This window comes from Lacerta agilis, chromosome 12, assembly GCF_009819535.1.
Source record: "Lacerta agilis isolate rLacAgi1 chromosome 12, rLacAgi1.pri, whole genome shotgun sequence".
Classification (NCBI taxonomy): Eukaryota; Metazoa; Chordata; class Lepidosauria; order Squamata; family Lacertidae; genus Lacerta; species Lacerta agilis.
The window spans coordinates 52,001,360-52,073,067 of NC_046323.1; the positions used below are offsets into that span (position 1 = coordinate 52,001,360).

Genomic DNA, 71,708 nt, shown 5'->3' on the forward strand with positions numbered 1-71,708 from the left:
CCATTTTTTCAGACAAGGGTCTTTTATAGGGATTGAACCTGGACCTTTTGCATGCTCAACAGCCAAACTACGGCCCTTTCCCGGTTGTTAAGAGGCTTCATTGGTAGCCTGCCTTCTTTGCCTGCAGTTCCCTCCTTTGCCCAGAGCTTGGTGGGGGCGCACTAGCTACATCTCTGCTTGACATCAAGTCCCAGATTCAGGACCTGCTCCAAACCCCAGCCCTGATATTTTGCTGCTATAATAGCACTGGTATGCTGACTATGTTTCTGGGGTCAGTCACGTCGACCCTCTTTCATTATCTTCAGTCTTCTTGTGCCGAACGCCTACAATCTGGATTCAGTTGGGATGCAGGATTTTGATCTTGAGTTTGCGGCAAACAGCAAGTGCAAATGTTATACTAGCAGAGGGACTTTGAGTCTGCACAAATCCCATTTTGTACATTTTGAAGAAGGGTTGATTCACTCAGAGACAGGTTGTTCACAGGGAACAGCAGCAGCGGCTCCTCCTTGTGAGCAATCTTGCATGTGTGAAACAGCTGCCAGACTTGCAAGGATAGCTCTGTCTCTACCTCCATGGGAATAGGATGACATTTTTTTAAATATAAAAAACTTAGAATCATAGAATCATAGAGTTGGAAGAGACCCCAAGGGCCATCCAGTCCAACCCCCTGCCAAGCAGGAAACACCATCACAGCATTCCTGACAGATGGCTGTCAAGCCTCCGCTTAAAGACCTCCAAAGAAGGAGACTCCACCACACTCCTTGGCAGCAGATTCCACTGCCGAACAGCTCTCACTGTCAGGAAGTTCTTCCTAATGTTTAGGTGGAATCTTCTTTCTTGTAGTTTGAATCCATTGCCCCGTGTCCGCTTCTCTGGAGCAGCAGAAAACAACCTTTCTCCCTCCTCTATATGACATCTTTTTATATATTTGAACATGGCTATCATATCACCCCTTAACCTTCTCTTCTCCAGGCTAAACATACCCAGCTCCCTAAGCCGTTCCTCATAAGGCATCATTTCCAGGTCTTTGACCATTTTGGTTGCCCTCCTCTGGACACGTTCCAGCTTGTCAGTATCCTTCCTGAACTGTGGTGCCCAGAACTGGACACAGTATTCCAGGTGAGGTCTGACCAGAGCAGAATATAGTGGTACTATTACCTCCCTTGATCTAGACGCTATACTCCTATTGATGCAGCCCAGAATTGCATTGGTAATAACATTAATAACCAATGCCTAACCGCCAACCTTACAAGTTGTGACGAATTGCTACGCAGTAGGCGAAAACCAGATGGCACCAGCCAATCAGCCAAATGGGAAAAAAAATCCTACCAGGCCCCTGCCCCAAAAGCAGACGACCCCATGACATGCATTGCAAGGTCATATGCAGAGGCCTAATAATAGGGAGGGAGGGTGGGTGATCCGATGCATGCAGCAGAGAGGAATCCCACGCTGCGTACAAAGACATATATAAGCTCTGGGCTGTCCATCAACAATTGCAACATAGAAATCTCCCCAACGACACCCAGAGCCCAATCGCAGCAGTGGCCATCTATACGATCCCGCCCAGCAACAGAGGGGTGACTTGCTGGCCCCCACCGCAACACGTGCTATCCATGAAGGAGAACCCGCTTTCCAATCCTACTAGTGATTTTAGCTATTTACAATGGTTTTTAAGATAAATTGTAAATTTTCCCCATTCCTTATCAAAATTTTGTTCTTCCTGATTTCTGATTCTTCCATTCATTTTGGCCATTTTGCCATAATCCATCAATTTAATCTACTATTCTTCCCTGGTATGGAAGAAGAAGAGTTTGGATTTGATATCCCGCTTTTCACTACCCGAAGGAGTCTCAAAGCGGCTCACATTCTCCTTTCCCTTCCTTTGTCTTCTCTCCATCTCTAGGCCATTAACATCCGAGCAGCTGTGGTCGCAGGTCATCGTGAAAATTCTCATTCCCGAAGTCAATAAAGAGTCACTGCTTTTCTATAAATCTGTCAGCTTGGGATTTAGAAGAACCTCTTGTGAAATAAGTTGGTTTTCTTAATAGTGCGATTTCCGCTTTTTCAAAAACCCACTAATCTATGGTCCATGCTTCCAAGATGGGGGAACGGTTATAGCTCAGTGGTACAGCATCTGCTCTGAATTCAGAAAGTCTGGAGTTCAATCCTCAACAGTATCTCTGGGTGCTGCCTGAAACTCTGGAGAGCAGCTGCAAGTCAGTGTACTGAACACTGAGCTCAATGGACCAGAGGTCTGACACAGCATATAGTTAGCTTCCTGTTGTTCCAGTGCAAGAAAGGACACGTTCTGGCAGCACTTAATAAGTTCAACACCGTTTTTCTTTTTTATTTTGGAGGACACAATGAGGTTATTTTGGGAGTCTGTAGCATAGCTGTTAACTTTTCCCTTTCCTTGCGAGGAATCCTATTCAGAATAAGGGAATTTCCCTTAAAAAGGGGGAAAAGTTGACAGCTATGGTCTCTAGACAGGTGGCCATTGACTAATAATCAGAATATTGTTTCAGAATTGGCTGGTATTAGGCTAGGTCTCAAAATGATATAAAATCAGCTAGAGGGAAGTTATTACAATTAGGAATGCTGGTGTGGGTTGTTGTTGTTCAGTCGTTCAGTCGTGTCCGACTCTTCGTGACCCCATAGACCAGAGCACGCCAGGCACCCCTATCCTCCACTGCCTCCCGCAGTTTGGCCAAACTCATGCCAGTCGCTTCGAGAACGCTGTCCAACCATCTCGTCCTCTGTCATCCCCTTCTTCTTGTGCCCTCCATCTTCCCAACATCAGGGTCTTTTCCAGGGAGTCTTCTCTTCTCACGAGGTGGCCAAAGTACTGGAGCCTCAACTTCAGGATCTGCCCTTCCAGTGAGCACTCAGGGCTGATTTCTTTAAGGATGGATAGGTTTGATCTTCTTGCAGTCCATGGGACTCTCAAGAGTCTCCTGCAGCACCATAATTCAAAAGCATCCATTCTTCGGCGATCAGTCTTCTTTATTGTCCAGCTCTCACTTCCATACATTACTACTGGGAAAACCATAGCTTCAACTATACGGACCTTTGTCGGCAAGGTGATGTCTTTGCTTTTTAAGATGCTGTCTAGGTTTGTCATTGCTTTCCTCCCAAGAAGCAGGCGTCTTTTAATTTCGTGACTGCTGGTGTGGGTACTGCATATTATTGCCATCAAACCAATGATTCATGTTTTGCCAGACAGGCACACGAAGCGGCAAAGGCTCACAGAGCTTTCCGACAAAACTTGCTAGAGAGAACTCTGTGAGATCACTTCCTTTGTCTGCCTTGGCAGGAAGCTGCACATACTTCCTTCCTGCCTTGGCAGCATTCTCTTTCTTCATCATGCCTCCAAGCTGATCACATGTGCATGTCTGAGCTCTGTAGCTCAGACACCATTTTTGAACTTACATTTCGAACTTTTGTAACTTAGGTATTAGTTAGAAACCTGCCCTCACTTTGCTACCGCAATTGCTACTTCAGGACCGAGATTATGCAAGTAAATACTACTTTTACTTCTTCACAAATCAACGTCTGTGCGATTGTAATTTTTAAGAGGGAGAAAAGAGGTAAAAAAAATCAGTCTGCCTTAAATCATCCTGGATTATTGCTTCTAGAAAGTTAAATCAACCTGGTCTTAGCTTTCAAGTTTTAAACTGAAAAGGACGGTAATCTGCTGATTTCACTCACGTGAGCAAGGAAGGATAATAATAACTACCGTATTTTTCGCTCCATAAGAGGCACTTTTTTCCTCCTAAAAAGTAAGGGGAAATATCTGTGCGTCTTATGGAGCGAATGGTGGTCCCTGGAGCTGAATTGCCCAGGGGTCAAAAGAGGATCATGCTTTTTATTTTGCAAAGAGAAAAGGGGGTGTTGAAAGGACCCCACTCAGCAGCTGATCAGCAAGAGATTGGGAGAGAAATAAGAGTCCCCGGCTCCCTTTCAGCCCCGCCCCCTTGCCCAGGCCTCCTTTGTTGAATGTGCTGCAGAGGGAGGTTGTTTGTTTCCCCAGCAACATGTGACTGGCTGATTAGATTATCTGTCTGGAAACTGTAGAAAAGGCTCCCTTTCCTTTAGAAGCTGCAGAAATGTGAGTTGAACCCATAAAAATGGGGCTTTTCCTCTTAGATTTTCCCCCTTTGCAAAAGGAGCTTTGCTTTTCTCCCTTTGCAAAAAAGCTGCAAAACTTTTAGCTGATCCTCAAAAAAACCAGGGCTTTTCCCTTTGCAAAAAAAGCTGCAAACTTTTAGCTGATCCTCAAAAAAAACCAGGGCTTTTCCCTTTGCAAAAAAGCTGCAAAACCTTTAGCTGATCCTAAAAAAAACCAGGGTTTTTAGAGGAGGAAAACCAGAAAAAAATATTTTTATCTTGTTTCCTCCTCTAAAAACGAGGTGCGCCCTATGGTCCGGTGCTCCCTATGGAGCGAAAAATATGGTAAATAATATATCCTCTCCTAGTGCCTATATGCATTCCTACAGTGGGGAGAGCAAAGGCTGTCCATCAAACTCACATTCCAAACCTGCCAATGGAATCATCTGACTTAGCTCAGTTGATTAGAGTGTGATGCTTATAATGCCAAGGTTGCAGGTTCGAGCCCCATATGGGACAGCTGCATATCCCTGCATTGCAGGAGGTTGGACTAGATGATCCTCAGGTTCCTTTCCAACTCTAAAATTCTACGATTCAGTGAATCACGACCGAAGTAAAACAGAACCTTCGTGCTGCGCATATTTAAATTATGGAATTAGCTTCTGTAGGACGTTGCGACGGCTGCCATCTTGGATCACTTTAAAAGAGGATTGGATAAATTCATGGAGGAGAAGACTATGGATGACGACTAGCCATGATGGTACTTCGGCCACCTCATGAGAAGAGAAGACTCCCTGGAAAAGACCCTGATGTTGGGAAAGATGGAGGGCACAAGGAGAAGGGGACGACAGAGGACGAGATGGTTGGACAGTGTTCTCGAAGTGACTGGCATGAGTTTGGCCAAACTGCGGGAGGCAGTGAAAGATAGGCTTGCCTGGCGTGCTCTGGTCCATGGGGTCACGAAGAGTCGGACACGACTGAACAACAACAAAGCCATGATGGCTCTGTTCTGCTACCACAGCCAGAGGCTTCTGAAGACCAGTTGGAGGAATCCATTGGAGGAGAAGGTGTTCTTGCACTTGTATCCTGCTTGCTGGTTTCCCACAGGCACCTGGTCAGCCAGTTTAAGAACACGATGAAGGACTAGATGGACCATTGGCCAGATCCAGCAGGTTCCTCTTGTGTTCTTATGTCCCCCCTGTGTGTTTTATCTGCTGGGACTTTGAAGGAGCTCTCTGGAGCAAAATGTCCTTATGGACCTGCCAAAGGCAGATGCAGGCAGCGGGAATTTGACCGCCAGGTGGTCAATGCATCTTTCCCAACTGAGCCAATGCAAACAGGAACTGAGCAGGAAGAGCAAACAGTTTCTGGCTGCATTGTAGATGTTTACCGAGGCCTTTTGCAGCCACCATAGGAGATGCTGGCAGATGCAAAGTATCTAAGGTTTGTGGTTGATCACACCTAGAGGAGTTCATATAAGGCTGAAATGAATGTATTCCAAAAGGGGCCTCTCGAAATTCACATCTGCTATTGACTATTTGGTGGGTAGTCACCAATATTTAGCCATTTGCAGAATGTTCACAGGAAGTTTGCTATCCATATTCGAGAGCCAATCATTCTTTATTCCAGCAGCCGATATTTCACACTGATATTCGAATTCAGAAGCTGAGATATCACGTCCTTTGGACACTATTTGATGAGCTAAAATACAGAGGTTGCCACACTGTCTCAGGGATCAGGACAGGTGATGTGAGACCTTGGACAGTTGCTGCCAGCCAGGGTTGGCAATACTGAGCTCAATGGACCAAGAGCTCATGAGCCATCTTCTTATTCCCATGGCCTTGGAGTTTGCAAACTGTTCCAGGCTCGCATTCCTAGACCTTCAGAGTGCAGCCTTGTGCAAATCAATACCATTCCCCCCACAGCGATGGCCTCTCTAATTAGTCTCAAATGTGTATTTAGTTAAGGAAATGTCTAGGGAGCCCAGCAGTAAAGTTAATTGCTTGCAAAGGTTTTAATGGTGATCTGATTGCATTAGCTTTCGACTGTTGCTGACTTTGGCAGCGGGCTCTATAATTTTCACCGAATTTATGCTACCTTTGACCCTAGACCTTCCTGCCCCCCTTTGAAACCCGCTGTGGAAAATACAGCCAATGAATTTGACTTTTTAGTGCGCCTCGGTCTATTTTTAGGTACGGGTGTTTGGTGTTTATATTCCGGTGGGGGGGGGGGAGAGAGAGAATCTGCATAATTTCAAATATTCTAGCCTGGGATATCGTATGGAGACTGTGGTTCTGTATGAATTTCATAAGGGTTTGCTTTTAATTCATTTTAGGGAAATCTGCAGTGAATTCTCGGGAATGACGAATGGAGAGTGGTTTAATTGGCCAAAGCAGCTGGCTGTGAACCAGGAGGTTGGTGGTTTGAGCCCACCCAGGGACGGCTGTGAGCAGAATTCCTGCATCGCAGGGGCTGGGCTAGATGACTCTCGGGGTCCCTTCCAACTCTGCAATTCTATGATGGTATGGTTGACTTGCGTAACATGGCATGCGAGCACCTGGGGCCATGTGGAGGGGGTGGCTGGGAAACGGACGGAGAACACATGCGCATTCAACTGCCTAACCATGTCCACATCAATGCACCAGACCAACTTGTTGGTTTGACCAGTTAAAGACGAGGAAGTTAAATCTGTAATGATTCAATGGGTGAGAGATTTTGGATATCTTCTTCTTCTCAGTGTGGTGTAGTGGTTAAGAGCGGTAGACTTGTAATCTGGGGAACCGGGTTCGCGTCTCCGCTCCTCCACATGCAACTGCTGGGTGACCTTGGGCTAGTCACACTTCTCTGAAGTCTCTCAGCCCCACTCACCTCACAGAGTGTTTGTTGTGGGGGAGGAAGGGAAAGGAGAATGTGAGCCGCTTTGAGACTCCTTCGGGTAGTGAAAAGCGGGATACCAAATCCAAACTCTTCTTCTTCTTCTCTCTTCTTTGGCAATCCCTCGAAGCCGAGTAAGATTGTCTTCCATAAACACGGTTTTAACAATGAGTCCGTAAGTGACTGTGGAGGCCAATTCTGGATCCACACATCCTTCCACAGTGGGGACATTGCTTTCTGGGCGGGAGTTGATCCCGGTGAGGGTTTGCCAAGTGTGCCTTCCTCTTAGCACGTTTCTCCCTTGCGTCCTGAGTTCAAGCGTCTTCAAAGCCCATGACACTTTTGGTAAAGGCTGTTCTCCAATTGGAGCGCTCGCCAGCCGGTGTTTCCCAATTGTTGGTGTTTATACTACATTTTTAAAGATTTGCCTTGAGAGTCTTTAAACCTCTTTTGTTGACCACCAGCATTACGCTTTCCATTTTTAAGTTGGGATTAGAGTAGTTGCTTTGGAAGATGATAATCAGCACAACTTGACCAGTCCAATCAAGTCGAAGTTGAAGAATCATTGCTTCAACACAAGTGATCTTTGCTTCTTCCAGTACACTGATATTAGTTCGCCTCTCTTCCCAAGTGATTTGTAAAAAAAATTGGAGACACCATTGATTGAATTTTCAAGGAGTTGGAGATAGTGTTTATAAGTGGTCCATGTTTCACAAGCATACAGTAAGGTTTCTAGTGCCATAGCTTTGCAAACAAGGATTTTGGTTTCCCTGTGAATGTCCTGGTCCTCAAACACTCTGTGGGACAAACTATGGAAAGAGGATTTAAAATTTACAGCATGTTACATGCTGAAAGAAAACTACATGAAGGTGATGTACCGTTGGTATTTAACACCCAGTAAGTAAGCGGAAGGGACCCAGGTGGTGCTGTGGGTCAAACCACAGAGCCTAGGGCTTGCTGATCAGAAGGTCCGCGGTTCGAATCCCTGCCACAGGGTGAGCTCCTGTTGCTCGGTCCCAGCTCCTGCCCACCTAGCAGTTTGAAAGCACGTCAAAGTGCAAGTAGATAAATAGGGACCGCTCCAGCAGGAAGGTAAACGGCGTTTCCGTGTGCTGCTCTGGTTCACCAGAAGCGGCTTGGTCATGCTGGCCACATGACCCGGAAGCTGTCTGCGGACAAACGCCGGCTTCCTCGGTCTATAGAGCGAGATGAGCGCCGCAACCCCAGAGTCGGACACGACTGGACCTGATGGTCAGGGGTCCCTTTACCGTTACTTTAAGTAAGTGAAAATGTATAGTACTGGCTCAAATGTATGTTGGAGATGTAAGGAAAAGGAGGGCACCTTTTATCACATGTGGTGGAATTGTAAAAAAATAATAATAAGGAATTTTGGGTAATGATATATAATGAATTAAAGAAAATGTTTAAAATAACATTTGTTAAAAGACCAGAAGCCTCTCTCTTAGGAATTCTAGGTGCAGACATACCGAAGGATATGATAAAACTATTCATGTACAGCTGCAAGGGTATTCCTTGTCCAGCGATGGAAATAGGAGGACTGGCAGATGAAATTATTAGACTATCCAGCGATAAATCAGGAGGGTCAAAATGTCAACAGGGAATGGGAAAAATACAGACTGTATCTAAAGGAACACGGTAATCGCTTGAGTTCTTTGGCAGGCTTTTAATAACTCCTGCAATGTTAAAGAGACTTTGAATATTGCAGAGAACTTCAATGTGGATAAATTACAATATGCAGTTGACTTAGATATACTAAGGACCCACAGAGGGGAAGAGGGAGGTCCTAAGATTTGGAAGAATCTTGTTTCAATCTAAAATTTAAATGTGTTAAATGTGAGATTTATTTTGTAAAACCAATAAAATTATCCCCCCCCCCCAAAAAAAGTTGTTGGTTTGACTGGGGTTATGAATCTCACAGGGCATAACTGCGGAATGTAAACAAGAAGAACGAAAAGATTGAAGGGCACGAGGAAGCTAAGATGAGACAGGGGTCCCTGTGGCTTAAAAATTGAGAGGAAGAGTGTAGCAATTGTTTTACGGGGTGAAAATGTCTTCAATGAGGGGTCATAAAAATATGTTTGGGGGCATGTGGAATTCAAAGCTACAATTATTTTTGGTGATTGGGAAACATTTAGCTTGGTATGTCTCCATTTGATGACAAAACACATAAACTGCTTTCAGAAAACTAAGCAATTTCTCATGAAAATGACAGGTAATGCTTAATAATAATAATAATAATAATAATAATAATAATAATAATAATATCAGTATATATAGCAAGCATCCCCAAACTTCGGCCCTCCAGATGTTTTGGACTACAATTCCCATCATCCCTGACCACTGGTCCTGTTAGCTAGGGATCATGGGAGTTGTAGTCCCAGAACATCTGGAGGGCTGCAGTTTGGGGATGCCTGATATATAGTATAACTGCAAGTACTTTACCTTTTAAATTATTCCTCTGCCATTTTACATGCATTTTACTTACCGAGCGAAGCTGAATTATATTGATTTAACCAAAATCTCTTCTAAATTCCCAAGTCAGGTTACAACTTTTTTTAGCACCTCTCTTTTTTTGGGGGGGGGTGGATTTGAAAGTTGAAAAATTCAACATGCCCTGGACTGTGGCATAGTTAGTGAAATATACTCGGAGCTGAGTGTTCATTTCATGCTCTTTATTTCAGCTCATTGTAAAGGGTGAGTGAGTGCTTCCCCCCCCCCAAAAAAAACCTCTGGCTATATATACATTATTTACACAATAGGTCCCATGTGATTGGCTGATTCAACTTCCCTCCTGGAGCCTGATTGGGCTGTTCCTGCAGGCCAATCAGGTTGCTGATTCACTTTCTCCTGGAGCCGGATTGGGCGGCTCCTGCAGACCAATCAGGTCGCTGCCTTCTAGGACCCTACCTTCCTATTGTTCTAGGATCCAAGCTCAGTACATAACACCCAGCATTTCCTGGTAGGGCTGGGAGAGGACCTTGGGTTGCTGCTGCCTGTCAGAGTGGACAGTATGGAGCTAAATGGACCAATGGTTTGACTCAGTATAAAGCAGGGGAAAGTTCCACCAGTTGATGGCAGGCATCCCAGTTTTGGTAGGCATCATGCCCCGTGGATGCCCTAGGCAGGCTAGGACCCCCCCCCCATCCCATCTGGGCCAGCTAAAGAATACGTATTCGTCAGCAAAGCCCCGCAGGCTGGGTTGGAGCTCCCCTTCCTATAAAAAGGCAGGATATTTTGTTTCCAGCGAAATATTAAATCCCCCATTCTGTCACACCTCTGAATGGTTTCTCGCTAGGGGTAGAAAAATAATACTGTGAAATTACCCTTTTAATAGATGGTTATATATACATATAGAATAATTTTAGAATTCCTTCCTTTCAGGCCCGTTATTCTTGGTCGGTGGCCAACCATGTCTGGAAAAACATTGGCAGAGACTTTTGCGGGGGTGGCGCAGAGGGCAGAGAGTTAAGGGGGCAGGGAAGGGGGGGAAATGAAATCAAGAGGAGAAATGGGATCACGCTGGTGGGGGGAATAAAGTCTTTATGTCTTTGGGCTTTGGCTCATTTCTAGGGCTTGGGATGAAGAGCAGCAGATAAGGGGAAGCAGAGAAGCGGTTTTATAAATGTGGGATTGCATGTGGAAGTCAAACTCTCCGTAGAAAAGTCGGCTGTCAACGCTGGACGTTCTGTCACTCCAACATGGAGAAACCTCAGACCTGTGGGACCTGTCATGGCCTGGTTGATCATAGAGGAATGGTATGAGATGAGGACCCCTCAAAGGAAGTGTGGGATGTAATATATAAGTTGCAATCAAGTACGACATTCCTTGTTTTCCTAGAGTGGACATGCAGGGGAATGTTTGGTCCAGCCAGTCGAAAACTTCCTGTTTCCTCCTGGCTGGGACATACTTCCTTTGCATGTGAATAGAGGTGGGCATGACCTTACCTGTTCAGGTAACAAAAGGAACAAGGCATGCAGCTCTCTCTCTCTCTCTCTCTCTCTCTCTCTCTCTCTCTCTCTGTGACTTCCTCCATCATTGGAGCAGCTTTTAGCTAGAGGTGCTCTGTCAGCTTCCAGCCAACAGAGGACACTGGGATTATCCCCATATGGGATCGATCCACATGCATCTACTTTGCAACTAAGCCTGCCTTCAGGGATCCATCTGCGAACTGAATGTGAGTAAACTACTTTACTCACATTCAGTTCACAGAGCGACGGGAGCTCACCCCATCACGGGGGATTCAAACTGCCGACCTTCTGATCGGCAAGCCCTAGGCTCTGTGGTTTAACCCACAGCGGCATCCGCGTCCCTCTGTGCATTTAAAAGGGGAATGTAAAACTCTGCTAAGTTAGAGAAGTTGCTAGCGCAAGTTAGGAAGGATATTAATAAACAAGATATCCCCTCCTGCCTCCCTGAACATTCCCATACTCTGCTCCGCTCCGCCTTTCTTCTGCCCAGAGCTGTCCTGCCCTCTGCCTGCCCATCAGAGCTGGTGTGTCATGTGGGGCTGGACCTCGGTGGTGGCCAGACTCTCTTCTTCCTCCTACTCTCCCGTAGCCGCTACAAGCAGCCCAAGGGAGGAGACCGACAACAACAGCCATGGAGAGGCAACAATTGCTCCCTCGCTGCTGCCGCTTGGGACAAACTCCAGCTTATCCTCCTCTCCGAGGTCGGTGGTGGCAGCACTGGCAGGGGAAATAGGGACATTCCAGGATCAAATCAGAAGCCGGGATCGCTTTCGTAATTCCAGGTCTGTCCCTGGAAAAATCTGGACACTTGGAGGGTATGTTTAAACAATTTAAGCACAATAAAACTGCGTCTTGCTCATGAGTGTTACACCAATGTTTTCTCTCTCCCCTTTGATCATTTTTGAATCCCGTTTCTTTTCTCATCAGTTGCTGGAGGGTGACTGGGAAGAAAGTGCGCAGGAGTGAAGTTTTATTTCCCGCACCGCGCCAACTTAAGCGGCCTCATCTGTCCGGGTTCTGAGCGTAGCAGCAGGAGCAGCATCGCCCCTGCTCTCTCCAGGCCAGGTGTTCCTTGTTAACAAGCGCGGCTGAGCAAAGAGGAGATGAAGGAGAAGCCTTTCCAAGAGCCCGGGCTAGAAATAGCTCTCCAGTCTTCCCTCCTGCCAAATCCATCTTCCCACACTCAGATGCTTTGATGGCGCCTCCCTTGAACACATCTAAAGTGTGCAGGCTGCTGGGGGGACTCTAAATGGGGCTGGATCCACACAAAGCTAGCAGCGCTTTGCTCTGCGGAAAGCAAGGAGACTTTAGCCGTCAGGGCTAGGGTCTACTGGTGCCAAGATGCACACACCATCTTAAAGGGGGAGGAGGAGGAGAAGAAGAGAAGAAGAGTTTGGATTTGATATCCCGCTTTATCACTACCCGAAGGAGTCTCAAAGCGGCTAACAATCTCCTTTTCCTTCCTCCCCCACAACAAACACTCTGTGAGGTGAGTGGGGCTGAGACTTCAGAGAAGTGTGACTAGCCCAAGGTCACCCAGCAGCTGCATGTGGAAGAGCGGGGATGCAAACACGGTTCACCAGATTATGAGTCTACCGCTCTTAACCACTACACCACACCGGCTCTGTGGATCTTGCCAAACTTTCTTGCTAACCTGCCCCCTTACCTATTTTGCCTCAGCTCCGTTCTTTGTGTTCCTTTAAAAAAAAATTATTTATTTTTATATGTAATTTTTATTAAATTGTCTGTTTTACAATTTAAAATACTAATTTTTACATCTTTAAGATATCAACGACTTCCCTTGTTCTCTTTCCATGGTTCATTTTGCATATCACAAATCCCTGCATATTTTACAAAAACTATACCATTCAGTATTCGGTTATTTCATCCATCAAAACTTGTTTACGCTGTTGAATTTATCTTAATGCTGCCAGCATTTTCATCCATATATTCGATAAACGCTTTACAATCTTCTCTAAACATATGTTCTTCTTGTTCTCTTATTCTATATGTTAAGTCTGCGAGTTGTGCATATTCTGTCAGCTTAAGTAGCCATTCTTCTTTGGTAGGGACTTCACTCGTTTTCCATTTTTGGGCTAACAAGAAACGGGCTGCAGTAATTGCATACGTAAATAACCTTTCTTGAAACCTGGGAATTTCAGTCTGATTTATCCCTAGCAGAAAAGTCTGGGTTTTTTTGTGGGGGGGAGTACTTTATTGGGCTCCATGATCACTGCAGATGGTGACAGCAGTCACAAAATTAAAAGACGCCTGCTTCTTGGGAGAAAAGCAATGACAAACCTGGACAGCATCTTAAAAAGCAAAGACATCACCTTGCTGACAAAGCTCCGTATAGTTCAAGCTATGGTTTCCTAGTAGTGATGTATGGAAGAGAGAGCTGGATCATAAACAAGGCTGATCGCCAAAGAATTGATGCTTTTGAATTATGGTGCTGGAGGAGACCCATGGGCTACAAGAAGATCAAACCTATCCATCCTTAAGGAAATCAGCCCTGAGTGCTCACTGGAAGGACAGATCCTGAAGCTGAGGCTCCAGTACTTTGGCCACCTCATGAGAAGAGAAGACTCCCTGGGAAAGACCCTGATGTTGGGAAAGATGGAGGGCACAAGGAGAAGGGGACGACTGCACTTGGCCTTGTCAGCATTGAGGTGGGTGTGGATCCTTCCCAACAGATATTGAGGGGGCCGAAGACACCTTGGCCCCATAGAGTTGGTGTGCCTGATCAGAAGATAGTGTCAAATTTCCTTCCCACTCATGGTAAAATGAGCAATCAGCCAGACAGCGTCTATTACCACTTCCCTTAAAGCCAAGCGGATTCTCAAGGATAAGGGATCTCTAGCCAATCAGTCTAGCCAGGCAGTCGAGACATTTGCCTGTCAAGCAATCAACACACCTGGAAGCCCTTTTCCAATCATTTCCTTGTGGATTTCCTCTTATGATGCTTTGGCACACAGTTGCCGGTATTTTGCATTCGCATTTTGTGTCTTTATGTTGGGAACCGCCCCGTGATGTTCGGATGAAAGGCTGTAAGCCAATTTAAGGAATCAATGCTGGTAGGTTCTCTGTTTCTGACACGGGGTGGAATTAGCTCCTGGTCGGAAGATACCCATGCATGACTGAGATGTATAAAGTTCTCATCTTGGGAAGCTATTTTTCTAGAAAAGTTGGTGCCAGAGCTCACTTGTTCTCTTGGAATGGCAATGGCACCCACCTGAAAAGTGCCCCAGCTGAGCTCTGGTTGAATAAAATCCCTGACTAACACCAAGGTACTCATTGACTATGGGACATGGGTGGTGCTGTGGGTTAAACCACAGAGCCTAGGGCTTGCTGATGAGAAGGTCGGCGGTTCGAATCCCCGCGACGGGGTAAGTTCCCGTTGCTCGGTCCCAGCTCCTGCCCACCTAGCAGTTCGAAAGCACGTCAAATTGCAAGTAGATAAATAGGTACTGCTCCGGCGGGAAGGTAAACAGTGTTTCTGTGTGCTCTGATTTCCGTCACAGTGTTCCGTTGCGCCAGAACCGGTTTAGTCATGCTGGCCACATGACCTGGAAAGCTGTCTGTGGACAAACGCCGGCTCCCTCATCCTGAAAGCGAGATGAGCACCGCAACCCCATAGTCGCCTTTGACTGGACTTAACCATCCAGGGGTCCTTTCCCTTTTTTACCTACTCAGAACCATTGGCTCCCAGTACATTTCCGAGCACATTTCAAAGTATTGGTGCTGACCTTGAAAGCCCTCAACGGCCTCAGCCTTGTATACCTGAAGGAGCGTCTCCACCCTCATCATTCAGCCTGGACACTGAGGTCCACCTCCGAGGGCCTTCTGGCAGTTCGCTCCCTGCAAGAAGTGAGGTTGCAGGAACCAGGCAGAGGGCCTTCTTGATAGTGGCGCCCATATGTTCGGGTTTCCCCGGACAGTTTGCTGATTAAGCAAAAACCTCCCCTGACGTCATTTTGCTGAGCGGTTCCAAGGCATATCCAGGAAAACCCATACACAAGGCAACCCTAGTACAAGGTAAGGTAAAGGTAAAGGGACCCCTGACCATTAGGTCCAGTGGTGGACGACTCTGGAGTTGCAGTGCTCATCTCGCTTTATTGGCCGAAGGAGCTGGCGTACAGCTTCCGGGTCATGTGGCCAGCATGACTAAACTGCTACTGGCGAACCAGAGCAGCGCACGGAAATGCCATTTACCTTCCCGCCAGAGCAGTACCTATTTATCTACTTGCACTTTGACATGCTTTCAAACTGCTAGGTTGGCAGGAGCTGGGACCGAGCAACGGGAGCTCACCCCGTCGCGGGGATTCGAACCGCCGACCTTCTAATCAGCAAGCCCCAGGCTCTGTGGTTTACACCACAGTGCCACCCGTGTCCCATGAGTATAAGGTACCATCCGACTATCTTAGCGACTCCACTCCAAATTTGTGTAGGGTTTCCTCCTTTAACCCTTTCTTCTCCTGAAGATGTCGTGCAAGGCAGTGGAGTTTTAGGATCAGAGTTATTCTCCTGGAGAGCCGAGTGCAGGGTGGGGACCAAAGGTGGACAAACTACCCCAGAAGGAACACGATGTGTCCCCCACGAGAGGTACTACCCCTCCCCTAACACCCCACACACCCCAATCAATTAAAACAAGTGAAGCAAGCCTGTGGGTATGGACTAAGAGATGACACACAAGGAAAGGAGGGTAGGGTGGGAAGAGGAAAGAGAAGCCCTTTGATATATATTTTTATTGCTATTTTAAATATCCAGTGCATTCTGAGCTTTGCCTCTGTTTCTCAAGGATGCTGAAATAAAACACTATATGCATCCGCATTAAAACAGGGGCAATTAGCCCCCTTTCCATCACATGTAATAAATGCAATGATATGTCGAAAACAGCACATCCAAATAATCTAAGCACACATTCTATGCAAATTTAATTGCCTTTAATACAAAAGCTTACAATTTTGGGGTTTTTCTTCTTCCATTCCTCACTGCTGCCAGCTGTTTCAGAGAAGGATCAGCAGATTCAAATCAGCAAATGCCAGCTGGCTTATTTTCCAAACAATAATGACAGGGATTTCTTTGACAAGATATTTCTAATTGGCCCATTCTGCTTCTGTCGATGCTTTCCAAAGCGCTCTCTCTCTCTCCCCCCCCCCTTTCTGCCCTGTGTCCATTTATTCATTCATTACTGCATTTAGGAATTGCATTCTATGAAGCCATTTCACAATGACCGCTCCCCATATCAAACGGGGGGGGGGCACTTTTGCGTGGTCGCCTGCAGCCCCCTGAATTCCTGGGCGACACCTGGTAGTTCGGCTGGCTGCTGGGTCCTCCCCCAGAAGGGATACCTGGGGTCTCCGCCTAGTCCGCTCCATTTCCCCGTGGGGAGGAGTTGCGGTGGACCGCGTGGCTGCCCTCCCCACTTCCGGGTGGGCGGGGGACTTTGTCCCTTGCTGCCCGGCAGAGTCCTGGCCACGTCAGCAAGCAGCCAGCCAACCAGCAAAGATTTCGGGCTTCACATAAGCCCTTTTGCTTGGTTTGATAATTGTTAATCATTGTGTTATCTTTTGCGGGCCTCAGGAACCTGGATATTCAACGTGGTCTTGAATGAAGTCTTCAGATGATCTGGAAGGAGACTTCTTATCTCAGGGAGGGAGGGATGGGAGATACATTTCTTTTCATTGCCATTTTCTGTGTTTGCATTGCTTTGTAATATAGTAATTAAATAAACAGAGAATTTTAAAATAATTAACAGATCTCTCTCTCACACACACACTCGTTTCCTGTAACTGTTGCGTTAAGTAATAAAGACAGAGATTAAGCCTTCCAAGAAACTTAACCCTTCCGGGTAATTTAATAATACACCAATCAGCTCATTGGAAATATTATATCCCGTGATCTGTTTGTTATAATGCAGACCTAATTGCCAAATGCTTTTAATTTTAATTTAGCGCTCACTTCCCCCCCAGAGAACAGTTTCTTTACCTTCTTCTCTGATTTTGCATGCAAACTTATTTCTCACGGGCTGCTTATTTATTGATTCATTTACTCACTTGCCCCATTTCTGGCTGTCCTTTTGAAATGCCTGCTTGTGTTTGGGTTTAAATTTTGTGAGCTCTAACCACTCATCGTCATCTCACCACCACTCCCCTGGCTTTGGTCCTTCTTCCCTTGGGGGTTCCCCAACTGGTTACTCCAGTCCGTCCTCTGCAACCACTGTCAGTCCAGAACAACATCCGTGATGGAATTCTGAGAAATGACTTTTTCGGGAGTCAAAGCACGAACCATTTCATGCTGCTCTGCCAATCTGCTTCACCCACCCAAGCCTTGGTGGCGTCGAGGCAATTTCTGACTTGACCAAAAGACAGGGAGAGAAAGGAGCATCCTTCTCCTAACCGCGAACCCCCCCCTTTTCTAGGAATCGTTTGGAAGGTGCCAGTCTTAATAAAATGGCCAGGTTGCCCTCGGTGAGAAAGGAAGTGACCAAGGCAGACAGCCTTTCATGGGAGTGAGTAGCCACAACACCCATTTCCTTGGCTGTGACCTGAAGCACCACTAGACATGATGTAAACGCCCGATCAGTGGGGCTGTTTGTGTATCTGTGGGCGAGGGAGAGAAAGAAAGAGAGAGTTTGCCAGCGGGCTGCAGGATGGATACGGGAAACGACAGGCAGTTGGGCGAGGTCTCTCCAGCCGATTTATGATACGCAAGATGGTTTCATGGTCACGTACCGAGGTCGCTTTGCGGCACAAGTTATTCATAGAAACAAAATCATTGGAAAGTCAGGTTTCGGAAAGCAAAACTTGTGCTAATGGGTTCAGAGGCTGTGCTTGATTCTACATAGATCAGCCTTCTCCATGCTGGTTCTCTCCAGATTTTGTTAGACTACAGCTCCCATCATCCCTGACATGGTGGCTGAGACAGATGGGAGTTGGAGTCCCGTACCATTTGAAGGGCCAAAGGTTGGCATTGACTAAGAGTCCCCCCCCCAATTATTAACTGATATATAAATCTTAGAATCATAGTTTTGTAGAGTTGGAAGAGCTGCAAAGGGTCATCTAGTTCGACCCCCTGCAATGTAGGAATAATTTGACAAATTCAACAAATTGTTTTGTTAATTCCTGGTTGCCAATTTGTTCCTCCACCATCAACCACTTTTGAGATGCTCTTGTAGGAGGAATGTCCACTATCAGATCAGAGGTGTGGTTCCTTAAGGCTATGCTCTCCCTCGATGTTTGGAGGCAGGGCTGCTTCTGAAGACCAGTTGCTGGAAACCACAGGGTGGGAGAGCATTGCTGTTCTTCTCAGCTCTTTCTTGTGGATTTCCTGGAGGCAACTGGTTGGACACTTTGAGAACAGGATGCTGGACTAAATAGGCCATTGGCCTGACCCACCAGGCTCTATTTTATTATGATTTAAGAAAATAGGAGCCTGGGAGAGGTAGCATGAGAGGCAAAAGCTTTCTGAGACCCTGTTTGCTTTCCACATTTGTTGGAGCAGGTGTCTTACTTGGAGCTCTCCATGGTGCTGAAATGCCCTGTGGACTCCAATACCAGGACATCACTTTGTTGTGCATTGCTCAAGATTGCCAGAAAACAGGGCTGGCGCCAAGGGTCTGCACCCCAGCCAAGGGCTTGCTGAAAAGAGCCCCCCCCCCGGGCCTGCTCATCTTCTTCACCATTGCAACCTACTTGCTCTCTGGCCTCTTGCACTAGCAAGCAAATCAACAGCAGCAGTGGTGGGGAGTGGTTAGAGCATCTGCCAGGACCTGTTTGCTCATTGACTCTGCCTGGCACGAGGAAGCAGGTGGAAGCAATGATTAGGTAGAGGAGGAGGGAAAGCAGCTGGCAACCATGGCAGGAAGGCAGGAGAGCAGGGATTAGAAACCCAAGAATCAGATGCACTCACCCATTTTCTGGCCCTTTGTACTCTCCCCAGTCCTGCTCTGCACCCCGCTCGAGTATTTGTGCCTGGCTGGAATGTGTCCTTCAAAGGCGTGAATGCCTTTTTTGGATGCAGAATGTAGATGTGTGGCTTGTGTATCGAAACCTCTGTGGTTGGCATGGAGCCTACTATACAAAGACTGTCTCTCCAGAGTGATGCATGCTCTGGTTATCTCCCGCTTGGACTACTGCAATGCACTCTACGTGGGGCTACCTCTGAAGGTGACCCACAAACTGCAATTAATCCAGAATGCGGAAGCCAGACTGGTTACTGGGAGCAGCCGCCGGGACCACATAACACCGGTCCTAAGAGATCTACATTGGATCCCAGTACGTTTCCAGGCAAATTCAAAATGTTGGTGCTGACCTTGAAAGCCCTAAACGGCCTCGGCCCAGTATACCTGAAGGAGCATCTCCACCCCCATCGTTCAGCTTGGACACTGAGATCCAGCGCTGAGGGCCTTCTGGCAGTTCCCTCATTGCAAGAAGTGAGGTTACAGGGAACCAGGCAGAGGGCCTCAGATGACGTCCCCGGCCGCTACCCCCAAGGTGCTTGTGCTCACAATGTTCAGTAAATAAACCAGAAATTAACACTTGAGACTGTATCTTATTTTTCCCTTTAATAATTTCATTGTGGGGTGGCGAGGGCGGGGGGACAAGAAATTTTCCGTGCCGGGTACCACATCACCTTGCTACGCCTCTGGATGGAGAGGAAGAAATCAGCTCAAAGCACCTTTGAGAACATACCCCAGTCGGGGCTCTCGACATGCATTTGTGACATTTGAGATGGCCGGCGATCCCCTCTCCCTGCCGCACACACAGCAACCGTTCTCACATATGCACCCAGTCAATTGTCTTCAGGACTTGAAAGGAGATGTCCCAGCGTAGCGTTTGGCTCATGCCAAGGACAGATCTGGTGACTATTTTTAGCTTCTTGGAAGAGCAACTGTTTTCCGGGACAATTCCTCCTCTGGAGAGTCCTTTGTTCCAGAGAGAGAGGCATGAATTGATGGCTTGGGACAGTTGCAGCTCCCTGAACTTTAGCACCGCCAGGTCACTCGCTCCTGTTCCTGTCAGTCACGAGTTCGAAACACCTGCGTGGTTTGACGATTTGGGGCGGGGGGCGGCTCACCCTATGGGCTTTGTTTCCTTGGGAAGGAGTCGTGGCCCTCTTTGGGGCGGCTGGACAGGTGCTGTGTCATAAAACACACAAAGACTGACAAACACAAAAGGCAGAGCTGGGGGGGGGGAGAGAGATGCCTCCCCTCCCCACAGAACAAAGGAGCTCTAAATAGCTCAAAAATAGCCGGGTGAAGAAATTGATATGGCCCTGTTGTGCTCTCCAGAGATGTCCTGCGGTCATAAATTTATGTCTTCTCCGGTTACTAGCCCATAAGGGTCTGAGAATGCAAACAAGGCTTCCACGGGAAGGGGGGGGCGCGGAATTAAAATAAATAAAATGCTGATAGGTCTGAGCTGAGCTGAAACGGGCCATTTTTTAAATTTAAATCTGCTTGCAAACATCCTGGATAGCTAAATATAGGCTGCATTCACGCGGCCGTTCATCCCCTTTCCTTAAGCTTTTCCCTGACAGTTCATTTCCTCATTCATTGAGTTTTCACACAATGTAAAATCCACTTTCAGGAATATAGCAGAATACGGTACAAGTTTGGCATTCATTTCCAAGTTCTTTGCAAACAGATCCCCCCCCCCCCGCCCCGGAAGCTGATAACGAGCGCTAAACTTGTGCTGCGTATGTTCTGCTTTTATTTCCAGAAGTGGCTTTTGCATCACGTGAAAGCTCAAATATAATGTGGGAATAAACAGTAGGGGACCTTAGGAAAAGGGAATAAACTGTTGTGTGGATGCGGCCGCAGAGTAGCGTGAAAATCACAGAGTTCGAAGGGACCCTGAGGATCCTGTAGTCTGACCCACCCCCTGCAAGGCAGCAACATACAAGTGTCCCGTACGGGGATCGAACCTGCAACCTTGACATTATCGGCATCATGCTCAAACCAACTGAGCTATGGAAATGTGTGGTTTCCTCTTTCCCCGCCAAGGGCTCCCAATCCAAATAAAGTGTGCCGTGCATTAAAAATCTGAGCCCTGCAGATTAACTGTTCAAGGAAGAAGGAGTGCTGTCAGTTATTATTATTATTATTATTATTATTATTATTATTATTATTATTCAGCCCCTTATTCTTCTCCCAACAGCTTGACCACTGTATCACTGTCTATTTTATTGTGCTCTAAATATATTGCAAACCTCCTCGAAAACTGTGAGTAAAGCATTCCGGGAAATGATTTATAATGAGTTGAAAAAAATGTTTAAAATAACATTTAAAAAACAAACAAACACCAGAGGCTTTTTTTCCCTATTAGGAATCTTAGGTACAGAGATACCAAAGGAGCAGAAACGATGATTTATGTATGCAACGACAGCAGTGTGGATACTACTGGCCCAGAGATGGAAAGAAGATCAAGTCCCAAACAGAGACGAATGGTTGATGAAGGCGATGGACTACGCCGAAATGGCGAAAATGACCGAGAAAATCAGAAACCCGGAAGAGAAGAACTTTCAGAAGGAATGGGAAAAATTATAAAGTATTTCAGAGAACTCTGTAAACAACTAAAAACTTTGGCAGGATTTGAATGATGCTTGTAATGTACAAAAAATTATGGTTAAAATGGAGTATTAAAAAAAAATATAGAGAGAGAGGAAATAAGAGAAACAGATGGAAAAAAGATTGATAATGGTAACCAGGGAAGGGTGGAGGGGAGTCGAAGGATTCGGGGAATTCTAAATCATGGGGAGGCAAACTAAGGCCCGGTGGCCGGATCTGGCCCAATCGCCTTCTAAATCCGGCCCGCAGACAGTCCGGGAATCGGCGTGTTTTTACATGAGTAGAATGTGTCCTTTTATTTAAAATGCATCTCTGGGTTATTTGTGGAGCATAGGAATTCTTTCTCCCCCCCTTCAAAATATAGTCCCCCTCCCCACATGGTCTGAGGGACGGTGGACCGGCCCATGGCTGGAAAAGGTTGCTAACCCCGTCCCAAATGATGATCTTTGAATTTTAAAACAAAATAAAATAAAAAAATTCCTTCCAGTAGCACCTTAGAGACCAACTAAGTTTGTTCTTGGTATGAGCTTTCATGTGCATGCACACTTCTTCAGATACACACGAAAGCTCCTACCAAGAACAAACTTAGTTGGTCTCTAAGGTGCTACTGGAAGGAATTTTTTATTTTATTTTGTTTTGACTATGGCAGACCAACACGGCTACCTACCTGTAACTGGAACTTTGAATTTTAATTTGCAATGTAAAACTTAATTTTTAAAAAAAAAATTGACAAAAGAAAGAGAGAAAACTTTTGAGTAGTAGTCAGGGTATAAATACTCCTAAGTAAACAAGTAAGCAAATAAATAAATAAATGACGATGCAAATATTTATTATCCAGGCACCAGGCAGCAAAACTGGGCAACTTGCTAGTCATCAACAGCCAGATAGCTAGACGGAGGGGACTTTTCTCCTTCTGTTCCCAGGTTCCCAGACGGACAAGGAGAAAGTGTGAAGGTGTTTGTTTGGTGTCTCTTCTTCTTTACCTGCAGGAAGTGTGAGGTCCGATCCTCGTTGGCATCTCCCGGTGGGTCTCTGGAATCCCTCGAGTGAAGCCCAGGAGAGCCACTGTTTCTGGGGACAGTGCTGAGCTAAGTGGAGCAATGGCTTGACTCAGTATAAAAGCAGATTCCTCTGTTCTTTCTGGCCAACTTCATTTGGCATTGTGCCGAACCACAAAGCCGCGTAGCCTGAGACTCTCCCCCAAGATCTTTGGGGTTTCTTCCTGCTAACGTTTGAGGATGCAGCTGGTTCGAGAGGGTGGCATGCCTGGGCATAAGCTGGCACCCCCCAAGGAGCCCCCCCCCCCAGTCTCAGCACACCTGAGCTAAAAAGAGGCACAGATGGACGTCCATGCCTCTGGGTTCCCCCAAATTCTGAAACTGGCATATCCCAGGCAGAGGGCCTTCTCGGTGGTGGCGCCTGCCCTGTGGGACGCCCTCCCATCAGATGTCAAGGAAATAAACAACTCTCTGGCTTTTAGAAGACAACTGAAGGCAGCCCTGTTTAGGGAAGTTTTTAATGTTTGGTGTTTTATTCTGTTTTTAATCTGTTGGGAGCCACCCAGAGTGACTGGGGAAACCGAGCCGGATGGGTGAGGTACAAATAATAAATTATCATTATTGTGATTATTATTATACATCCCAATAACCATTTTTGTGAAATGGCTAACTTCTCTGGAACATGAGGTAGCTTCACTAGATATAACCGTTTTAGCACAGCTACATACAGGAGCCAAAGATTAATACTTCAGTGTGTGTCAGTAAGAGAGGCCTAATAGTGCTTAGTTACCAGGATTATCTCTAATAGTAGTAAATTACAATTGTGCTACTACTAGTAGTAAATTAGTATTGTGTTACTACTAGTAGTAGGAGAGGAGTACAATTTCAAGCTAAACAAGTGCCAACATTGTTCTCTGCCTAGAACACTGAGTCGCCGCATTTCAGCTCAGGGATCTGATGTCTTTATTACAGGATAAAGACAGGGAAAGGATGGAGATGCCCCAAAGAGAAACCAGTGGAAGTGGGTCGGTGGAGAGGGCTGGGCTCATTCAGGAGAAGGAAGCAGAGGTAGCTGTTCCAAGCAGAGGGACCAACATGGCGGAAGATGTGAGGAATAGGGTGGCCGGTGGCCTGACAGAGGGGGAAAGAGCCCATTCCAGAGGGACAGAGACAAGCACAAGACAGTCGATGGAATCTGGGCATAAATTCTGACTAGTAGAAATACTAATTCCATTCCACGGGTTTGGTTGAAATCCAGCCTCGGTATCCAGTTCCGGTTGACGTAGCCTAAAAACAAAGTTGGAAACATAGTTTTATTCATTTGTTACTGCTGTTCGGAAACACCTGGGGGTAGTTTGCAAAAAAAGAAAGAAATTACAACAAGATGGGGGGGAGAGAGAGATCGATAGATAGATTGATTGATTGATGGATAGATTGATAGATCGATGGATAAATAGATGACAGATCGATACATACATACATAGAGATAGATAGATAGATAGATAGATAGATAGATAGATGATAGAACAGTAAGTATGGCACAATGACTAGGGTGTTTGACTACAACCTGGGAGATGTGGGTTCAAATCGCTACTCAGCTATGAAGCTCACTGGGTGTCCATAGGCCAATTGCTGCCTCTCAGTCTAGCCTACCTCACAGGGTTATTGTAAATATAAAATGGTGATGGGGAGAAGTCTGTTTGCCACCTTGAGCTCCCTGGAGAAAAGGAGGAATATACTACTACTACTACTACTACTACTACTACTACTACTACTACTAAATATGGTCTGAAGCTCAACATAAAAAAACTAAGATCATGGCCACTGGTCCCATCACCTCCTGGCACATAGAAGGGGAAGGAATGGAGGCAGTGAGAGATTTCACTTTCTTGGGTTCCATGATCACTGCAGATGGTGACAGCAGTCACGAAATTAGAAGACGCCTGCTTCTTGGGAGAAAAGCAATGACAAACCTAGACAGCATCTTAAAAAGCAGAGACATCACCTTGCCGACAAAGGTCCGTATAGTTAAAGCTATGGTTTTCCCAGTAGTAATGTACGGAAGTGAGAGCTGGACCATAAAGAAGGCTGATCGCCGAAGAATTGATGCTTTTGAATTATGGTGCTGGAGGAGACTCTTGAGAGTCCCATGGACTGCAAGAAGATCAAACCTATCCATTCTCAAAGAAATCAGCCCTGAGTGCTCACTAGAAGGACAGATCCTGAAGTTGAGGCTCCAGTACTTTGGCCACCTCATGAGAAGAGAAGACTCCCTGGAAAAGACCCTGATGTTGGAAAAGATGGAGGGCACAAGGAGAAGGGGACGACAGAGGATGAGATGGTTGGACAGTGTTCTCGAAGCTACTAACATGAGTTTGGCCAAACTGCGAGAGGCAGTGAAGGATAGGCGTGCCTGGCGTGCTCTGGTCCATGGGGTCATGAAGAGTCGGACACGACTGAACGACTGAACAACTACTACTACTACTACTACTACTACTAATACATAGATGCTGGATAGCTAGTTAGCTAGCTAGCTAGATATAGAGGAATTTGTTCAGTGTCAACATCTAATTTACACTTCCCAAACCAAGAAGTAATGGAAACATTTCTATTCTTCTTCTTTTTAATTGAATCTTGTGGTGCAGTTCTTTCAGCCAAAACAATGTGTTATGTACTGAAGTTCTCACCCTAGGCCACTAGGGGTGTTGTGTATATAGTTTCACTCTGCCCACCGTGACTGCAGTTCTCACTCAGGTCCACAACATGCAAATGAAGGATTGAGAGCGCCGCTCACGGATTGGGTAGCTAGAGAGAAAGTTGTTACTGTTGCATGTTACTGAGTACTATATAAGCAAGCTGGCTCAGCCCTTCAGTTCAGTTCTGTTCCAGCCCGAGAATAAAGAGAGCTGCTTGGAGAATCACTGTGTTGTCTGCTATGTCCGCCCGCTACTTAATATAATGTGTGCACAAAACTGCAAATATTACAGAAAAATAAAAAGTGCAGGATTGCATGCAGGAATGTGAATACTGGGCAAAATTATTTACAATAATTCCCAAGTAATAATAAAAATAATAATGACAACCAACACTTTGAATTGTGCTTGGAAACGTACTGGGAGCCAATGAAGGCCTTTCAGGACCGGTGTTACATGGTCCCGGCGGCCACTCCCAGTCACCAGTCTAGCTGCCGCATTCTGGATTAGTTGTAGTTTCCGGGTCACCTTCAAAAGTAGCCCCACATAGAGCACATTGCAGTAATCCAAGCGAGAGATAACTAGAGCATGCATCACTCTGGCGAGACAGTCTGATGGCAGGTAGGGTCTCATCCTGCATACCAGATGGAGCTGGTAGACAGCCGCCCTGGACACAGAATTGACCTGCACCTCCATGTACAGCTGTGAGTCCAAAATGTCTCCCAGGCTGCACACCTGGTCCTTCAGGGGCACAGTTACCCCATTCAGGACCAGGGAATCATCCACACCCACCCACCCCCTGTCCCCCCAAAAAAGTACTTCTGTCTTGTCAGGATTCAACCTCTATCCTGCAAGGGAAACATGCAGCCCCCTGGCTTTTCCTGCAATCCGTTTGGAAATGATTTGCAAATTCTGTGGAAATGCAACCCGCTGAAGGTTGGGGGAGAAAAGAATCTGCCCAAATTGATAGATCTGTCCATTGTTATATACAGATTTGCAGATAGGCAAAAAAAAAGCTCAACTCAATGAACAAAAGCTCAGTGTGCCATTAATTGTTTCTGCTTTGGATTTTATTGTGTTATTATCTTCCTTAGCGGGTCATGCAAACCGCTCTTCTGAATAATGCTTTTTATAGCATAAGTCAGGGGGTGCTGGGGATGAATTTATGGAACCAAGGGGGCAGTGGACCTCCTAAAAAAGTTTGGGAACTTTAAGAGCAACTCGGAATAAATTGCTACTGTAAAGAGTCCAATACATCTCAAGATATCAACCCCGAGGGAGAGAGAGGGAGAGAGAGGGGGGGAAAGGAAGTGGCCGGCAATGAGAAGTGTAGGCTACAACTTTGCTGAATTGCTCAAGGCAAGAAGTCACAGAAGGAGGAATCTGGGAAAAGTGCCTATATAGGAGCTGTTAAGTTATCTGACGAGAACGGGCTGCGGGCCAGGCGAGCAGTTGACCCCCGGGGGGTCAAAAAAATAAGCCGCGGACGGATGTAACAAATTGCTCCAGATTATCGAGATTTTGCAGCCTGTGCAAGAAAGGGAGCCAGCGAAGGAGGCTGCTCTGTGTGTGGTCTGAGAATTAAACAACAGCGACATCCCACATGGGAAAGGTATCGGAAGAGACGGAGAGTGACTCACGAGCTCTGGAAGGAGCAAAGGTTTCTTCTACGTGGTGGGTTTTGCTGCTGCCTGGTGAGGTGTGGGCTTGGATGGTTTTAGACAGGCCTACTGGCAGCTACCAATTAGCAGAGCTTCCATATTCAGGGGCAGTATATCTCTCTCGGTACCAGCTTCCGGGATTGGCAGAGCGGGTTCTCCCTTAACAGAGAGCACGGGTTGCAGAAGGGTTAAAGGAGCAGCTCCAAGTTGCTGGGCGGTTTTGGCTTGGCCACAGCTGGTGATTGGTTGGGGCGTGTTGCTGGGGAGTTGGGCATGTTGCCATTTGATGATTGACAGGTGCTTCATATAAAACCTGTGTTTGTGAATTGCTGGTTTCACTTTTGCTGTGTGCAACGGATCTCCCGCCCGCCCTCCCTAACTTTAGAGAAGTGTGTTCTGCTTGACCTTGCTATGCCTGTCATGGGGTTGTCTGCTTTGGAGCAGGAGCCTGGTAGGAATTTTGTCCAAGTGGCTGATTGGCTGTGGTCACTTGGTTTTTGCCTACTGCGTAGCAAATCGTCACAACTTGTAAGGTTTGCGGTTAGGCATTGGTTAAAATTGGTTGGACTAGGGGTCAGGATAGACTGGGCCTGCCCCTAGTAATGCTGCTTCAGGGGTATGGATTTGGCTGGGCCTGCCCCTGCAAAAAGGGTATTCTGTTAAAGGAATCCAGGGGCTCATCTTGCTTTTGTCTACCCCCACCTGAAATGGGGGGCTAGGGCCATGCAAGAGTCGCTGGGAGCATTTGGGGGAGAACCGTGGGTCCGTTGCCCGGCTCCGTGTTCTCCCTTAGGTGTTTACCCTTTCTGACTTCGCCCAATAGCGAATGTCAGCTGTCCCATGGCTGGGGGGACAGTAGTCGGAACCAATGCCTAAGCAACCACTCGCATTGGTTGTATTTAAATAAAGTTGTGGCCAAAATTATGCCAAAAACCTTAAACAAAAATTATTGTGTGATGTCTGAGTTATTGGGGAATGGGAGCTGACCGGTAGCCTCGACATGCAATCTGTTTTCTTTACTTCACTTACGGACTCAGTGTTAAAACCGTGTTTATGGAAGGCAATCTTACTCAGCTACGAGGAATTGAAGAAGAAGAAGAAGAAGAAGAAGAAGAAGAAGAAGAAGAAGAAGAAGAAGAAGAAGGGCAAAGAGAGAGGGAATTGCATGCATATGGTGAGAAGTAGGAGAGCTGTGAAGGTATGGCTCAGTCGTAATCTTAAAGACTGACATGAAAACAGCGGAAGAGACCTGCTGGATGAGGCCAATGGCCCATCTAGTCCAGCATCCTGTTCTCACAGGGGCCAACTTGTGGAAAACTAGCAAGCGGGATCCGAGCGCAGGAGCCCTCTCCCCATCTTGTGGTTTCCAGAAACTGATATTCAGAAGGATTTCCTGGTTCTGTGAAAGCACAGCATAGCCATCCCGGCCGTCAGTAGCCCTCTCCTCCTCCATGAATTTGCCCTATTCTCTTTCATTGGTGGCCGTCCTCTGTCCTCTTTCTCCCTGCCGTTCACTGGAACTCAGCATCCTGAGTTTATCTTCTCCTCTTGTTTGCTCTCTCCCTGGGGTTTTGCTGACCGGATGAAAGCCCATGTTTTAAAGGGCTTCGGCCCCACAAGCTGGAATAATTTCAGATCTCCCTAAGCAAACAAGATCAGGAGGTTATGACAGATAAATAAACCAGAGCAGCAGGGAAACAGGAACTGATAGTACAGAGTTTGGGTTGTTTTCTAATTTATCTAAGGCACACAGACTATTTTTTCCCCTTTTGCCCATAAAATTGTGTTGCATCTTGGGCCATTCCCCACCACACAAGAGCCTAAAAGATATCAGCAGAGGTTCTGAATAATCAGATGTTTCTGTTGTTGTTCTCTGTGTGTTTTTCTTCCAGGAAGAAATATGGAAACTGTCCTCAGTGACTGCGGAAGAGCTGGTCAGCGCTCCTTTGCAATAGCAAAATCAGCTGCGTTATACATTTAAGGCTCTATGGTACTGCTTTAAACAGCTCTGGTTTGCCCCAAAGAATCCTGGGAGCTGTAGTTTGTTCTGGGTGCTCAGAGTTGTTTGGAGGTCCCTATTCCCTGCTCATAGCCACAGTTCCCAGAGTTCCCTAGGAAGAGGGATTGATAGTTAATGAGAACTGCAGCTCTTTGAGGGGTGCGGGGTCATCTAGTCCAACCCCCTGCAATGCAGGCATCACAGCTCAAGAATCCGTGACTGATGGCCATCCAACCTCCGCTGAAAAATCTCCAAGGAAGGAGAGTCCACCACCTTCCAAGGAAATCTGTTCCGCTGTTGGACAGTTCTTACCATCAGGAAGTTCTTCCTAATGTGTACTCGAAACCCAAACCTCTTGATTCTTGTCATCTGAATCGATTGGTTTGGGTCCTACCCTCTAGAGCAGCAGAAAACAAGCTTGCTCCATCTTCCATGGACAGCCCTTTCAGATATTGGCAGACGGCCATCATATCTCTTCTTCTCCAGGCTACACATACACATCTCCCTCAACCATTCCTCAAAAATGTTGGTTTCCAGACCCTTGATCATCTTAGGTTTTCCCCCCCCCTCTGCACCCATTCCAGCTTGTCAAATAAAGCCCTTCGTTTTGGATAATCGGCATGGGTCCTTCACTGAAATTATTTAATAATGGAGAGCTATAGAAATAGAGTCCCATTCATCCAAAAACCAACCCATTTGTGAATAACTGTCGCTCTCCAGATGTTCTAGATGCAAGCCAACTCCCATCAGTCCACAACATCTGGAGAATCACAGTTTCCTCGCCTTTTTGCTGTATATGGAACGATCTATTGAAGACCTGGGGTGGTGGGTGGGGTGGGGTTTCGAAAGCAAAAGAACAATGACCTTGGTCGGCTTACCTGGCATTCAACTTGCCATGATATGCTTCACAAACGCTGAAAAAAAATGGAAGAGAGTCATTGGTATCTCAGAGCCAATGGTTAGTGTTGGGCTAGAGCTTGGGATACAGGTGTCTGAATCCTGACTCAGTCATGAATCTCACTGGGTGTCAGAGACCAGGCCGAGGACTACTGCTCTGATGAGCAATGGTTGGAGCCTCCCCCTCCTGCTGCTCCTGACCAGGATCCTGAAGTTGCCCAGGAACAGTGGAGCAGTATAGATATGGAGCAGTGGTTTGCAGAGGGGCATAGTTCTGAAGGCAAAAGTTGAGACTGTGGAATGGGATACATAAGTAGCAGTCAAGTACAACATTCCTTGTTTTCCTAGAGTGGACATGTGGTGGAATGTTTGGTCCAGCCAGTCGAAATCTCCTGTTTCCTCCTGGCTAGGACATACTTCCTTTGCATGTGACTAGATGTCGGCATGACCTTACCTGTCCAGGTAACAAAAGGACAGGTCACGCAGCTCTCTCTCTCTCTTTGACTTCCTCCATCGTTGGAGCAGCTTTTTAGCTAGAGATGCTCTGGACACTGGGATTATCCCCATAGGGGATAGCTCCACATGTATATACTATGTAACTAAGTCTGCCTTCAGGGATCCAACTGTGAACTGATGATGTGAGTAAACTTATTTTATATACTTTACACAAGATTGTGGTGTGTTTATTCTTTTAAGAGGGATATAAGGGGACTTACCAGGAACATCCAAACAATGACTATCATCAGTTCAGGGGAGAGAGAGAGGAAATGTAGTTTTAATTTTTCTCATCTACAATTCTGTTTTATTTTATAGTATAGTACTTTGATTAATGCTTCCATTTTATGGATCAATGGTCTCGTTAGATAGAAAAACCATGTTAAATTGCTGTTTTGGGGTGATTTTTAAAAGTCTGGAACAGATTAATCTGTTTTGCATTACTTTCTATAGGAAAGCGTGCCTTGGTTTTGGAACGCTTTGGTTTTGGAACGCTTTGGTTTTGGAAGGGACTTCCGGAATGGATTAAGTTTGAGAACCAAGGAACCACTGTACCTTCGTAGCTGATGCAACCATTGGAGTCTTCCTGGCCGGCCATTAGCTTATCGACCTCCTCCTCAGTTAGCCTTTCGCCTGGAACAGAAAAAAAGATACATAAATTGACTTACAGGGTTAAGAGCCCAAAGCAAATTACAAGTAGGACTATGTGATTCAGTCAAAGCTCAAATCACTAACTGATTTGGGGGGCAAGATTCCAGTTTTGGCCGAGAAGGGCCAAAAAAGTTGGTTAAAACGTTTCTGTATATTATGTCCGGTACACGCGCCACCACCCCAGAGTCAGACACGACTGGACCTAATGGTCAGGAGTCCCTTCACTTTACTACATTACGGTATGTCCACAGCCAGAATTCTGTATTCCCAGAAATGGAAAGAATTTGTTCCAACAAAAAAGGAGTGGACAATTGGACTATTTGGAGATGGCAAAATTAACGTCAAGAATAAGAGACCCAAAAGAAGAAATGAATGAAGTTGGATGGGAAATATAACCAAAGGAATGAGAATGATAAAGGAATGTAATTGTGATGGCCTGGGAGTCAGACTCTGATGCTGAACCTGAGGGATCCCAGCCTGCACAGGATTCCCCGCCTCCAGAACCAGCTGAGCCGGGGCCAGGGCTTGAGCCTGAAGGATCCCCACCTGTGCTGGATCCCCAGGTGCAGGCATCAGCAGAGTCTGCTCTGGCTCCTGATGGGAGGGAGGACCCATTGCCTGCAGGTGCTCCACTCCCAGCCTCTTCAGAGGAAGCTGAGGCATCCCCTGGGTCCAGTAACCCACCAGCCTCTCCTGAGCTACAGAGGCTCAGGGCAGAGAGGCGAAGGGAGTTAAGTGTCTGCAGGAGGAGTGCTCGCCTCCAGGCCCGGAGGAGAGGCGAGTCTCCAGAGGATCGGGGCGGCCCTAAGCATAGGGCCAGATAAAAGCCAGCCAGACCCAGCCCAAGTTGCGTGAGCAACTTAGTTGCAAGCGTGTGCTCAACCTGCAACCTTGTGCCTGAACCTGCCTTGGACCTTGACCTGCTCCCTGCCTTGCTCCCCGCCGGATTGACCTCCTTTGGACCCCTAGACCCAGGACTGGACGTGGACCTCGCTTCATGGACAAACCCTTGGGGCCAGCACAGTAATATGGAAAGGAGCTGAAGTCCCAGCAAAGGAAGAATGGATGCAAAAACTTATGGAATATGCAGAAATGGCGAAACTTACTGGAAGAATAAGAAATTTAGATAGATAGATAGATAGATAGATAGATAGATAGATGGTTTGTTGAATATTTACAGATAAATTGTAAACAGATAAGAACATTGGCATGATTATTGTAATATATTTAAAGTACATATTTAAAGTAGGTGAATAAATGAGCAAATTAAGTTTATTTGGATATGCAGAAGATATTAAAAATAAATTGATGGAACTGCAGAAAGAGAGGGGAGGAAGTCAAGTTTTGAAATGTCAAAAATGATTGTAAAACCAGTGGAATGTATAAACCTGAAAAGTATAAATATTTTTTTTTAAAGATAAAGTAATGCAATATGTATGTTACAGAAATCAGTGTTACGTTTAAGGCAGTAGAGAAAGGATTTGAACAGAAACGTCATGAAAGGAAGGATGGATGTCAAAATGGCTCAGAGGTTTTTTTGATCTGGTGTCTACCCTGGCATTCCCTCCGCAACCAAGATGAGGAATTTCAGGGTGCTTAGAGCAACATTTTGTAGCTCACGGTCTTTGGTCCCAAGATTAACTGAGATCTCCAACTAGAAACAAAGTCGAAAAATTCGGAAACCCTGCAGTCATCATTTGTCCCGCTCGACTTTGATCACAGCGTACGGCTGGAGAATTCCTTATCCCAATAACTTCGTTTTTGCAAAGAAAAGGGAAATGAAAGACAAGTTTTTTTTAGCCCTCCAGACTGCACAGAAGCTGTTTGCAAATATTTTTATATTAGAGAAATCTGGCTATTCTATGTAGTGGTATGTAGTTGTCTGTCTGTCTGTCTGTCTGTCTGTCTGTCTGTCTGTCTGTCTGTCTGTTTTTAAAACAGATTAAGACACATGGCAATCTTCAGCCTATCTGTATATGCCTTAAAGGGTCTCGCTCCTGTCAGCAATTGTGCTGCAGCATTCTGCACTAACGGCAGGGTCTGAACAAGCACGAGGAGAGCCCTGCATAATGAGCAGAAAAAAGGGCATATGCTGGCGTAAATTGTGCATGAAAATATATATATTGGACAGAGTAACATGCAAAAAAAATGCACTCTGTTAGGGAACAAGCACTTTGTGAAAGTGTGCGCATTTGGCAAAATTTGCACATGAACGTGTGTATATTTCCGCACCCAATTGCTGGTGTTTTTTTGTGGGGGCTTTGAAAATGGCAACCATAAATTGACATGGAAATGTGGAGAACTGAACAGAAGACTGGGGGGGGGGGAGAAACCAATCCCGATGCACAATCAAATCCATAATCTTTCATTGTGGGTGAGAATCATCTGACCCCCTCCTCTCAAATGTTGAAACAAAGTGGAGAAGTTGTTGCAGCAGTCCTGCCCCTCCATCGTTACACTGCAGGTCGCAGCGCCACCTGTCTGTGGCCAAGAGAACTTCAGCGTGACAACACTCTTACATGCTTGTTATACGTTACGATTAGATCAATAGATATAGATATACAGGTGAAACTCGAAAAATTAGAATATCGTGGAAAAGTCCATTTCTGTAAGCAAATGTTTTCATTAGCTACTGGAGTTTAATATATGAGATAAACTCATGACATGAAAAGCGAGATATGTCAAGCCTTTGCTTGTGATAATTGTGATGATTATGGCGTACAGCTGATGAAAACCCCCAAGTTGAAATTGTGAATTTGGGGTTCTCATCAGCTGTACGCCATAATCATCACAATTATAACAAATAAAGGCTTGACATATCTCACTTTGCATGTCATGAGTCTATCTCATATATTAGTTTCACCTTTTAAGTTGAATTACTGGAAGAAATTAACCTTTCCACGATATTCTAATTTTTCAAGTTTCACCTGTATATCACAAAATGTATACAGCCAGTTTACATTGTGAACTCCCCTGAGATCCTGTGTTGAAGGACATTAAATAAATCTTAATGAGATGGCCCTTAGGGTCCCTTCCAACTCTATTTATTTATTTTATTTATTAAATCTATATACCCCCTTTCCATCAAGAAGGCTGGACCATCAAGAAGGCTGATCGCCGAAGAATTGATGCTTTTGAATTATGGTGCTGGAGGAGACTCTTGAGAGTCCCATGGACTGCAAGAAGATCAAACCTATCCATTCTCAAAGAAATCAGCCCTGAATGCTCACTAGAAGGTCAGATCCTGAAGTTGAGGCTCCAAGACTTTGGCCACCTCATGAGAAGAGAAGACTCCCTAGAAAAGACCCTGATGTTGGGAAAGATGGAGGGCACAAGGAGAAGGGGACGACAGAGGATGAGATGGTTGGACAGTGTTCTCGAAGCTACTAACATGAGTTTGGCCAAACTGCGAGAGGTAGTGAAGGATAGGCGTGCCTGGCGTGCTCTGGTCCATGGGGTCACGAAGAGTCGGACACGACTGAACGACTGAACAACAACAACAACCCCCTTTCCTCTGAAAATCTCAGGGCAGTTCGCAAGATAAAAAATACAGGACAGAAGCCGCAGTTCTGTGATTCTACTATTCCAGCAAAATCGGCTTAGAGGGCCGTGTTGTAGGACTATCGATCCGCTCACCAAGAGTGGCCAAAACATGGCGAAGTTCGGCGCCCATGACCTTGCCGTTCCCTTCCTTGTCGAAAACCCGGAGGCCTTCCACGAAATCCTCAAAGGTCCCGGTGTCTTTGGCTTTGGAGATGTGCTGCAGCATGGGCAGGAAGGTGTCAAAGTCTAACATCTTGTTGTTCATTTCTGAGGACGGACAAACAGGAAATCGGGTTAGAGCTGACCGTCCGTTTCGCATGCAAGTTAAGGATGCAAACGATAAGGGACGAGGGGAACACCCAAAATATAACACAGAGGCTCTGAGATCACGGTAAGGGTTACATCATCATCATCATCATCACCATATTTTACTATTTATACCCTGCCCATCTGACTGGGTTTCCCCAGCCCCTCTGGGCAGCTCACAACAGAATATTAAAAACAAGATCAAACATCAGACATGTTGGGCTTTTGGTTTTAACTGGAAAAAGCCTCAAAGCCAGCTTAGCACTTGGAGTGGTGTCCAGCTACGCTTCCTCTGCGTTTTCCTGCTTCTCCAGTGCTTTTGCAGAGTTTTTTCAAACTTCTTACTTCTTCTTGCGCAATGGTATGTGTGCCTTGTGCCAGCAATGTCTGGGTTGTTTCAAAGCAAGCACGCTTTATTTACAGACATATAAATCACGGACACTTTCCCGGAGATTCAGACGACATCTCCGCTCCTGTTCAGTCAAAAGTGAAAGTAAGACTGAACAGGAAATAAACGGTGCGTCACATAAATCACATAGGCATTCGCATACAGCAGATACCCGGATGTATGACACATGTTCCCTGTGGGAGGGGTGTACTGTTGAGCTTATTTAACCCTGAAAGCTCCAAACCTCACAAGACATTAAAAACTTCCCTAAACAGGGCTGCTGTCAGGAGTAGCCCAGTTACTCATGAGGAGAGAGAGAGAGAAAGCCCTGCTCAGGAGCAGGGCAGGGAAAGCTGCTCTTCAAGGGGAGACAGCTTACGAAGCTATAGGGAACCCAGGCCCCTTTTGCATACAGACTCCTCCTCCTCCTCCTCATCCAGCTTATCACAGGAATTGTCTCCTAGTGAGGGAGCGGAACAAGGGCTCCGTGACACTGCTGAAAGACCCAGCACCACCAGCCAGACAAGCCCACAGCTTCCGACACAGGCGCAGGCGGGCTAGAGGACCCAGGAGACATCGTTTCAGGGTGCCGGAAATCTGGTGTTGGGCGGGTAGCAGAAGGAATGTACTTCCAGATTCTGATCGTGATTGAACGGTCATGTTTTTGACTAGCTCCGCTTCTAAATAGCTATGCTTAATAAACAACTTCAGTTTTTCAAAAGAGGCTTCGTTGTTACTCATGAGCAGCACCTGGGAAGAGCCTGACAGCTGCCTTCAGACGTCCTCTAAAAGTCAGATAGTTGTATGTTTCCTTGACATTTGATGGGAGGGCGCCACCACCAAGAAGGCCCTCTGCCTGGTTTCCTGTAACCTCACTTCTCGCAGGGAGGGAGCCGCCAGAAGGCCCTCGGAGGTGGACCTCAGTGTCCCCTCAACACCCCTGCGAGGTAGGAGAGGTAGGGACTGGCCCAAGGCCACCCAGTGAGATTTGTGGCCGATTGGGGATTTGAACCCTGGTCTCCCAGGTCCTGGTTTGACCCTCCAACCACTACACCACAATAGCTCTCTCTTTCAAACAGCTTCCGGAAAAGGTATGTCTTAGCCAGTCAGCCAAAGAGACAGGAACAGATACACTTCAGTACAAAGTTCTACATATATGGAGCCACCACTACAAAGGCCACAGGGCGGGTGCCACTACAGAGAAGGCCCTCTGCATGGTTCCCTGTAACTTCACTTCTCGCAGGGAGGGAACCGCCTGAAGGCCCTCGGCGCTGGACCTCAGTGTCCGGGCTGAACAATGGGGGTGGAGACGCTCCTTCAGGTATACAGGGCCGTTTAGGGCTTTTAAAAGTCAGCACCAACACTTTGAATTGTGCTTGGAAACGTACTGGGAGCCAATGAAGGCCTTTCGGGACCGGTGTTACACATAGATGGTGTGTGATGGAATAAAATGTCAGAGAGAGACCCCTCCTCAATAACCTGTAGCTCATTGGCGCCAACACTCCTAAGACAGAAGTGAAACCTGTCCGGTGAAGTTGCCATCATGAAAACAGGACAAGAAGCCTCTCACCATCAGGTTTGGGCCGGCCGAGCACCTTGTGAACTTCCGCCTGGGTGGGATTTGTCCCGCAAGCCCTCAAGACTTCTCCGCACTGCGCGTAGGTGATTTTCCCTTCCCCTTTCTGAGTTCGGTCAAAGAGCATGAAGACTTCCTTGAATTCTGTACAGGAGAGGGGACACACACAAAATGGTTGGTGAGGAAGTTTGGAGAGATGGCTCTGTAAGACAGGGGGGGGGGAAGGAAGGAAGGAAGGAAGGAAGGAAGGAAGGAAGGAAGGAAGGAAGGAAGGAAGGAAGGAAGGGAAAGGTAACAAGGAATGGATGCGATCGCAGAAACAGTTCCACTTGTTTATGAAAAAAGCAAGTCTTCATTAGCATTACTGTATTATTTTCAAAGTATCCTGTCCCCCTGTGTTCTGTTTTGGTTTTATTTTTTATTTTTTATCTTTTGGATGAGCTTCGCTGTTGATCTTGATCTGAGAGATGTTTACATTCCATCTCCTGTGGACATCCTGGAGGAACTGCAGCAGAGAAAGAACCAAGTCAGAAGCACTAGGAAAAATTTGAGAATTGCCCGGAAACCCATGTCAGAGATTGAGCTCTGAGGCATTCCAGGGCAGGACAGCAGTCCTCATTGCAAAAAAAACCAAAAAACACCACAAGCACATCTCACTTTGTCTCTAACATCTCTATAATTAAATAAAACGAAATAAAAAATTCCTTCCAGTAGCACCTTAGAGACCAACTAAGTATGTTCTTGGTATGAGCTTTCGTGTGCATGCACACTTCTTCAGATACTATGCACACAAAAGCATGCACACGGAAGCTCATACCAAGAACATACTTAGTTGGTCTCTAAGGTGCTACTGGAAGGAATTTTTTATTTCGTTTTGACTATGGCAGACCAACACGGCTACCTACCTGTAACTATAATTAAATAGTTTGGGGGGCATTGTGGGGGCCTGTGACAATGAGGGTTCATTAGCTAATGAGGTCGTCTGTCTGTGTCTGGGTTTTATCACTTCACGCCACAGCCATCATTTCTGAATGCCCTCCCCAAAATCATCGCACATAGAAATGTAGCACATAAGAGTATAGGGTTGAAGCTAGCCTTCGTCTTCCATGCTACTTTTTTTAAAATGCGGGGAATGATTCATAGCAGAAGGCTTTGAGAGGCCGCATAGTCACTCTGAAGTGGTAGGGAGGGCAGGTCATCTGGGAACCTGGACACAATTCTAGGTTGGGCTTACAGGACTGGGGGTTCCTGACCTCGTATGTCAGTTGGTTAGAGCATGATGCTGATAATGCAAAAGTTGTTGTTGTTGTTGTTGTTGTTGTTGTTGTTGTTGTTGTTAATTGTTCTTGTTCTTGTTCTTGTTTTCCTATCTATTTTTCACATGTAAAATATGCATTTCAAATTCATTTCAGCTGAGATGAAATGCAACATATAATTTTGCTGATAGCTAGACAGACAGGGCTTAAGCTGCAGAGGGTTGTGTGTGTGTGTGTGGCAATTATTTTTTCTTCCCTTCCCAACATTTCCCCGCAGTATTTTGCACGGCCCTCGCTTACTCGCGCTCTTAACGGGCTTCCCTTGCCGCCACTGAGGTCATCATGCCGCAAGACCTGTGACGTAATCCTGCTCAACACGAGATCCTCGTTGGCTGGGATCACCTATCTGACTGATCCAAGAAAGAGAAAGAAATAGCAGCGGGGGGCCGGTGCAGGAATGTTGCACAACAGCCGTCGCCACCAATTGAAACAGGGACGAATCGTAGAGTTGGAAGGGACCCCAGGGGGTCATCTAGTCCAACCCCCTGCAATGCAGGAATCTCAATGGAAGCATCCATGACAGATGGCCATCCAACCTCCACTTAAAACCGCCCCAGGAAGGAGAGCCCACCACCTTCCGAAGGAGTCCGTTCCACCATCCAACCGCTCATAATGCCAGAAAGTTCTTCCTGGTGTTGAGTCTTTCTTGTAACTTGAAGCCATGGGTTCGAGTCCTACCTTCCGGGAGCAGGAGAAAACAAGCTTGCTCCACCTTCCGTGTGACAGCCCTCAGATATTTGAAGATGGCTCTCATATCTCCTCTCAGTGTCCTCTTTTCCAGGCTAAACATACCCAACTCCTTCAACCATTCCTCATAAGGCTTAGTTTCCAGACCCTTCACTATCTTCATCTCCCAGTGTGGTGTAGTGGTTAAGAGCAGTGCACTCATAATCTGGTGAACCTGGTTCGCGTCTCTGCTCTTCCACATGCAGCTGCTGGGTGACCTTGGGCTAGTCACACTTCTCTGAAGTCTCTCAGCCCCACTCACCTCACTGAGTGTTTGTTGTGGGGGAGGAAGGAAAAGGAGAATGTGAGCCACTTGGAGACTCCTTACAGTAGTGATAAAGTGGGATATCAAATCCAAACTCTTCTTCTTCTTCTTCTTCTTCTTCTTCTTCTTCTTCTTCTTCTTCTTCTTCTTCTTCTTCCCTTTTCTGCACACCTTCCAGCTTGTCAACATCCTTCTTAAATTGTGGTGCCCAGAACTGGAAACAATATTCCAGGTGTGGTCTGACCAAGGCAGAATAGAGCAATTCTTCGACTTCCCTTGACCTGGACACTAGATTTCTGTTGATGCAGCCCAGAACAGCATTAACTTTATTTGCTGCTGCACCACACTGTGGACTCCATGTTATCCTTCGCCTCACCTGGAATACTGTGTCCAGTTCTGGGCACCACAGTTCAAGAAGGATACTGACAAGCTGGAAGGTGTCCAGAGGAGGGCAACCAAAATGGTCCAAGGCCTGGAAACGATGCCTTATGAGGAACGGCTTAGGGAGCTGGCTATGTTTAGCCTGGAGAAGAGAAGGTTAAGGGGTGACATGATAGCCATGTTCAAATATATAAAAGGATGTCATATAAAGGAGGGAGAAAGGTTGCTTTCTGCTGCTCCAGAGAAGCGGACAAGGAGCAATGGATTCAAACTACAAGAAAGAAGATTCCACCTAAACATTAGGAAGAACTTCCTGACAGTAAGAGCTGTTGGACAGTGGAATTTGCTGCCAAGGAGTGTGGTGGAGTCTCCTTCTTTGGAGGTCTTTAAGCGGAGGCTTGACAGCCATCTGTCAGGAATGCTTTGATGGCGTTTCCTGCTTGGCAGGGGGTTGGACTGGATGGTCCTTGTGGACTCTTCCAACTCTAGGATTCTAGGATTCTAAGATTCTACTTTCTGGGGTCTCAACCCCTTCAGAGCATGAATTGTCAGCTCCTAGGAAAGAGTCAAGCTGTGTTGGGCCATACAGCTCAACGTTGTCTATACTGCTTGGCTGGATGGGAGGTTTTTAAGCAGAGGTTGGGTGGCCATCTCTCATGGATGCTTCAGCCGAGATCTCTGCATTGCAGGGGGTTGGACTAGATGACCCTTGGGGTCCCTTCCAACTCTACAACTCAACGATCCTGTGATTTCTACCCACCCCAACTTCCATTTCGACCCTGAAATTGCAACACCAGACCCTTTGGTGCAGCCTCCCTCTCAGAGTTTGCACAACAACAGCTTCTATTTCCACCCTCTTGTCTGCAAAGAATGCCGGACGCAAGGCCTGTTATTTTAAATTTTTTTTAACAAAGGAACACGATGGCGGCATCGGTGGCCAGCTCCCACTTCGTGGCAGCTGAACAAACATGGGAACTTTTTTTTTTTTTTTTTTTTTTAGGAATAATAATGAAAAATAAAAACACCGGCCTCTTCTTTTGCTTTCGTTTGGGCCTGTCATTATCTAAACTCCTCGTCAGCAGGATCCGCTCGGTCCCTGGGTTCATGCAGGAAGCATCGAGAGAAAGCTCCGGCTTCGCTGACCACAGGCAGTGGGATGGTGTTGTGGGGAACGGCTTCCCAAGAGAAGGAGAAAAGGCTTCGGGAAAGCAATCTGGGTCAAATCCCCCAGCAGCAGCCCCAGAGCACTGATCATATCCAATTTGCCTCACATAGAAGCTTTTGCATTCTTAAGATTTTTAAAACGATGGCTTGTTTTCAGCGCTCGGCAAGTGAGGTGCTGCTTGCACAATCGTAGAATTGGAAGGGACCGCAAAGGCCCATCTAGCCGAACCCTCTGCCGTGGTCTACCCCTTTCTCTCCTCTCCCTGGGCGCACCCTAAATCTGCTCCAGAAGGGGTCCCCCCTCAACCCCCCCTCCTCAAGAGCGGGGCTCCACCCCCTGCGCGCCCCCCCTTGCTACACCCCTGTCTACAGCTCTTTGATTCTATGATTCTCTCTCAATCTCTCTCTCTCTCTCTCTCTCTGGAATAACTGTTAACATTGTTTCGGAGAACAGGGGGATTTGTGAAAGACAGAAAAGTTACTAACCTTCAAGCTGTTCATTGCTGAATTCAACCTGAAAGCAAAAGAGAGAGAGAGAGAGAGAGAGAGATTATTCACCATGATTATTCCCTGCTGTCCCATGACATCGACAAGGCTTCTCTTACTTGAAACGAGTGCTGTGTTGCTTATGCATTAATTTGAATTATTCATATGTCTCTTAACCACATCACCTCTAAAACCGGTGCAAGAAATAAAATGCAGAAAGCCACCAGCTAGGGCCGCCCCACTACACTGAAGGAATTAAAAACTTCCCTAAACTTAAAGTATCCCAGGCCTAAATTGTTCGGGGCTACAACCCTCAACCAAACAAATATTTCCTTTTGAATGCTTCGTAACTTTGGGTTGTTTTTTTTAAGCATTTGAAATAAACTGTGGAAGGGTCCAAAATAATTAATAATAATAATAATAATAATAATAATAATTTTATTTATACCCCGCCCTTCCCAGCCAGAAAACCGGGCTCAGGGCGGCTAACATCAATAAAATCACAGCAAGAAAACATAAAAACGATCAATTTAAAATAACAGATTAAAATACAAATTTAAAAATTCAATTAAAGCTGCAGGTCTCAATTTCAAAATATCCCACCAGTAAAAGATGAAGCATAAATATTAAACAGAAACCAACCCAAAGGCCAGGTGGAACAGCTCCGTCTTGCAGGCCCTGCGGAAAGATGCCAAATCCCGCAGGGCCCTGGTCTCTTGTGATAGGCTGTTCCACCAAGTCGGGGCCAATATTGAGAAGGCCCTGGCCCTAGTTGAGGCCAACCTAACGTCTTTGTTGCTCGGGACCTCCAAAAGATTATTATTTGAGGACCTTAAGGTCCTACATGGGACATACCAGGAGAGGCGGTCCCTTAAATACGAGGGTCCTAAACCGCATAGGGCTTTAAAGCTCAAAACCAGCACCTTAAACCATGCCAGTTTCCTGCACCGAATTTCTTGCTCGGTTATCTCAATGGATGGAGGCAGAAAGCTCAACTTTGGAAAAGGAGATTTTCTCTCTTAAGGGAAATTGACACAAAGGCAGCATGCTTGCATACCCAGGCACACACAAAAAAACCTTATATCATAAAGACACCACAGTCTCTGCTGTGCCTCATTATCCTAAAAGGGAACAGAGACCCTGTAAAGTGTGTCATCAAACTCTTGAATATTGCTCCGGGGGTCTCGGGGTCTTGGGTAACATTTATTTGTGTCAGCAGTTCAAGAAGGTTTCCTCGGGAGGTGGAGTTTTAATTTCATTTTACAAACCAATACTGTATGTAAACAGCAGCAGGGGATATATATATATATATATATATATATATATATATATATATATATATTCAGGAGAAATGCGGTTCCTTTTGCTAGGACGATTTCCTGGCAGAACATCAGGCGAAGAGAATGGGACCCCGGTGTTCTCAAATGTTCCTGCTGCTATTTACAACATGTTTTTAGGAGTCTAATGAGGACTGGCACCTTGAGCGGGTGGTTGTCTGTCTTGTTCCTTTGACTCCTAAACTGAGTTGATGCAAAGCCTCCCTCCGCTGATTGAGAACATGCCTCCACCCTCTTCCACAGCCTGGCGGGAATTAGCGCGAAGCATTGGCAAAGGAGAGGTGCAGAGTTTTCGGAGAAATGACGTGGGCTTTTGGCAAGTGCCAGGGCCAAAATTATAAAGCATTTCACAGAATGACTGCCCCCCCCTGGCTAATGGACTTCAGAAACATGATTTCAGATTCCCTGCCCTCCAACATTTCTCTGATGAAAATAAGGACATCCTAAGGAAAAGTGGGACTTTCCAGGACCAAATCAGAAACCACGATGTCTTCTCTAAATCAGGGACATCCCTGGGAAATAGGGACACTTGGAGGGACTGAAATTCTCCATTTCTTGAGCTTTCCCCAGGCTTACCAAAAACAGGCGTGGACATTTGTTGGTTTTGTTGTTTGTTTGTTTGTTTATCTTTTGCTTTTAGACTATCTACACCAGGGGTCCCCAAACTAAGGCCTGGGGGGGTCGGATCTGGCCCAATCGCCTTCTAAATCCGGCATGCGGACGGTCCGGGAATCAGCATGTTTTTACATGAGTAGAATGTGTCCTTTTATTTAAAATGCATCTCTGGGTTATTTGTGGGGCCTGCCTGGTGTTTTTACATGAGTAGAATGTGTCCTTTTATTTAAAATGCATCTCTGGGTTATTTGTGGGGCCTGCCTGGTGTTTTTACATGAGTGGAATGTGTCCTTTTATTTAAAATGCATCTCTGGGTTATTTGTGGGGCCTGCCTGGTGTTTTTACATGAGTAGAATGTGTCCTTCTATTTAAAATGCATGTCTGGGTTATTTGTGGGGCATAGGAATTCGTTCATTATTATTTTTTCCAAAATATAGTCCGGCCCCCCACAAGGTCTGAGGGACAGTGGACCGGCCCCCCGCTGAAAAGGTTTGCTGACCCCTGATCTACACTATCTGCAAGTCAGGTCACAGCTTTTTAGCACCCCCTCAATTTTAGAGTTTGAAAGTTGAAAAATTCACATGAAAGAAGAAATCATTAAAACCATATTGGTTGGGGTTTAGAAGCTAGGCGAAGGATGCATCTTTGCAGATGACACTAAACTGGGATGGGTAGTTAAAGCCACAGAAAACAGAACCAGAATTCAAGAACGGTTTTCTTTTCTCTGTCCCAAATCTTCGAACTCGCATTTTTATTGGATGTCCAAGAATTCTAGTGTTTTGTGAGAGGGAGAAAACCCTCTCTCTACTCACATTCTACAGGCCAGGTGTGATTTTATAGATTTTCCTACTAGCCACGCCCCTTCTCCCCAGGCCACACCCCTCGTTGGCCCTGCTCAGAGTGTATTTACCTGTTTGAAGTGCATCCTGGAACTCTCGATGCCTCTCGCTTGCTTGGATGAAGGCCTGGAAGGGTGTGTGAGCGGCTGCAGAAACTAACTTACCACCCAAAGGCAAAAAATAAATAAATGCATTTTTTGCTCCTCCCACATTGGCCTCTGGCCCCACCCACCACTGCCATGCGGCCCCTGAAAGATTGTCCAGAAGGGAATGTGACCCCTGGGATTAAAAAATAAATAAATTTAAAAATCCTGCTCTTGTTTTAAACAGAAAATGATACCCCATTTTCCCTGATGTTTTAGGAACACCGGAAGCTGCCTTTGACCGAGTCAGGCCATGGGTTCATCTGTTAGGATTGCCATATGTCCGGAATTTCCCAGGATTCGATCGTTGGAAACAGTGTCCAGGCAGAAATCACTTAACTGACTGGGCCAATCCAGACACATGGCAACCCAAGTTGGAAGTTTAGTTGTTTGCGAATTTCATTTTAAAAAATAGCTCATGAACTGGACTACACCGAAATGTCAAAAGCTGACTGGAAAGCTCAGGAACAAAAACTTTTAAAAAGAATGGGGAGGGGAGATTATATTTTATTTAAGAGACCACTACAAGCAGACGAAAACATTTGCAGGATTTTTATCTGACTTGTAATGTAACAAACATTGTGGACAATATGAATAGGTATAAAATATAAACTATGGAATAATACGCAGTTCTAAAATGTTGACAATAGGACCCATGGAGGGGATGGGAGGAAGTTTCGAGATTCAGAGTAAACTCTTATTCTTTATCTATTTTATTTATTTTTTAAGATAAAAATAAAAAAGCTCAACCACTTTGGGCAAAACCGAAAGAAGCTCAGCAACGTTTGCCAAGAAATGCTCAACAACTTCTGTGTTCGGATTTCCACTTTTTTGAAATATGGCAACCCTAGACAAAGGTCTGTATGGTTAAACCCATGGTTTTCTCAGAAGTGATGTATGGAAGTGAGAGCTGGACCATAAAGAAGGCTGATTGCCGAAGAATTGATGCTTTTGAATTATTGTGCTGGAGGAGACTCTTGAGAGTCCCATGGACTGCAAGAAGATCAAAACTATCCATTCTGAAGGAAATCAACCCTGAGTGCTCACTGGAAGGGCAGATCCTGAAGCTGAGGCACTAATACTCTGGCCACCTCATGAGAAGAGAAGACTCCCTAGAAAAGACCCTGATGTTGGGAAAGATGGAGGGCACAAGGAGAAGGGGACGACAGAGGACGAGATGGTTGGACAGTGTTCTCGAAGCTACCAACATGAGTCTGACCAAACTGCGGGAGGCAGTGGAAGACAGGAGTGCCTGGCGTGCTCCGGTCCAGGGGGTCACGAAGAGTTGGACACGACTAAATGACTAAGCAACAACAGAAGCAGCAGCAGCAGCAATAATCTAGCTCAATATTGCCTGCACTGACTGGTAGCAGCCCTCCCGGGTTCCAGGCAGGGGATCTTTCCCAGCCCTATGTGGAGATGTCCTTGAGGGCTGAAAGACCATCCTTGCAGGTGGAAAAACCTTTCCTGGCAGGGAGATGGAGCAGCGGAGGAAGAGCTTCTCTCTGCCATCCCTTTCCTCGGGCCGGACAGCTGCAAAAGGCGGCGGGAGTTGGGCCAGGAAAAAGCATGCCCGCTGCTCACTCTCCTCCTTCCTTTTACGTACTCAAACGTGTGATTCTATTTTGGACGGTGACAAAGAGCGAGCTCAACAGGAGACAGGTAAACGGGAGAGGAGGCAGACACAGTTGTCTGGTTATTAAAAGCCTGGCGGCTCACCCCTGTTGCCTCTGCCCTTCTCAAGCCCAGGCAAAGAACAGACCGTGCTCATCACATAAAACAAAAGCAAGAGGCAGAGCGCAGGTGAGAAGCCCCAAACATCTCACTTATTATGACTTGGAGAAAGTACTTTTGAACATTTGTTTCAATTCATTACGGATCATTCCCCAATACTCTTTTGTCCTTTTGCATGCGCAGCTCGCAGACTTAACATCTGTATGAGAGAACAAGAAGAACACACGTTTAGAGAAGGTTGGAAAACATTTATTGAATATATGGGAAATGATTGTGTACACTTGAAAACGCTGGCTGCATTAAGATAAATTCAACAGCGCAAGTAAATTTTGGTGGACGTAAGAATGGAATTCTGAACGGTGTAGTTTCTGTAAAATATGCAGGGATTTCTGATATGTAAAATGGACCATGGATAGAGAAGGAAGGAAGTCATTGATATCTTAAGGATGTAAAAAGGAGTACTTCATAAAACAGAAAATTTAATTTAAAAATGTGTGTGTGTGTGGAGAGAGCGGGGGTTTGACTCCATAAGTACAATCACGGGACAATTCAATTCTGTATTAGTTATAATCACTGTATGCAGCATTTATTCAAAATAATGTAAGAAAGAGGCGTGTTCTGCAGATGTGAAATGTGGGGAGATCTGCCTTGGTAGCTCAGTCAGTAGAGCATGAGATTCTTAATCTTCAGATCATGGGTTCGAGCCCCTTGTTGGACAAAAGATTCCTGCATTGCAGGGGGTTGGACTAGATGACCCTCAGTGTCCCTTCCGACTCTACAGTTCTATGATTGTCTGATATGATAACAGAAGGGAAGGGATTAGGGTGAAGTTACTCAATGAAACAGACATGCATTTAATGTGCTAACTTCACAACCGCCCCTCGCTGAGGTCCCCAAAGGAATGGGGCGTTGTCCTTAAAAGTCAGAGACGACTTAACCGTGTAAACAAACCACCGTTGCTGTTCTTTGTGGGCAGGAAACGGTCATCTTTAATATTCTCTTTCACATCAGGTTTAGAAACACAGAATACAGACTATCCTTTTTACTGCAAGAACATAAAAGGGACCTGCAGAGAGCCAGTGTGGTGTAGTGGTTAAGAGCGGTAAACTCGTAATCTGGTGAACCACGTTCACGTCTCCGCTCTTCCACATGCAGCTGCTGGGTGACCTTGGGCTAGTCACACTTCTCTGAAGTCTCTCAGCCCCACTCACCTCACAGAGTGTTTGTTGTGGGGGAGGAAGGGAAAGGAGAATGTGAGCCTCTTTGAGACTCCTTCGGGTAGTGATAAAGCGGGGTATCAAATCCAAATTCTTCTTCTTCTATTTCTTCCTTTTGACAGCTCAGGGGAGGCTTCCCCTCTCCCGGAAGCAGCCCAGGAGCGAGACGCAATGCAGCACGCCACTGTCAAAACAAATGGGGAAGGGGGGAAGGCTGCCCCTTCCCCCGACAGCTTGGGGTAGGCTTGGGAATGGCGGTCGGGCAGCATGCCGAATGTCACCTCCCCTCAGTGATGACACCCAGAGCGGACTGCCCCCCACTGCACCCCCCTTCCTTCGCCCCTGCCAAGACGGACCATGGTTTTACAGGTTGGAGATCCTGAATCTTAAGGAAAGGAGACTATAAGAACTCTGCTGGATGAGGCCAATGGCCCGTCTTGGCCAGCATCCTGCTCTCACAGCAGCCAAGCAGAAGAAACCTTCAAGCAGGATTCAAACACAAGAGCTCTCCTGTGGTTCCCAGCTACTATCCTTCAGAAGCATTGCTGCCTCCAGCTGTGGAAACAGAGCAGAGCCATCACAACTAGGAGGCATCCGTAATCCTCGTCTGCATGAATTTGTCTCATCTTTTTTCTAAGCCATCTAAGTGGGTGGCTAGACAGCATCTTAAAAAGCAGAGACATCACCTTGCCGACAAAGGTCCGTATAGTTAAAGCTATGGTTTTCCCAGTAGTGATGTATGGAAGCGAGAGCTGGACCATAAAGAAGGCTGATCGCCGAAGAATTGATGCTTTTGAATTATGGTGCTGGAGGAGACTCTTGAGAGTCGCATGGACTGCAAGAAGATCAAACCTATCCATCCTTAAAGAAATCAGCTCTGAGTGCTCACGGGAAGGACAGATCCTGAAGTTGAGACTCCAGTACTTTGCCCACCACATGAGAAGAGAAGACTCCCTGGAAAAGACCCTGATGTTGGGAAAGATGGAGGGCACAAGGAGAAGGGGACAACAGAGGATGAGATGGTTGGACAGTGTTCTTGAAACTACTAACATGAGTTTGGCCAAACTGCGGGAGGCAGTGGAAGATAGGCGTGCCTGGCGTGCTCTGGTCCATGGGGTCACGAAGAGTCAGGCACGACTAAACGACTAAACAACAACAACAAAGTGGGTGGCCATCATTGCCTCCTGTGGGAGGGAGTTCCACAGTTCAATTATGAACTGTGTCGATCTACCTGCTCTGGGCGTTGTACTCCATTCGCTCAGTGGTGGAGGAAGCCTCTCGGGCACCCATAGGGTCGTTCTCATAAGGACGGAACAGGGCACTCGGTGCCCATAGGGATGAGACGGGATGGGGCGTGCGGCACCCATAAGAATGACACGGCGCCCATAGGGACAGGGCGTGCCACACAGGGCCTCAGCCGCCCTACAGCTGGGGCGAGGCAGCGGGCGGACAGCGCAGTGCCTGCGGGCGCCGAGACGCATGGCTCGTGCATGCTGCACCCTGGGCGAGACCACCTTCTGGCGCCCCCCACCAAAGCCTGCTTTAGCGGGAGCCGGGGGGTGGTGTAGGGGGCAAGCAGCACCTCTCTGCTACAGCGGAAAAGCTGCTGCTAGCCCCCCCCCCCGCCCAAGCCTGGCCAGCGCCCCCTCCATTTTGGCGCCCTAGGCAATTGCCTAGTTCGCCTTAATGGCTGCCCCGTTCAATGGAACAGCATCTCTCTTGGGATTTGGCAAGTGCCCCCTATCAGAGGGTTTTCTTATTTTCGTAAAAGGTTTCCCAGCCGGGTGAGAAGGTCTCTATATTAACAGATGTTAATTCTCTATTGTGTTAAAAACTATTTCCAGTAGCACCTTAGAGACCAACTGAGTTTGTTCCTGGTATGAGCTTTCGTGTGCATGCACACTTCTTCAGATACACTGAAACAGAAGTCACCAGATCCTTAAATATAGTGAGGGAGTGGGGAGGGGTATTACTCAGAAGGGTGGTGGGAATGGGTGATCAGCTGATAGATGTGGAAAACCTGTTGATGACTCTTAAGGGCTGTAATTAGTCTTGCAGGGAAAGGCAAGGGGTGAGATGGCTAAAGATAGCTTTGTTAAGTATAATGAGATAAGAATCCAATGTCTTTGTTCAGACCAGGTTTCTCCATGGTTCTAAGTTTGGTGATTAGTTGCAATTCAGCCACTTCTCTTTCCAGTCTATTTCTGAAATTTCTTTGTATTAAGACAGCTACTTTGAGATCTTTTATAGAATGTCCTGGGAGATTGAAGTGTTCTCCTACTGGTTTCTCTGTCTTGTGATTCCTGATATCAGATTTATGTCCATTTATCCTTTGGCGTAGGGTTTGTCCTGTTTGTCCTGGGAGATTAAGGTGCTACTGGAAAGAATTTTCTATTTTGTTTCGACTATGGCAGACCAGCACGGCTACCCACCTGTAACTTAAAAACTATTGTTGGCGAAAGAATCCACGGTTTCAAGAGCTTGCTTAGGGTTCAAATGAGAGCCAGTGGACACTGTGGGGATACATGGTTTTACTTAAACCTATCTGAAACCTGGGCATAGGATAGAGGGACTCCCAGCAGTAACACCCTAGGAGATCTCGCTTCTCCATGAGTCATATATTTGGATCCAGCACAGAGGAAGCAGGTCTCTGTGTCTCCAGCTTCCTGCTTCTAGCTCAGCTCACACCCAAAACTCTGTTTCTCCTATTTAGCAGCCGGGTGAAGCAGAGAGAGGTCCACCCATTAGCCTGGAGGGTATCACCCCTTAGCTGTAGCTCCTACAAATGAGCTCGTTCTTTTGGGATGCGGACGTGGGCTCTTAAAGTGACCAGCTAAGCTCCTTGTCTTACAAATAAACTTGTCTGAGCAGTTCAGAAATCGCTAGATTCCAACTCTCACTGGGCACAGGAACCCAACCAAGACTTGGAAGGGGCTCAGGACATCATCCAAACTGACCCTCCCAAACTCACAACACTGTCCTTAGATGCGGTTGATTTACATTCAAATCTATCATACTTGTTTTTACGTTAATCACCTTGTAGCGAAGAAGAGGAAGAAGATGAAGAAGAGGAAGAAGAAGAAGAAGAAGAAGAAGAAGAAGAAGAAGAAGAAGAAGAAGAAGAAGAAGAAGAAGAGTTTGGAGTCTACCCGAAGGAGTCTCAAAGCGGCTCACATTCTCCTTTCCCTTCCTCCCCCTTCTGTGAGGTGAGTGGGGCTGAGAGACTTCAGAGAAGTGTGACTAGCCCAAGGTCACCCAGCAGCTGCAGGTGGAGGAGCGGGGAAGCGAACCCGGTTCACCAGATTCCAAGTCTACCGCTCTTAACCACTACACCACAATGGCTCTCACACCACACTGAAGAAGAAGAAGAAGAAGAAGAAGAAGAAGAAGAAGAAGAAGAGGAGGAGGAGGAGGAGGAGGAGGAGGAGGAGGAGGAGGAGGAGGAGGAGGAACTTCACCCAGTACCCAACGAAAGAGCAGTCCTCCCCTGCCCTGTTAATGCACAATTTATGAATGGCAAAAAAGACACTTACTTTGATGTTTGCTGGGTTAAATTCCACTTCCTTGTGGACCTCTGGCTCAGGTGGGGGGGCTGGCTTAGGGGCTGCCTTGGGCTCCTCTTTCTTAGCTTCTGCTTTCTTCGGTTCTGGTTTCTTGGGGGCCATGGTTGGTGGTTGTGCACCGGGATGCAGGAGAAGGAGAGGCTGGCCGCTCGGTGGGGTGATTCAACAGAGCGGAGGATGTCCCTCCTCGCAGAGGCCTTTATCCACCTCCCGGTCCTTGGATGTCACACGTCGTGTCACTTGGCTTCCAAACCAACCCCCACCACCACCACCACCTCAGCCATCGCCCCCTCCCCAGCCACACATACCACGTCTCACAATAGGGCCATTCCTATAAAAGGAGAAGATATCTGGCCCGGCTATTTTGGAGCGTCCGCTTAGGGCATTGTTCTGAATTAGCGTCGAAATGGAATGATGGTTGGAGGGTATCGGGTACGGAGCCTGGAGAGAGGTCAGAACAGCCCATCTTGGGGCGAGGTGGGGGGGGGAGAGAAACGTGGCCAGCTGTATCGATTTCATCCCCCGAGGTGCGGAGAGGACGGCTGTTCCCCAACGGCGCTCCAGGCTCGGCATTTGCATCTGAGGGAAAAGGAGGGAGGCTGGAGCTTGTTCCATCGCAAAACTGTCTGGAACGAATCGGTTTGGAGGAAATTAACCGGCGAGGAGTGATCAAAGAAAGAGCTGGAAGGTTGCAGTTGGGTTGCAGTTAGAATTGTAGAGTTGAACGGGACCCAGAGAGTCTTCTTGTCCAACCCCTGCAGCTATTATTATTATTATTATTATTATTATTATTATTATTATTATTATTATCATCATCATCATTATCAGGAATGCTTTGATGGTGTTTCCTGCTTGGCAGGGGGTTGGACTGGATGGCCCTTGTGGTCTCTTCCAACTCTATGATTCTATTATTATTATTATTATTATTATTATTATTATTATTATTATTCGACCCATCTGACTGGCTTACCCCAGCCACTCTGGGCAGTTTCCAACAAATCAAAACCCAATAAGACATCAAACATTAAAAACTTCCCTATACAGAGCTGTCTTCAGATGTCTTCTAAAAGTCAGACAGGATCAGTGCATTTTTTCTGGGGGGACACATACCCTTAAACATTTTGAAAAAAAAGGGATGCGGGTGGCACTGTGGTCCAAACCACTGATCCTCTTGGGCTTCCCGATCGGAAGGTCGGCGGTTCGAATCCCTGCGACGGAGTGAGCTCCCGTTGCTCTGTCCCAGCTCCTGCCAACCTAGCAGTGCGAAAGCACACCAGTGCAAGTAGATAAATAGATACCGCTGCGGCGGGAAGGTAACCGACGTTTCCGTGCGCTCTGGCTTCCGTCACGGTGTCCTGTTGCGCCAGAAGCGGTTTAGTCCTGCTTGCCACATGACCCGGAAAAGTGTGTGTGGACAAACGCTGGCTCCCTCGGCCTGAAAGCGAGATGAGCGGTGCAACCCCATAGTCGCCTTTGACTGGACTTAACTGTCCAGGGGTCCTTTACTACGTTTGGCCTCATTGAGGGGCAGTATTTCAATATGAGTAGGAAAATGAGAGTACCCCAAAACATTATTTTTTGGGGGGGAGCACTGGGCAGGATTAAATCAGGGCAACTTCCATTTGAATCCTCTCTAAAACATGTGACTCAACTTGACTTCCCTGTGAAGAAATGTTGCAGTGTTTGGGACAAGGGTCAGCAAACTTTTTCCACAGGGGGCCGGTCCACTGTCCCTCAGACGTTGTGGGGGGCCGGACTATATTTTTAAAAATAAAAATGAACGGATTCCTATGCCCCACAAATAACCCAGAGATGCATCTTAAATAAAAGCACACATTCTACTCATGTGAAAACACCTGGCTGGCCCCACAAATAACCCAGAGATGCATTTTAAATAAAAGGACACATTCTACTCATGTAAAAACACGCTGATTTCCGGACCGTCCGAGGGCCGGACTGAGAAGGCGATTGGGCCGCATCCGGCCCCCAGACCTTAGGTTGCCTACCCATGGTTTGGGACTTTCCAGTTTGGAGACAAGGCGAGCTATCCCTGTTGGATGATGTTTGTTGCTTTCCTTCGGACAGCTAGGTGTTCCTCAAAGGCAGAAATGTTTGCCAAACCTCGGCGATCCTCTGCTGCGCAGTATTGTCTTCAGACTCGGTTGCTCTTGAGTAGAAGCAGCGATATGTAGGAAATTGACAGTAAGATACAGAGCAGAGCGAATCTCAGATTCCAGCAGGGCAGGGATGGACAGCGGGCGTTTAGCCTGTGATATCCTCTGACGTTTCTTTTCACTGGAACCCCTCAGATTTAAGATCTCTCCTTTCCCTGTCCTCTAGCTCACCCACCTCCCCACCTCCTCTTGAAATCCTCACCTTAATATATTTTAAACGTTTAAATGTTAGAGCCGCAACACTACTGCCCTTTTAATTCTGCCTTATGTGAACAGCATTGTTCTCTTGAGGCCGGCCGTGCTTCGCAGACCACATATCTCTGGGAAATGTACATATATATAAATAAGTTGGCCGTGACTGACAGCTATTTATATCCTGCTCTATGGTTGGCGGAGCGGCTTACAAATGCCAGGGGTGAGAAAGTCTTTGTGCTTGGGCTCACATGTCTAAAAGACGTGGCACAAAAGGAAAGGACGTTTGGAGGGAGGAAAAGAAAAGCAAGCTCAGGGGCCGGTTCTCCGTTACAAAGTTCTTCCAATGTAGGGTTGGCATATTTTGAAGAGCAAAAAAGAGGATAGTACGACGGCTCTCATTCTAAATAGAGGACACATGGCAACTCTACAATGACTGGAGCTGTGCGCCGGATCTGGCCGAATCACAGATCCCAAACTCAGTCAGGTTGATTCAGGTAGCCCAGGATTCCCCCAGGTTGGTTTGGGTCCACTTTGGGGCTTTCAAAAGGTCAGGGGCAGCCTGGCGGCAAGGCGATGGGGGAGGAAGGAGACAGACAGGTCTAAAAGACATGGCACAAAAGGAAAGGACGTTGGGAGGGATGAAAAGAAAAGCAAGCTCGGGTGCTAGTTCTCCGTTGTGTCTCCTTCTCCCCCTTCCTGACCGCATGTTTCGTTAGGGATTCAATTGCTAATTAAATACTATTCAATGCCCACAAATCAGTCTGGGACCTAGATCCAGATGAGGTCAGCTCCAGATCATCCTGGGTCAATTTGGAGGTGCTCTGTAGCACTGGATCAGGCCCCCCAATTGCAGCCAAGTAATGGAACGGTGTATTTATCAGATTTCTACCCCATTTACAATAAGCAACCAGGCTTATTCTTGTGGCCATCTGAGGTTGCTGCCTTACAAAGAAACATGTCCGAGAAGCTCAGCAACAGAATCCTCTGTTTGGTTTCTAATCCTCACTGGGTACAGGACCCCGGGAATTGGAGGGGACTCCAGACATCATCCAGACTGACCCCAAACCTACAGCAATATATATAAAGGAGCCTGCCGGATTTCAGACCGAACTCTATAGCCTGTGTCCAAGAGTAGCTAGCTTGATGTCCTCGACACACTTCCAAATTATTTATTTAGTTTCTTACATTTACATACCACATTTTTTTCTCCCAAGAAGCTCAAACTGGCACACATGGTTCTCCTCCTCGCCATTTCATCCTCACAACAACCTTGCGAGGTAGGTTACGCTAAGAGACAGTGACTGGCCCAAGGTCACCCAGTGGGCTTCATGTCTGAGTGGGGATTCGAACCCTGGTCTCCCAGGTCCAACACTCTTAACCGTTAGCCAGCTACCTCCTGTTGCTTGTCCCTAGTGCCTCATCCCCTCCAACATTTCTCAGGTGGAAATAGGGACACCCTATTACCAAACCCCTCCATTTCTCTTGATGAAGCAAGGGACATCCTATTCCATCCCCTCCAACGTTTCTCCGGTAAAAACAGGGACATTCAAAAGTGGGACCTTCGGGGATCGAGTCAGATACCAAGACGGCTTCTGTAATTCCAGGACTGTCCCTGGAAGATCGGGACACTTGGAGGGTATCTGTGTATTTCTCACTCAGAGGTAGACTTCCTCTGGCTATGGAGGTTCTCTTCTGAGCTCCTTGCAACTCCTAGCTTAACTGCATCCCTGGGAGAGCCCTGCCATAGCCTTCCGTTACTAGTGAACAGATTCTTTTGTTAAGGCTAGCGGCCCGCAGGCAAGTCGCATTCCTTTGTAAAGCGCAACTGAGCCAGAATCTTGCCCTGTGATGTCATGCGTGTACAGTAAAGCCGCTTCCCAAAAATACGACCTCCCTTTTCGCATTTGGCGGAATTCGCCGGTGAAACCCGATCTGGCTTTCGAGCACTGAAACGCAACACCCCGGCGAGTGCTGAGAACAATACTTGGGAGGTGAAGTTTTCCCTGCACAGACGGTCTGCTCCTGCCCACTGGCTCAGAGAGAGAACATGGAGCGAAGCCAGCGGTGTCTCGCTCCAGGGAACAGCACAAAACCTTCCTAAAGTCTGAGGATCTGGGGCTGACCATTGCCTTAAAGCAGGGGTCAGCAAACCTTTTCAGCAGGGGGCCGGTCCACTGTCCCTCAGACCTTGTGGGGGACCGGACTATATTTTGAAAAATAAAAATGAACAGATTCCTAGAATAGAATCATAGAATCACAGTGTTGGAAGAGACCACAAGGGCCATCCAGTCCAACACCATCAAAGCATTCCTGACAGATGGCTGTCAAGCCTCCGCTTAAAGACCTCCAAAGAAGGAGACTCCACCACACTCCTTGGCAGCAAATTCCACTGTCCAACAGCTCTCCCTGTCAGGAAGTTCTTCCTAATGTTTAGGTGGAATCTTCTTTCTTGTAGTTGGAATCCATTGCCCCGTGTCCGCTTCTCTGGAGCAGCAGAAAACAACCTTTCAGCCTCCTCTAGATGACATCCTTTTATATATTTGAACATGGCTATCATATCACCCCTTAACCTTCTCTTCTCCAGGCTAAACATACCCAGCTCCCTAAGCCGTTCCTCATAAGGCATCGTTTCCAGGCCTTTGACCATTTTGGTTGCCCTCTTCTGGACCATTTTGGTTGCCCTCTTCTGGACCATTTTGGTTGCCCTCTTCCTATGCCCCACAAATAACCCAGAGATGCATTTTAAATAAAAGGACACATTCTACTCATGTCAAAACACCAGGCAGGCCCTGCAAATAACCCAGAGATGCATTTTAAATAAAAGGACACATTCTACTCATGTAAAAACATGCTGATTCCCAGACCGTCCACGGGCCACATTTAGAAGGCAATTGGGCCGCATCCGGCCCCCAGGCCTTAGTTTGGGGACCCCTGCCTTAAAGGCTCATCTCGAAATGGGGGACACCCTCTCCGGATTCTGCTGTCCCGTTTAAAGTGTTGAAAGCCCATAGTGAAATCTGTACATCCATCCAAGCAGGAGTATGTTTGTGTTTGTGTTCTCCCTTCAAAAAATGTGGAGTCCCCTGTTCCAGATGGAAAATGGTACCTGTGATTTCTGAGAAGTGATAGGAAAATTCTTTTTTTTTTTTTTTTTTAGGAAGGGGGGCTGCTGATGGCATTGTGAGGAGGCTAATAAAATGAGACTCTGCTAGGTCCCATCTGAGTCATACAACTGAGTCCCGATCGAAGTGCAGAGCCACAAATCCAACTCAATGGTGTAACGTTGGAAAATGTCAATCACTTCTCCTACCTGGGCAGTTATCTTTCCACAAGGGCCAACATTGAAGGGCCGACATTGATGCCAAAATCCAGCATTGCCTGAGGTCTGCGAGTGCGGCTTTCTCCCGATTGAAGTGTAGAGTGTTTGAGGACCGGGACATTCGCAGGGAAACCAAAACGCTTGGTTTACAAAGCTAATGTAATACCAACCTTATAGTACGCTTGTGAAACGTGGACCACTTAAGAACACCATCTCCAACTCCTCGAAAGATTCCATCAATGGTGTCTCCGAAAAATTTTACACATCAGTTGGAAAGACATGCAAACAAATGTCAGTGTACTGGAAGAAGCAAATATCACCTGTGTTGAAGCAATGAATCAACGTCAACTTTGTTGTAAACCAGATCCTGTACCTGTCTAAGTTAGTTGAATTTAGTCCCCGCTGAATTCATGAATTTGGCTAAGATGACGGCAGCAATTCGAAATATATCCAAACAAAGATCTAAGGCTGAGTGGAAATATGTGGAAGACTATCTGAAAAAAGAAGGTATAAGAACGGATTTGGTGATTTGCTTAGATTGAGATATATGTGGGGAGATTTATATGAAAATGTGAGCTATTTATTTAGTTATATATATTTTTAATCATTGTATAAGGTATAGCAAGTTTTGTTTCATTATTAAGGGAAGCGATATACAGACAATTGGAAGTCAATTTTTAATTGTTATTTCTAATTCTTTGCTTTTTCTGTGTTTTGTTTTTTCAAATATTATTTTTGGTGGATTATAACTTTGATATGGTTGTATTTTAGAAGTCTGAAATTAAATAAAGCTATTTTTAAAAATAAAAAATAAAAAAAGAATTTAGTCCCCGCTGAAATCAGTGGGACAGGCTGGTTATGACATGAGATAAGTAAGGCCCATTGATTTCAGTAGGAGATCCATACAACCAACTCATGGTCTGGATCAAAACCATGGCATTTGATGTGAACTTCTGGTGATCGTCTCCTGCCTTGGTTGGGCTGCCTCAGCGTGCCTCAGGCGTTGGAAGGGGGGGGGGACTAAAAAGTGTCAGAAAAAGCATTAGAGGATGTTGATATAAATGCCATCTCCAACTCCTTGAAAGATTCCATCAACGGTGTCTCTGAATTGTTTTACACTTGGGAAGACAGGCAAACTAATACCAGTGTACTGGAAGTAGCAAACATCACCAGTGTTGAAGCTATGATTCTTCGACGTCAACTTTGTTGGACTGGTCATGTTGTGCGGATGCCTTCCAAAGCAACTACTCTATTGCGAACTTCAAAATTGAAAGCCTAAGCTGGTGGTCAACAAAAGAGGTTCAAAGACTCTCTCAAGGCAAATCTTAAAAAATGTAGTATAAACACCGACAACTGAGAAACACTGGCCTGCCTGCGAGGGCTCCAGTTGGAGAACAGCCTTCACCAAAGGTGTCATGGGCTTTGGAGACACTCATCTGCATAGAAATCGTAGCTTTCTCTAAATTAATCATGGTTCTGTTCGCCCTTCAGGAGGAATGCTCTCCTTCGGGCGAAACAGAGAGGTGAGTCGCCGGGGGATCGGGACCAGCTGTTGCCCCGGCAAAGATAAAAGGCTGTCGGACCCCGCCCCAGATCCTGTACCTGTCTTTGCCTGGTTCCCTGCCCCGTGTCCTGCCTTACAACAAGAAAGAATCCACACCGTGAAAGATCCCTGTAACGAGATGAGCGTATATTTATATAATACTCAAACAAACAATGTATTTAATAATGTAAGAGCAAAAATGCTCAAGAAAAAATGCTCCAAAACGTTGTAAACTAATCCAAAGGAAAACTGATAACTCAAGAAACTTTCCAAGAAAATTAATGATTTAAAAACTTTTCAAATAACTCCAAACGCCAAAAATAACTTCCAAACAACCTTAATGAGTTGCTGGCTAAAAATCTCATTTCACTGTTATGATCTATCAGTTTCCTCAGAAGGAGAAAAAAGGAATTGTGATGGTCTCTAAGGTGCTATTGGAAATAATTTTTTGTTTTGTTTTGTTTCAAGATAGCTTAGTTGCTATTAAATCTAGAGGGAGGATAAGAAACTTCAGACAAAAAGAACACTCGCAAATTGTGAGTGGCAATTATCCCAACTCAAAATTCTAATTTTGCTTCATCCCAAAGGTTAAAAACCTCAAACCAAGTTCGAAAACAAGCTCCGTAGCTTGTAAAACATATCGACAGGGGGCTATGTAAGCTCTCACGATCTTATTATTACGAAGCTATTGCAAAGACTGTTCCTGCAAAGACTGTTCCTGTCCTGTCTTGGCTCTGTCGGACTGACTCTTCACTGAACCTTCGGATTCTGGACCGGACCTGGACCTCGTTTCTCAGATTATACCCGGGCCCAGCACAGCCAGCTCCTCCCGAGAGAGTTCTTCACACTGCCGAACAGCTCTGCCTGCCAGAAAACTCTTCCTGATGTTTTGACAGCTCGGGGGAGTCTTGGGAGCCGTCGGTGGGCGGCGCACCATTGCCCTGCGCTCTGGGCTGCTTCCTAGGACAGGAGCAGAACCGGTGCTAGGGCTTCTTGTGCCCCAGGCAAGACCACCTTCTGGCGCCCCCCACCCCACCCCACACCAAAGCCTGCTTTAGCGGGAGGTGAGGGGTGGTGGAGAGGCAAGCAGCGGTTTCTCCGCTGTACGGAGAAGCTGCTGCTTGCCCGTCCTGCCGCCCGCCCCCCACCAAAGCCTGCTTTAGCGGGAGCCGCGGTGGTGGTGTAGGGGGCAAGCAGCACCTCTCCGCTACAGCGGAGAAGCTGCTGCTAGCCCGTCCCGCCCAAGCCTGGCCAGCGCCCCCTCCATTTTGGCGCCCTAGGCAATTGCCTAGTTCGCCTTAATGGACGCGCCGGCCCTGGGCAGGAGCTTCCTGAGCGCATTTCCCCCACCCCCAGAGAGCAGCCCGGGAGCGCGGGCCAACGGCGCACAGCCTACCTGTGACTCCCAAACCTTCCCAGAGCCATCAGGGGGAAGGGGAGGCTGCCGACAGAGTGGCGCATTTCCCTCACCCCCAGAGAGCAGCCCAGGGGCGCGGGCCAACGGCGCACAGCCTGCTTGTGACCAGGGCCGGCGCGTCCATTAAGGCGAACTAGGCAATTGCCTAGGGCGCCAAAATGGAGGGGGCGCTGGCCAGGCTTGGGGGGCGGGGGGGCAAGCAGCACCTCTCCGCTACAGCACCCCCCGGCTCCCGCTAAAGCAGGCTTTGGTGAGGGGCGGGACGGGCGAGCAGCAGCTTCTCCACTACAGCGGAGAAACTGCTGCTTGCCTCTCCAACCCCCCCCCCCCGGCTCCCACTAAAGCAGGCTTTGGCGGGGGGCGAGGGGCGCCAGAAGGTGGTCTCGCCTAGGGTGCAAGAAACCCTAGCACTGGTCCTGCCTGTGACTCCCAAACCTTCCCAGAGCCATCAGGGGGAAGGGGAGGCTGCCGGCAGAGCGGCGTGGCTCCCCCACCCCCAGAGAGCAGCCCGGGAGTGCGGGGCAATGGCGTGCAGCCCGCCCGCGACTCCTAAACCTCCCCCGAGCTGTCCAAGTGGAGGGGGAGGGGGTAGGCCGAATGCAAAGCAGCGCGGCTCCACGGCCCCCGCCACGAAGCAGGTTTGGGAGCTGCCATATTGTCACCCCCCTCAGCGATGACACCCGGGGTGACCCGCACCCCCCTTTCTATGCCACTGCAGGGGAGGCACCCATGGGGATCGTGATTTGAGCTCTGACATAGCAGGCAGAAGACAGCTTCTTCGTGTAACACTCTTTATTCAGGCAAACAAGACTGGGGAACTGAGGAGAGGGATGCTACATTTATAGGGACAGAAGACTGGCTAGAAAGGTTACATTTGGGAGGGAACAATCTCAAGCAATCACAAAGCTGCTTTTTTGGTGGGAACCAATAAGACTGAGGATCCAAATGCAGCAACTTGAATGAACCAATAGTAGCTGTTCCTTCTGGAACAGGAAGGCAGTTACTTTCCCTTAATGTGAATACTGTTATGTATTGAAGTTCTCACCCTAGGCCACTAGGGGTGTGTGTATATAGTTCATTCTGCTGCAGTTTTCACTCAGGTCTGCACATGCAAATGAGGAATTGAAAGTGACGTTCAGGGATTGGGTAACTACAGAAAGTTGTTACTGTTGCTTGTAGCTGAGTTCTATATAAGCAGGCTGCTGAGCCCTTCAGCTCACTTCTGTTCCAGCCTGAGAATAAACAAGAGCTGTTTGGAAATCACTGTGTCATCTGCTGTGTCCACCCACAACTTAACAAATACAGACAATAGTAATACAGTAATACAGATATTATAACCCTTGAATCAATACACAACACCTAGCATAAATCTTTTGGAGACACCCTGGTAGAATTCGAATCTTGGCCTCGTGTTGCAAAAGCAGTTCTGCTCTTCTGCTGCTCCTCCCTTTGAACAAAACAGAACTCACACAATGAGACACTGTTTCATATATATATATATATATATATATATATATATATATATATATATAACACAGCTGCAGAGACAGACTTTTACATCTTTATTTAGAAGTCTCTCTCCGGCCCGCCCGTCAGTCTCACTCACTTAATTTACTTTTTAAACAGAATGCCCCCGAAACACAATGGGGACTGCGTATAAATAGCAGAAGCTGGTCTCAATTAAAGCATCAAAAGTCTGCACGTGCCTCCGAGCGCTCTCGCTCGCACTTTGTTGGGAGGGGGGAGCTATGGTTCCCCCTGTTCCTTCTTTCTCACTCTCCACCCCCAGCTTTCTTTCTTTCTTTTTCATTTCCCTAAATTAATTCATTCCCTGATGGGGCATGATCTAAATGCATTCCAGACATACTTATTTTTCTGCTGACAGCCAATGTTTTGGGGGGGAAAGAAGGGAGGGGGGCGTTAAGAGAGCCACATGATACCCTGGGTGGAAGTTTGGAAAGAGCTGGAACTCAGATCGAATTCTCTAGTGGGAATCGGGGTTTGAAGCCCTAATGCAAAGCAGAATGGCAATGTGAAAAATTGAAGTTATAAGGCTGTTATCCTCTGAAGTCAGTGCCACATTTACATATAAACTAAACAAGCTATAGTTTAGGGCCTCACTCTCTTGGGGGACCCCCCAAAAATTAAAGGGGGCGAAAACTGGATGTACATTTCCAAAAGGATCTAGGAGTGAAAAGGATCTAGGAGTCTTGGTAGACCATAAACTTGACATGAGTCAACAGTGTGATGCAGCAGCTAAAAAAGCCAATGCAATTCTGGGCTGCATCAATAGGAGTATAGCGTCTAGATGAAGGGAAGTAATAGTACCACTGTATTCCGCTCTGGTCAGACCTCACCTGGAATACTGTGTCCAGTTCTGGGCACCACAGTTCAAGAAGGATACTGACAAGCTGGAACGTGTCCAGAGGAGGGCAACCAAAATGGTCAAAGGCCTGGAAACGGTGCCTTATGAGGAACGGCTTAGGGAGCTGGGTATGTTTAGCCTGGAGAAGAGAAGGTTAAGGGGTGATATGATAGCCATGTTCAAATATATAAAAGGATGCCATATAGAGGAGGGAGAAAGGTTGTTTTCTGCTGCTCCAGAGAAGCGGACACGGGGCAATGCATTCAAACTACAAGAAAGAAGATTCCACCTAAACATTAGGAAGAACTTCCTGACAGTAAGAGCTGTTCGACAGTGGAATTTGCTGCCGAGGAGTGTGGTGGAGTCTCCTTCTTTGGAGGTCTTGAAGCGAAGGCTTGACAGCCATCTGTCAGGAATGCTTTGATGGTGTTTCCTGCTTGGCAGGGGGTTGGACTGGATGGCCCTGGTGGTCTCTTCCAACTCTAGGATTCAATGATTCTATGAAAATATAAAGATAAAAAAACCAAATAAAATAAAACCTACACACAGCAACAGTGTTTTGTGTTGTGTAGGTTCCTATGTTGTAAGTCATGGGCCCCGCCTGCTAGCCTGCTCCCTAAAATATCACTGGTTTGCTCATTTCTATTTCCCCCCAAAAAAATTATTGGTTTTTTAACAAATACATCATACAATAACAAACACTACATACATTTAAAAAACTACAACATTAAACACTAAAAAAGAAAAAGAAAAAGACTTATTTAATTCATATTTATCCTTATTTCTGAATCATAGTAGGTTGACTTCCTCCCTCCCTCTCCTTCTGCGTTCCTGGTAAATCATCTTTAGTAATTTCTTTACCTTTTTCTATTCTCATGTTTCTAAACTAATCATCTTCTCTTATCTATTAACCTTAACATTACTTCATCTATATACTATGTCTTATCTAACTTCAATGGTTTCCTCATTTCTATATACAGTGGTACCTTGGTTCTCAAAATTAATTCGTTCCAGAAGTCTGTTCCAAAACCAAAGTGTTCCAAAAGCAAGGCATGCTTCCCCATACTTCTTAATCGTATTTCAGTTCAATAATTACTGTGATAAAATACATATTCTGTTAGGTGCAAATGGCTTTTGTTGTAACGTGGGGATCGTGATTCAGCAAGTGATTTCAGCTCTGACATAACAGGCAGGAGACAGCTTCTTCATGTAACACTCTTTATTCAAACAAGACTGGGGGACTGAGGAGAGGGATGCTAATTTATAGGGAAAGAAGACAGGCTAGAAAGGATACATTTTGGAGGGAACAATCTCAAGCAATCACAAAGCTGCCTTTTGGTGAAAACCAATAAGACTGAGGACCCTTGAATCCATACACAACAGCTTTAGATGCCTATGAGGTCCATAAATTTCCATATAGCATATATTCAACACAAGAAACAGTGACAATTTGTTGTCGACAAAGGACAGCTGGAACATATAAAGGGCCCCATCACCTTCAGTAGCTTAGGGCCGCATCAAACCTAAATCCGGCCCCAGCTGAAGTAATATACCAGTATATAGCATGCTGGAATGATGGGTGTTCCGCAAATTCAACTGGTTTCATTTTGTGGAAACCACTTTTCCCCCCAGGTGGGGAAGATCACTTCAGACAAAATGCTCACCTTACTCCTTTTCTGCCCACTTTGCAGAGCCTCCCCCCCCCCCTCAAAGTTTTCCATGGGGGCATTGAAAATGGGCAATGCCTTTGCTCTGCTTGCAGCTGGCTTCCATGCCCCTGGCGGGGGACCATTTATTTGCTTGTTTTGCCCAGTCGATAAAAGAGACGCTGGTGACCCTGTGGGTTAAACCACAGAGCCTAGGGCTTGCCGATCAGAAGGTCGGTGATTCGAGTCCCCACGACGGGGTGAGCTCCCGTTGCTCGGTCCCTGCTCCTGCCAACCTAGCAGTTCGAAAGCATGTCAAAGTGCAAGTAGATAAATTGATACCACTCCAGCGGGAAGGTAAATGGCATTTCCGTGCGCTGCTCTGGTTCGCCAGAAGCGGCTTTGTCATGCTGGCCACATGACCCAGTAACTGTATGCTGGCTCCCTCGGCCAGTAAAGCGAGATGAGCGCCGCAACCCCAGAGTCGTCCGCCACTGGACCTAATGGTCAGGGGTCCCTTTACCTTTACCCAGTCGATATCAGAAAGTGGAGGGTAGGGGACCTTGTTGCCCTCACTTGTTGAGCCAGTGTGGTGTAGTGGTTAAGAGCGGTAGACTTGTAATCTGGTGAACCGGGTTCGATTCCCCGCTCCTCCACATGCAGCTGCTGGGTGACCTTGGGCTAGTCACACTTCTCTGAAGTCTCTCAGCCCCACTCACCTCACAGAGTGTTTGTTGTGGGGGAGGAAGGGAAAGGAGAATGTGAGCCGCTTTGAGACTCCTTCGGGTAGTGATAAAGCGGGATATCAAATCCAAACTCTTCTTCTTCTTCTTCTTCTTCTCACTCTTGAGTTGGCTTCATCTGACATCAGGTGTGGGGCAGGTGGGTGTGGCTTGGGGGAGGCAGCCGCACGTGAAAACCATTCTGGGCCTAAGGAGGCATGGGGTCCAGAAGCTGCCCGCCCTTTCTCTTGAGGATGCTGCCAGACAATTCCCTCCCCTGCTCTTCCTTGGAGCTGAGTGCGAAATCACACAACGCAGAGAGGCTCGTGCAAAGACCTGCTGGACTTTGGAAAAGCAGGGGGGCTTTTGAACTCAGAATGCACTTTCAGTATCCCAGATCGACGGCGGGGTGGGGTGGGGGGATGCTATAAAGGTTTTTATTGCTGTTTATTTGGGGAATGACTGCCTAGGAGGGCGAGAGGCACGCTGCCCGTAAACGGGTGATATTGTTGATCCCAAACTCCCAGCCCGTGAGCTCTTTATGGCTCTCAGGGTCATCGTAATCGACTAGGTTATAGGGAAGCCAGGAGTGAAATCGGCTGTGGCAGGCGGAAAAGCTGCTGAGGAAACAAGCAGCAGGGGTTTATACTGCGACCTTCTGCACCCAAAGCTTATGCTCTGCAGCTGAGCTATATGGCATTCTACATGCCAAGCATGTGCTCCACCACTGAACTATGTGTCCCACAAGGAAGCATCGCAGCGCAGCAAGAAGGTGCTATAATGGTTTCATTGCTGCATTTTGGGGAAGGATAACTCGATGGGTGAGTGTGATTTCAGGAGGCAAGAGGAGTTGCTGCTCCCAGACTCCTATCATAGGAGATTTGAGAGCTATCTTCCGAAATCTAAAGGGCTGTCACATGGAAGATGGAACAAGCTTTTTGCGTGTCGAGGTCCCCAAACACTCCTCAAGTAAAACACACTTCACACCATATATAAGTTTAAGGTTTTTGGCATTAATTTGGCCACAACTTTATTGAATACAAAATAAGTGAGTGGTTGCTTAGGCATTGGTTAAGACTATCTGTCCCGCTGGGGACAGAACTGACACCCACCCGCCTGTGGAGTCAGTATAGGGGAAAACGCTTTGGGGAGAGAATGTGCGCCCGTTCTCCCCAAATGCTCCCAGGGGCTCTTGCGTGGGCCCTGGCCCCCGACCGGGGAAAACGGACAAGCATGGTGAGCCCCTGGATTCCTTTAACGGAATTCCCCTTGCAGCAGCAGCAGCATTGAAGGGGCAACCACAGCCAACCTGCCCCTTCGCAGCATAGGAGGGGCAGCCACAGCCAACTCTGCCCCTCCTCCAACCAATTTATAACCAATGCCTAACCGCCAACCTTACAAGTTGTGACTAATTGCTACGCAGTAGGCGAAAACCAAATGGCACCAGCCAATCAGCCAAGTGGAAAAAATTCCTACCATGCCCCTGCTCCAATGCAGACGATCTCATGACAGGCATAGCAAGGTCAATGCAGTGGCCTAATAACAGGGCGGGCGATCCGATGCACGAAGCCAGGAGGGCTCCGGCGCTGAGTGCAGGGTCATTTATAGGCTCTGGACTGTCCATCAACAAGTTGCAACATAGGAATCTCTCCTGCTATTACAGGAACCACAAGTTTCACATGAGTCCACAGTGTGATGCTGCAGCAAAAAGGGCTAATACTATTCCTAGACTGCATCGACAGAAGTATTGTGTTCAGATCAAAGGAAGTGATATTACGATCATTGCCTCGGTCAGACCACACTTGGAATACTGTGTCCAGTTCTGGGCACCAGAATTTAAGAAGGGTGCTGACAAGCTGGAGCACGTGCAGAAGAGGGGGACCAAGATGGTCAAGGGTCTGGAAACCAAGCCTGATGAGGAACGGTTGAAGGAGCTGGAAAAGAGGAGGCTGAGAGGTGATATGAGAACCATTTTCAAATATCTCCAGGACCGTCACACGGAGAATTGGAGCACAACTTGTTTTCTGCTGCTCTGGAGGGCAGGACCCGAACCAACGGATTCAAGTTAACACACACACAAAAAAAGAGATTCTGGCAAAACACCAGGAAGGACTATGGTAGCAAGAGATGTTTGACGGTGAAATAGACTGCCATGAAAGTTGGTGAACTCTCCCTCCTTGGAGGTTTTAAAGCAGAGGTTGGAGAGCCATCTGTCACGTATGATTAAGTTGAGATGCCTGCATTGCAGAGGGTTGGACTGGATGACCCTTGGGGTCCTTTCCAAGTCTACTGAAATCCTGAAAAGACTGGACACACTGAGAAGCAGACTGGTCAGAAAGGAGGACCATGACAAGACTACGGAGGGCCCATATATATGGCCCATATCCCCTAAGTGCTCAGTGGATAAGAGGACGGTGGGAGGCTCCTTCAAATGCGTAGATGCGGAACTTCAAGTGCAGCCCCCACTGGTCTATGAAAAGGCAGAATTAAATCAGGCGGCGACATCCCCAAGTGCATGGATCGGCTACCTTAAGCTCTCCCCCAATGAAACAGCTACTCCCGAAACTTCAAACCCTATACCAAGAGCAAAGGTATACCACCCTCCTATGAAGCAGATGCCCACTGATATGGGAGTGTTTTTTTAGATACAAAAGGACTGTTGGACTGCGTGGAATGGATGAATTGACACCACGGAGGGGCCGGGAATTAAAGCTGCTGTCCTGGAATATCGCAGGATGGCAAGCAAAGAAAAACAACCCACAATTTATAACATTCCTAAAGCAATACGATATTATCTTCCTGCAGTCTACAATTCTATGATTCTCTGGTTCTGACAGCTGCTAGAGGCGACCAGAGAAAGCTTGATTCCAGGTCTCTCCCTGCGTCACCAGTGACTCGTTCTCTGGCAGGACTCAGTGGAAACCAATGCGGGAGAAAGCAAGCACATTGAAGGACACAGCTAGGGGCAAAGTCTACAACCTGCCATCAATGCTGGCCACCTCTTCAATCCCAGCCAACGCAGGCAACCGAGGCTTTATCAGGCCTATGATTAAAACTGATTGCAGAGCGAAGCTTGGCTCAAAGGAAGGCATGGGCCCTGGAATCTTAATCGAAGCCTTATGTACATTCTCCAAAGCACTTCAAGACCCGCAGCATCATAGGGTTGGAATCCAGCGTTCTCTGGCAATAACTTAAAAAAAAAAAATTCTCATTCCCTAACCCCTGCTTGACAGCTTCTTTGAAATAAACCAAATGCTGTGAGCCACACCATTGGGTAGCCACATCAAAACGAAACCGCAGGTACCGTAAGCAACCTCAATCGCAGCTGCGAAACACTGAAATTCAGAAAATATTAATGCCGCTCACAGAGGTAGCAGATGGCCAGGGTTTTTCATTGGATTGCTCCAGTTCGTAGAAGCAACCAGAGCTCCAATCCGGAGATCAACAGCCAAGCATTGTCCCCCTGCGCTGCCATGATTGCTCCCCATAAAAGGACGCAGCTGGCTTGGTATTTGCTGCACCTGAGCGCCCCCAGTGCAGGTGGCCAGAAGGAGTACTGCACCTTTATTGACTCGATAGTTGTCGGGTGATGCAAAAGGGGGTGTGGCAACTGAACTTCCTTATAGAGTGGTACCTTCGTTCTCAAACCTTAATCCGTTCCGGAAGTCCGTTCCAAAACCAAAGCGTTCCAAAACCGAGGCGCGCTTTCCCGTAGAAAGTAATGCAAAACGGATTAATCCGTTCCAGACTTTTAAAAACAACCCCTAAAGCAGCAATTTAACATGGATTTTACTACCTTACAAGACCATTGATCCATAAAATGAAAACAGTAAACAATGTACTGTACAGTGGTTCCTCCGGATACGAACTTAATTCGTTCCGGAGGTCCGTTCTTAACCCGAAACCGTTCTTAGCCTGGGGCGCGCTTTTGCTAATGGGCCTTCCCGCTGCCGCCACGCCCCCACCACGCAACTTTTGCTCGCATCCCAGGGCAAAGTTCACTACCAGGAGCACCTACGTCCGGGTTAGCGGGGTAGCTATTATTTTTGCTATATAATTTTGCGTTTTTTTGTTTTGAGGCTCTTTCGGTTTGCCGTCAGAAAGTTCTCCAAAACGTTTAGTCAGAATCTCCTTTCTTGTCATTTGAACCCGTTGGTTGGAGTCCTACCCTCTACAGCAGCAGAAAACAGTCAAGGGGTAAAAACTATCCGAATACAGTGGTATCTTGGTTCTCAAATGCCTTGGCTCTCAAACGCCTTGGTTCCCAAATGGCGAAAACCCAGAAGTAAGTGTTCCGGTTTTCGAACGTTTTCCGGAAGCCGACTGTCCAATGCAGCTATCTGCTACTGCACCAATCAGAAGCTGTGCCTTGGTTTTCAAACATTACAGAAGTCAAATGGACTTCCGGAATAGATTAAGTTTGGCGCTTTTGTTTTTGCAATTTATTTTGCGTTTTTGTTCTTGAAGCTTTTTCGGTTAATTCGATTTTGTGACTGTGTGGAACCCAGTTCAGCTACTGATTGATCGATTGCGTGACTGCGTAAATGGATAAAAGCCCCCCATCCAAAAAATGACTGCCATCATTGCAGGTAAGAAAAAAATAATAATTTAAATTTTTATCACCTACAATACTGTCTTATCTATTTTATAGTACAGCACATTGATTATTGCTTTCATTTTATGGATCGATGGTCTCATTAGATAGTAAAATTCAAGTTAAATCGCTGTTTTATGGGTTGTTTTTAAAAGTCTGGAACGGATTAATCCGTTTTGCATTACTTTCTATGGGAAAGCGTGCCTCGGTTTTGGAACGCTTTGGTTTTGGAACCGACCTCCGGAACAGATTAAGTTTGAGAACCAAGGTACCACTGTAGAAGAAAGGGGGCATGTGAAAAGATGTCAGTAGAAATATGCAAGCATCTTTAAGTGCAGAATCCCCCAAACCCCCAAGCCCTGAAAGTCAAGTTATATTTTTTAAAAAAAGATAAGGGGGGAAAATAGCATGTTAGAAAAAGAAAACATCTCTGCAGTTTTAAATGCAGAAATATTTGATGGAGCGATTTGCATAGCTAAAAAACACCAGCAATTCCCTACCTAGCTCATTCCAGCCCCTAAAGGGCCAAAATGTACTCAGTTATGTTCTTTGTAATTCGTCCCCGCCTTGCTTGTTGTGGTCCTATTCTTAAAACAAAGAATTGTCCTTGGGGAATCTGAAGTAACAACGCAAGAGTCTCTCATATCTGAGACCAAGTTTAGAATCCGAGCGGAACACGAGAAGAGCCTGCCTGGATCTTATTAAAGATTTGCCAGACACAATATTGGGTTTCCACAGAGGCAGGCCCAGTGCGTCCATTTAGGCGAACTAGGCAATTGCCTAGGGCGCCAAAATGGAGGGGGCATTGGCCAGGCTTGGGCGGGATGGGCTGTTGTTGTTGTTGTTCAGTCGTTCAGTCGTGTCCGACTCTTCGTGACCCTATGGACCAGAGCACGCCAGGCACGCCTATCCTTCACTGCCTCTCGCAGTTTGGCCAAATTCATGTTAGTAGCTTCGAGAACACTGTCCAACCATCTCATCCTCTGTCGTCCCCTTCTCCTTGTGCCCTCCATCTTTCCCAACATCAGGGTCTTTTCTAGGGAGTCTTCTCTTCTCATGAGGTGGCCAAAGTACTGGAGCCTCAACTTCAGGATCTGTCCTTCTAGTGAGCACTCAGGGCTGATTTCTTTGAGAATGGATAGGTTTGATCTTCTTGCAGTCCATGGGACTCTCAAGAGTCTCCTCCAGCACCATAATTCAAAAGCATCAATTCTTCGGCGATCAGCCTTCTTGATGGTCCAGCTCTCACTTCCGTACATTACTACTGGGAAAACCATAGCTTTAACTATACGGACCTTTGTCGGCAAGGTGATGTCTTTGCTTTTTAAGATGCTGTCTAGGTTTGTCATTGCTTTCCTCCCAAGAAGCAGGCGTCTTCTAATTTCGTGACTGCTGTCACCATCTGCAGTGATCATGGAACCTAAGAAAGTGAAATCTCTCACTGCCTCGATTTCTTCCCCTTCTATTTGCCAGGAGCTGATAGGACCAGTGGCCATGATCTTTGTTTTTTTGATGTTGAGCTTCAGACCATATTTTGCGCTCTCCTCTTTCACCCTAATTAAAAGGTTCTTTAATTCCTCCTCACTTTCTGCCATCAAGGTTGTATCATCAGCATATCTGAGGTTGTTGATATTTTTTCCGGCAATCTTAATTTCGGTTTGGGATTCATCCAGTCCAGCCTTTCGCATGATGAATTCTGCATATAAGTTAAATAAGCAGGGGGACAATATACAGCCTTGTCGTACTCCTTTCCCAATTTTGAACCAATCAGTTGTTCCATATCCAGTTCTAACTGTAGCTTCTTGTCCCACATAGAGATTTCTCATGGGATGGGCTAGCAGCAGCTAATCCGCTGCAGCGGAGAGGTGCTGCTTGCCTCTCCACCACCCCCACCTCCCGCTAAAGCAGGCTTTGGCAAGGGGGGCGGGGGTGCCAGAAGGTGGTTCGCCTAGGGCACAAGAAGCCCTAGCACCGGTCCTGCACAGAGGCCATCCAAATGCCCATAGGAAGCCAACAGACAAGGCATGGAAGAGGAGACAGGGACTTAAGCATTTGTCACCAGCATCTTGGGAACTGGATGTTCTGGCCAAGTATGAAGATCAGCTATGGGGAGTCATTTTTGCTGTTTAGTCGTTCAGTCGTGTCCGACTCTTCGTGACCCCATGGACCAGAGCAGGCCAGGCACGCCTATCTTTCACTGCCTCCCGCAGTTTGGCCAAACTCATGTTGGTCGCTTCGAGAACACTGTCCAACCATCTCACCCTCTGTCGTCCCCTTCTCCTTGTGCCCTCCATCTTTCCCAACATCAGGGTCTTTTCTAGGGAGTCTTCTCTTCTCACAAGGTGGCCAAAGTCTTGGAGCCCCAGCTTCAGGATCTGTCCTTCCAGTGAGCACTCAGGGCTGATTTCCTTCAGAATGGATAGGTTTGATCTTCTTGCAGTCCATGGGAACCTCCAGCACCATCATTCAAAAGCATCCATTCTTCGGCGATCAGCCTTCTTTATGGTCCAGCTCTCACTTCCATACATCACTACTGGGAAAACCATAGCTTGAACTCTATGAACCTTTGTCGGCAAGGTGATGTCTCTGCTTTTTAAGATGCTGTCTAGGTTTGTCATTGCTTTCCTCCCAAGAAGCAGGAGTCTTCTAATTTTGTGACTGCTGTCACCATCTGCAGTGATCATGGAACCCAAGAAAGTGAAATCTCTCACTGCCTCCATTTCTTCCCCTTCTATTTGCCAGGAGGTGATGGGACCAGTGGCCATGATCTTAGTTTTTTTGATGTTGAGCTTCAGACCATATTTTGCGCTCTCCTCTTACACCCTCATTAAAAGGTTCTTTAATTCCTCCTCACTTTCTGCCATCAAGGTTGTATCATCAGCGTATCTGAGGTTCTTGATATTTCTTCCGGCAATCTTAATTCCGGTTTGGGATTCATCCAGCCCAGCCTTTCGCATGATGAATTCTGCATGTAAGTTAAATAAGCAGGGAGACAATATACAGCTTTGTCGTACTCCTTCCCCAATTTAGAACCAATCAACCAATCTTGACCTGTCCATAGCTTCCCTGAGTAATTGAAGCCTCTTCGCCACGACAAGGCAGTGATCCATGAAGGGGAAACTAGAACTTATGGACACCCAATGGAGCAGATTCAGGCCAGAGGAAGTAAAGTCCTTCTTCATGCAATGCAGAGTTAACCT

General features: G+C 46.7%; 1 protein-coding gene across 1 annotated transcript; it reads right to left on the reverse strand.

Moving 5' to 3' along the window:
• Positions 1-23,289: 23,289 nt before the first annotated feature.
• MYL3 (myosin light chain 3) lies at positions 23,290-50,747 on the reverse strand. Its single transcript, XM_033166057.1, has 7 exons — positions 50,504-50,747; positions 41,086-41,113; positions 36,742-36,891; positions 34,571-34,744; positions 30,839-30,916; positions 29,770-29,805; positions 23,290-23,825 (listed from the first exon to the last, which is right to left on the reverse strand). The coding sequence occupies exons 1-6, from the start codon at positions 50,633-50,635 to the stop codon at positions 29,777-29,779; spliced, it is 591 nt and encodes a 196-aa protein (XP_033021948.1). The 5' UTR covers positions 50,636-50,747; the 3' UTR covers positions 23,290-23,825; positions 29,770-29,776.
• Between the last annotated feature and the right edge of the window lie 20,961 nt (positions 50,748-71,708).

Bases quoted from the DNA above. Each gene is read 5' to 3' on its own strand.
- MYL3 (XM_033166057.1), bottom strand. From the start codon at position 50,635: ATGGCCCCCAAGAAACCAGAACCGAAGAAAGCAGAAGCTAAGAAAGAG. The intron at 36,892-41,085 runs GTTAGTAACTTT...TCTCCTGTACAG, and splicing joins CAGCAATGAACAGCTTGAAG to AATTCAAGGAAGTCTTCATG. The intron at 30,917-34,570 runs GTGAGCGGATCG...TTTCTGTTCCAG, and splicing joins CCATGTTTTGGCCACTCTTG to GCGAAAGGCTAACTGAGGAG.